General features: G+C 50.3%; 2 protein-coding genes across 2 annotated transcripts in view; both read right to left on the reverse strand.

The window, feature by feature from the left end:
• Thsd4 (thrombospondin type 1 domain containing 4) overlaps positions 1-16,565 on the reverse strand; it is a 166,492-nt gene extending 149,927 nt beyond the window's left edge. Inside the window, exons 1-2 of the mRNA XM_070042979.1 lie at positions 16,392-16,565; positions 13,186-13,288 (exon numbers count right to left, since the gene is read on the reverse strand). Of these exons, the coding sequence (XP_069899080.1) occupies positions 13,186-13,288; positions 16,392-16,493 (205 nt within the window). The 5' untranslated portion in view covers positions 16,494-16,565. The remainder of the gene's footprint in view (positions 1-13,185; positions 13,289-16,391) is intronic.
• Positions 16,566-21,475: 4,910 nt separating this feature from the next.
• LOC138842142 (thrombospondin type-1 domain-containing protein 4-like) lies at positions 21,476-60,127 on the reverse strand. The gene is made up of 4 exons (XM_070043379.1): positions 60,051-60,127; positions 46,532-46,638; positions 37,712-37,781; positions 21,476-21,757 (listed from the first exon to the last, which is right to left on the reverse strand). The coding sequence occupies exons 2-4, from the start codon at positions 46,558-46,560 to the stop codon at positions 21,476-21,478; spliced, it is 381 nt and encodes a 126-aa protein (XP_069899480.1). The 5' UTR covers positions 46,561-46,638; positions 60,051-60,127.
• Between the last annotated feature and the right edge of the window lie 3,756 nt (positions 60,128-63,883).

Below are 63,883 nucleotides of genomic sequence, written 5' to 3' on the forward strand. Positions count from 1 at the left end.
TCAGGGGAGATTGAGATCTTAGGATCCTGGTTCAAAGCCAAGTTGGGCAGACAGAACTGAGAGACTCTTAACTCCCAATCGCCAGCAAAAAGCCAGAAGTAGAGATGTGGCTCAAGTGGTAGAGCACCAACCTTGAGCATTAAAAGTTAAGCAAGAGCCGGGCGCTGGTGGCTCACGCCTGTAATCCTAGCTACTCAGGAGGCTGAGATCTGAGGAGCGCGGTTCAAAGCCAGCCCGGGCAGGAGAGACCATGAGACTCCTATCTCCAATAAACCACCAGAAAACCGGAAGTGGCGCTGTAGCTCAAGTGGTAGAGCGCTCGCCTTGAGCTGAAGAGCTGAGGGACAACGCCCAGGCCCAGAGTTCAAGACCCACGACCGACAAAAAAAAAAAAAAAAAAGTTAAGCAAGATGATGAGACCCTGAGTTCAAGCCCTATTGCTGACATGTGCTTGTGTACACATGCATATATGTACACATGCACAAGACGTGTGCACATGCATCCCCCCCCCACACAGAATGTCTTTTGTCTGTCTGATTTTAAGCTTTCTACATAAGGGCATTTTTCTAAGAATATATTCCTATTTCTTTTTATCACATGATATTTGATTGTTTTTTGTTTTCAGGTTTGGAATTGCTTGGGATATAAAACATCTAAATTTGCCAGGGCACCAGTGGCTCCCGCCTGTAATCCTAGCTATTCAGGAGGCTGAGATCTGAAGATCGGAGTTCAAGGCCATCATCCCAGGCTGGAAAGTCTGTGAGCTTCTTACCTCCAATGAACCACCAGAAAACTGGTCACCATGGCTTAACGTGGTAAAGTTCTATCTAGCCTTGAGCAAAAGACTCAGAGACAATAACGTGGTAAAGTTCTATCTAGCCTTGAGCAAAAGACTCAGGGACAACGCCTAGGCACTGAGTTCAAGCCTCACGACTGACAAAAATAAAAAATAAAAGAAAAATAAAGTAAAACAAAACACGTAAATTTAAAAATGTCTGCATGTCTTACCTGAACTTTCCCGTTACCCATTATGTTTATTATAGACAGAGTTATGGCGAAAAGTCTTGATATGTAGGTTTTTATAAGAACATTGCAGAATAATAAGCAGATTATTTTCAGTTTTTCTTGGATGCTACGGTAGTTTTCCTAAATATTAAATATTAACCCAAGTATTCAGTAAAATGATGAACTTTCTTCCATTTCCTTTTGAAACTGTGAGCCATGACCCTGCCATGTTCAACCACTCATAGATTATTCCAGCAAGACTCTTTTCCTTTCTGACTGTTTCATTTTCTCTGGAATATTTTCCAGCTGTTCAGTTTTTAGAATTAATTTATTTGGCACTTTGATACTGAGTGGTATCTTATACTTTCCCAACAGGAATAGATCCTACCTATAAGAATGTGGATTGCTTTGTTAAAGACTAGAAGCTCAAAGTACAAATGATCAAAAGATGTGGACTACTATAGATTCAAATAGAATTCAAACTAATCCAAAACCAAGCTGGTCAGGATGGTGCATGCCTGTAATCTCAGCACCCAGGAGACAAGGGCAAGAAGATAGCAGGCTCAAGACCAACATGAGCTACATAGTGCCATCTTGTCTCAAAAAAACAAGGGTAGCCCGGTACCCATGGCTCACAACTATAATCCCAGCTTCTCAGGAGGCTGAGATCTGAGGATCATGGTTCAAAGCCCCAGGGATTCTTATATTTAACTAACCACCAAAAAGCTACAAGTGGAGCTGTGGTTTAAGTGCTAAGAGTGTAGAGTGCCAGCCTTGAGCAAAAAAGCTCAGTGACAGTGCCCAGGCCCTGATTCTAGCCCCAGAACCACACACACACACACACACACACACACACACACCTGTAACAAGTGAGCAAGTCCCTTCCACATATGCAAGTTGATTTTTCAAATATAATATAAATCACATTTTTACAAAATACAGGCTTGCAGGATCTACTGTCTATACTATCTTCCTACAAATCAAGCCCTGTATTTACTGAAGGACTTCTCCAGGGTAAGCAGGGAGTAAATATTCAATAAAAAGGGGGAAATGGCCCTGCAATCAGAACAGTTCATTCAATAATTTATCTGTTTTGTAAATCTGGATTTACAGCAGACGTTTGACATTCCAGAGGCATACACCCGGAACTTTCTCAAATTCCCAGATTCATAAATACAAAAAAAAAAAAAAAAATCCAACCCTGTTTATAGAGGCTCCCAGATTTGTCTGGGATCACATTTCCACGGACAGCTGTCTGTGTTTCCCATCCCAAACCTGACACACAACGTGTCAGCAGAGCTTGGAGTTTCTTTCACTGGTTGCTGCTTCTCATGGACACAAAGCTATTTTCCAATTAGTCTATAAAGCACCATTGCGCTGTATAAGGAGAGAACCTCAAGCAACAAAGCTCGAAGTTTTCTGATACTATTATCTTAAGACGCAGGCTCTTCAAGTTCCTCTTTCAGCCAATGGGAGTATCAGGAAACCCACCAATGCCTTGGATCTGCACACATTTATTATTAAGTCAGCTTTGACAGGGCAACGGGACATGTCCACAGAGCCCATAGGCATTCTGTGGTTCTGGCTCACCCAGGAGTTCTGTCCCTGGAGCCTTCGGGTGATGGTGGACACAGGAAGTTGTAGAGACACTCTGGCTGGCCATTTACCACATGAACCTGCTCACCCCATTCCTGTCCTATCTGGGCTAGATTGCAAGACAAAATCAAACTTTGATGCCCTCGTGGCCTCCAGGAAGAGAACCAGTTCCAGCTGGCACACTGGGCATTGCTCCAGCTCTTGGCCTTCTTGAAGAGGTCTCTGTTGTGTTTGGACTCCCAAAATACCACTCAATAGACACTGGGAGAGAAAGGCAAAGAGTAAGGGACAAGGAGGAAGGAAAGGAGGGAGGGAATTAATTCAGAAAACCAGGGAAAAACAGAAGAAAGAAACAAAGTAAGACTGAAAACAGAATGTGGTGAGCAAAGGAAGATTCCACGTGGACTTCCCCATCTGAGTTACCGTGCATACAGCAGGCGCTCTGAAATAGCATGCGCATCTCAGAACCCATCTGAAATACATTGCTGCCTGCAATGGTGATTATTGATGTATTTATTCCAGAGAGGTCGGGCAGCATATTGCTTGCCAGATTAACTTTCCTGACGCTCGGCTGGGATTGAGTTACTCCTATAAAACGAAGCCCAATTTCCGCAGGCTCCACTTGAGGCCCTCTAGAACAGGGAGCCAAACTTCCCGGCTGACCACACCCAATACTTCTCCCTGAGATACACCCTTGCTCCAGCCCGAGGACACATGAGCCAGTGACCCCTAACACAGTCGGCACGGGCCGCCAAGCACTGCGCTGACCCACTGCCCTCTGCCCAGAGTGCCTGCCTCCATCTGTATATGCTCAGCCCTGCTCACTCCCGGAGGTGAGGTGTGTGCAAAAGGCCCTCAGTGATTCTGGCATCTGCACACACGTGTACGCACAGCCTCTTTCTGGAACATCCCTGCAGGAGAAGGGAGCCTTCATTTTCTCCATAAGAAACTCAGGTATGAGGACACTGGGCCTCTTCTGCCCCTCTAAGGTGATCTCTTGTCCAGGACCATGTGTGACTTCATGAATGGATGCCAACAGGTTGCTGCAGTCTCCCGTGTTCTAACACAGAGTATGCACGCTCCCAGGCATGCACTCCTGGCAGTGCGGCAGGATACTAGGTATTCATCTGGGTGGGTGCAGGCACCCCACGCTGCCCACCTAGAGATATCACGAAGACCTGCATGGGAGTTGGCCAGAGACGTAAAGAGCCGTGATCAATCTCCTGGGTCCTAAGAACACGCCCTGGAGTTCCAAAAGGGGCCATCCATCCTCGAGGATGGGTGAGTTGGCTGCTAATACTATTTATAAAACCTCCAAGCTGGCTGAGAATACCACAGCCTCCGGATGGAGGCCTGGGCTGCATCTGCAAGCTGAGAGGCATCTGCGCAAGTGCACAGCCGCCAATACCTATCTACATGGAGCCAAAGCAAGGGGCGGTTGCCTAATAACCTTCACCGAAGTGGAATTCAAGCCGTGCCCATCTGACGGGCGTTCCCTTCTCCAGGGCTTGGATCACCCTTGCACAGATGATTGGAGGATAAGGATCTGCTCCTCCATCCTTGAGCCTTTCTCGTGACAGGCAGGCCCTAAGAGCCAAGCAGACACAGTGTCTACCCGACACTCCACGCCCAGGGGCCCGTCCTGCATAAATCTGACCTGTTTTAAATGGACTGTCCCATGGAACATCCGCAGTTTGCTGCAGCGTGACTTTACTTGAAAGCGGTTTGCTAGGATGAATCCAGGCTTCCAGTCAAGTCAGTCTGCTTGGACAAAACCCAAGTCAGCCCAGTAAATGATGGCTCACATGATAAAATTCTAAAGCAATATACACATAGATGAATCTAATAACTATGAACTCTACCGGGGAGCTGCTAGCTCCTCGTTGCAGTTCTGTGGTTGGCTTCTGGGCTCATTACGTTTGTGGCAAGGTGGGTCTGCCTGGCCTTTGCCATTCCCTGCCTTCCCTGGCCTTTGCCATCTCCCCCATCACCATCTGCACTTGAGTCTCTCCCAGTGGAATCACTTGCTCCTATGGAAACTCCTACTGTCTTAAGTCTGCGCTTATGTCAAAGTTTGAAGAAAAAAAAAGTCAGTGGGAGCAGCGGTGGCTCACACCTGTCATCCTAGCTGCGACTCCAGAGGCTGAGATCTGAGGATCACAGATCAAAGCCAGCCGGGCAGGAAAGTCTGTGAAACTGTTCTTTCCAGTCAACTACCAAAACGCCAGCAGTGGCAATGTAGATCAAGTGGAAGAGTGCCAGCCTTGAGCAAACATGGCTAAGAGCCAGTGCCCAGGCCATGAGTTCACAGTACTGGCATGTGTTTGCACATACCCATGCGCACGTGTGTGTGTGTGTGTGTGTGTGTGTGTGTGTGTGTGTGTGTGTGTGCGTGCACACACACACACACAAACCCAGAACTGTCTCTCAAGTTCAATGGAAAAACCTTATTCCTTGGCAATATACATCATAATTTGTGATCATAGAGAAACATAGATTCTGAGACTCAGTTACTAAGCATGTGGGTTAAATGGACCTCAGAAAGCTGCTGGCAAAGCATAAGTTTGCAGCTTAAGGTGTCACAATGTCCCATGTGATTTGCATACTGATGATGGTGAAGGGCTGCCGACAGCTGGGGTAAGCGGCAGAGCATTAGGTATACACCAGGCATTTTTAAGTGGGACTTACGATCTCGCAGGCCAACAGGAAAGGCAGTAGAAGAGCAGAAGGAAAAGTGGGCGTAGGAGACAGTCCAGGTTTTAAGCCTGACCTTGACTTAGTTCTTCCGCCTATAGGTTCACAGCCCCAGGAAAGAGACCCTCACTTCGGGGTTACCCAAAGAACGGAAGAATCAAGGGCGATCCTGACTGTCTGCGTATCATCCTGCCTTCTCTGTCTTCTCTTGAAGAATTCATCAGCTACAGGCAGTTTGATTTTTATTTGCATCTTAAATGTGAACACATGTCCAACAATGCACAGTGACATGTGTTCATCAGATTGACCTGCAACCCCCCTTCCCCACTCCATTACTGTATTTTAAAAAGCAGAAGCTAAAGGCAGGCATCTAGATTAAGGCTTGAAACAATGTGAACATTTAAACGACTTCATCCCCATCCAATAAAGAGCACAGGTTTATCTCAAAATGTCAAGCCGTTAGGAGGGTTAATCGCTCCCTAGTAACCATGATTGGAGACTTTTTTGCATGTGAGAGAGGGAGAGAATCACACATGTGTGATTCTCTTTTGTGTACCCATGCAAGACATCACCAATCAACTCCCCATCACACGTCATGATCCCAACGCACATCAAAGACATCACCGATCGACCCCCCCCCACACACACACATGCCACGATCCCAACAGACACCAAAGTCACGCCCAGCAAGAGCTGGCACTGGTGATGAAACCTGCTTGTTATGCCTCGTGTCCTATCTAGATGCCAAGGCTAGCAGCCAACGTGATAAACAAACAGCACATTCCAAACCATGGGAATTAAGTGAGGAAAAGAGAAATATTCCCAGGCTGATATAAAGACGGTTCGGGATAAAAAGCTGGCTTTCTTCAAGCATCTCAGGCGTGAACCTGGACAGTAAGCTCTGCTAGGCTCCAGAGCTCAGCAGGCCATAAATAACCAGGTAAGCTGCAGTGAGAGGCAGACATGGCCAGGTGAAGGGAGGAGCAGACTCTTGTCTTCTTTCTTCCCAGCATTGCAGATCTACAATAGGCTTTCCCTTCCATCTCACTGAGATGGGTGAGGTGGGGACCAGCAAGGATGGTGGCTATTTATCAGCCTTGGGGGAGGAGATCATTGTTGTGCAAAAGAGGGGTTAGATGTGGGATTTAAATATACATAGCACATTCTGAGCCAGTGGCTCACACCTGTAATCCTGGCTACTCAGGAGGCTGAGATCTGAGGATCAAGGTTCAAAATCAGCCTGGATAGAAAAATTCCTGAGACTCAGCTCCAATTAACTAGCAAAATGCCAGAAATGGAGCTGTGGCTCAAGTGGTAGAGCAATAGACAGACAGCCTCAAGTGGGAAAAAGCTCAGGGACAGTGCCCCAGTACTAGCAACCGAAAACAACAGTAACAAAAAACTTCTCTGAGTGTTGGCCAGATACAGGTTTCTGAACACCTGTGCAAAACCCAACAGCAAGTCCCAACTGCTCCTTCAACAAGTCCCTACCAACTTCTGACCTGGTGGCCTCCATTCAGAGGGCTGGAAAACTGCTCCAAGAGATTAAGACAGGGTCCTGGGATATCCCCAAAACATCTTGGCACTCTTCAGGTAGAAACCCACTTGTTTGTTTTTAAAGGAAATGAGTCAGCCATGGCCCCTGACGTTAAAGATTCATGTCCGCCAGGCAGCTGAGATCAGATTCTGCTGCTTCATTCTGTAACCTGGGAAGACCATCCGACCCTTGCAGCCTCAGTTTCCCCAGCCATGGAATGGGCATGTCAAGCACTATGACATCTGACCACCCATCTAGAGTAGCCCCACTCCAAGACTGTGCCAGTCAGTCTCTTTGGAAAGTTAAGAGAAACAGCAGCACCGGGCCTTGTCAGTTAATACTGTGCAAGGGAATTAAATGCTATGCTTGGTTTCAAATCCTTCAGATTATACTCACTAGACTAATCTGCTTATTAGATGTTGAAATTCACCCCGAGGCTTGTCTTTACTAATTATCTAGAATGACACGGCTTCAAATGCCAGGAAAGGAACTGCTTTTACAAGAATTGTTTACACCTTTCAGCACAGCCTAGAGCTGGGGGCCATTTTCTCCCTCCATCTTTCCTTTCCCATATCCTGAGTTTCTTAGTGAAAAGACTTAGGTGTGTCTTGACTGCCTGTCCCACCCTGCACCCACCTTCTTTTCAAATACAGAAGGAAAACTGTTGGTGCAAGCAGAGGCATTGCTCACTGCAGCCTTGCTGTGTTGGAGAAGGAGGAGGAGAAGGAGGAAGAGGAGAGTAGAGGAGAAGAGGCATTGCCAACTGGTCACCCCTCGCTGAGGGCACCCTGTCATGTGACCCAGAGACACAGAGTTCAACCCCAAATACACAGCCTGCAAATCCATGGATAGATCTCCTGGCCGGCAACAGGAGATCTATCTACCGTGTCCCTTGTAGGTCCCATTCCTTTTCTGGTCACCTCTGTGGGTGCTCTGCAGCCCCAGTGCCCAAAGGGGAAATGGCAGATGACCAGGCAGGTAGGCCTGACTTGTCATGGCTCTGCCCCAGACACTGGCCATGAGGGGCCATCTAGTAGGTACTCTCCTTTCTCTCTTTGCTGCAGGATTTCTCCTTTAGGAATTTCTTCAGCTATGTGGAGCCAGTTACCACCTGGAGGTCACAGCGACCCTGGCTGGGGCAGGCGGGAACCGAAGACGAGCCAGCTCAGAGTCTGCAATCCAGGGCTTTGAGAAACCTGTTGGGACTTTCCTTTGCAACAGCACACATGCGTGACGCTTATTTCTGGCCACTTGAGTGTCCCCAGCATCCACAGTTTTGGTTCTTCACCAAGCTGGCTTTCTGAGCACCTGGCTAGCCTTCCAGGAAGATCCTTTTGTATTTAAAGAACTAAAATTGGTGTCTGTGACTTACAAAAAAATAATAACAATAGCCATGCTACTAGTAATCAAGCCTGCCTGGCCTACATCCTACCTGATGGTTCCTAGGTTCTGCAAAGTCCTAAGGTTCTAAGTCAGTCACACACACACACACACACACACACACACACACACACACACACACACACACATATTTATACGTGACTATTATGCATAGTATTCCATATAGAGAATATAAGATTCATATATAGAATAATTCCATATACAGAACATTATGGAATATGTAAGGAATAATTTGATAATAGAATTCTGGAGTCTATCTTTGGAATATATGTTATATATGGAATCCCTATATATGAAATATTACTCAGCCATAAAGAAAAAATAAAATTAGGTCATCTGCAGGAAAATGGATAGATGTGGAGATCACCATGTTGAGTGAGATCAAAACAGGCTGTCTTGCTCATTTGTCGGGGTACACAGACTTAAATTTACGAGGGAGGGAGGTAATAGTCACAGAAATGGGACATGAACAGAAAGCAGGGAGGAGATAGGAGGAGATAGTAGGGGTGGGACAAAGAAGGGACACTGAGAGGTGAAGAGGCTTGAAGGAACAGATTACCAGTTTTTACCAGCTATCTGTTAGCAATCTGTTGCTAACATCTGTCAATCAATGCAGCACCTTGAAACCCATCAAACCGGGAATGGAAGGAGGGAGGAATAGAGAATATGGCGGTGGCTGGGGGTGAATACACTCTAAGTGCACTGTGGCGCATTATGGAAATATTACAGTGGAAACCCCCATCTAGGACACAGGGAGGTTAGCTAAAATAAAGGTTAGTACATTCTCTAAGACGTCTATCTCTATTGACAAAGCTGAGCGCTTGTGCTGCGGAAGCTCAGGACTGTCATGACGGGTCCACCACGCCAGGGACTCTCCCAGACTCGGCCCCTCTCGGCCCCAGCTTCCTTCCTTCTGCTGCCTCAGGGCTCCACAATGGCCCAAGGACATGATCACTCATCACTGAGGGGCTTTCTCAAAGTGGTGCTCTCTGGAAGTTGCTTTATCCTCACAGACATGCCCACCCCCAAAGCAGACTCGGCCCTTTAAGCAAAAGGACCTAAGTCCTCCAATTATGGAATGGAAAAACCAAACCAAACCAAACCACAGGCCAAGGTTTCTGAGGTGTGTAAGACAAGATATTTGAGAGAGACAGAGAGACAGAGACAGAAACAGAGACAGAGACAGAGAGCAGTTACAGCTTCCACGGCAGAGTACCACAGTACGTTGTCACAATTCTATTGTATTATTTTGTACTTTTTTTGTTAATATATATTTTGTTAATTTCTAAATTAAACTTCATCAGAGCAGTGGATGAGGAGGAGACGTGCATATAACAGATCCCCAGGACTCATAGGGGCTACTGTGCAAATCTCCCCAGCGTTGGACTCTAAATGCAGAATCTTCCCATGAAACTGACCCATTCTTGACCACGTGATCCCTGTCCAAGCCAGTTTTGGGTGAGACGGGACTGGAAAATGACAACCCAAGCCCTTTTCCTGAGTGGGTGGGGGGCCGGTAGGCAGAAGGCAGGACACCCCAAGCCCCTCCAGCCTTGTGATGACCGCAGGAGCATCTCTGGAGGCCTTCTCTGAGGACAGGAAATGGAACGAGGCGTAAGGAGAGCCATCTGCTGACATTCACGTGTTTATCGGGGTGTGTGGCACCGGCCTGAACGAATGCAGCTGTTTTCCTCAGCAGACACAAGCAAATAGCAGCAGACGTCCAAACAAAGCCAGGAGCCCCACGCAAACTCCAGCTGCAAAGCACAAACACCCTCCCTCCCCATCCCCCAGACAGACAGATGAATAGATGGACAAAGGGACAGTACTTAATGGTGGCCTCTGCTTCCCCGGGCCCAGCCTGGGGATGCACTTAAGTAGAAGTAGGAAGTCAAGAAAACAGACTTAGCCCAAAAAGACAACTGTTTAAACAAATCCCACTCTGGCAACCCCAGGCTCTTTTTCTTCCTCTTCTTTCAGGCATGTCAGAAAGATCACTCTTTGCAAATATTTGAAGCCTGTTGAACATTGTAGCAACACATTACAGGAGGTAGTTGATTCATCTACCTACCACAGCTCTGTAAAAACACCTTTTGTAAAAATACCTTTTGTAAGAATGGGGCTCACTGAAAACACTTCTGCAAGAAGAATCTGGTTTTCGGTCTGCCCTCCACCTACCCACCCCCCACCCCCCCATCTCCATCTCCGTGTGGGGAGGGGCAGGCCTATGCTGGGGCCGATCGATCACATCACATTGATTGGATTACAGGCCCACCAAATCCCTGTTAACCCAGGGATTTGAATTTGATCCACACAAGGCCTCGGTGTTGTTTTCCAGAGGTCGAAGCCGCTTCCTAGGACTGGACCATAGTAAAAAAATAAAACCCTCGATCTTGTCAGCAACAGGAATTTATTCTCTCACAATTCTAGGGGCCAGAAGCCAGAAAGCAGGTGCTGGCAGGGTGGTACGCCCTCAAAGTCTTTACTGGCGATTCTGGGTGCTGTCTCTCATCTGCAATTCCTTCCCCCCCCCCCCCCCGCCCCCACGGCTGCCCATCCCTAGTCTGTGACTTCACATAGCACACTCTGAGCCTCCTTCCTCTCCTCTCATTTTCTTAGGACAGCAATCACAGCAGGCTAGGGCCCACCCTCCTCCCCCAATCTCTTCTTACTTTACTTTAGCACTATCTGAATTTGAACTCAGTGCCTTGTGTTCACTAGGCAAGTGGTCTACTAGTTGAACCTCATCTCCAGACTTTTCTATGTTTTCAGATAAGGTCTCACACTTGCCTAGCTGGTCTCCAACCACTATCCCCTTACCTATGTCTCCTTTGTAGCTGGGATTATGCATGAATACCACTAGGCGCAGCTCACTGGTTGAGATGGAGTCGCTAGTTTTTTACCCAGGCTGGCCTTGAACTGTGATCTTCCTTCCTGATCTCTACTACCAAGAGAGGAGCTGGGATATCTTATCTGGTCTTGTCCTTTTTTTTTTCTTCTCTCACATCTTCATTAGGTTTGCAAAGACTTATTTCCACAAGAAAGTCATATTTGCAGGTAGTGGAAGTTGAGAATTTAATGTTCTCTTTTTAGAGAACCTGAGTCAGCCCAAAGCATAGTAGAGGAAAGTCTCCCTCACTATAACCGCAAGCTCCAAGCTGTGTACACCCACTTGCCTGCCTGAGAAAGAAGTCGGCAGAGCCAGACAGAAAGACGGGTCCTGCCAGACACCAGTGGCGCACACCTGTAATCCTAGCTACACAGGAGACTGGGATCTGGGGATCATGGTTTGAAGCCAGACTGAGAAGGAAAGTCTGTGAGACTCTTATCTCCAATTAACCAGCAGCAGAGCTGTGAAGCCAGAAGTAGAGCTGTGGCTCAAGTGGTAGAATGCTAGCTTGGAGCAAATAACAGTGTCCAGGCCCTGAGTTCAAGCCCCAGGAAAGGCAAGAAAGAAAAGAAAAGAAAGGAAAGGAAAGAAGGAAGGAAGGGAGGGAGGGAGGGAGAGACAGAGAGAGAAAGAATGAATGAAAGAAATGAAGGAAGAGAGAAAGAAAAAAGAAAGAAAGAAAGAAAGGAAGGAAGGAAGAAAGAAAGGAAGGAAGGAAGAAAGGAGGGAAGGAAGGAAAGAGGAGAGAAAAAGAGAAAGAACCAATGCTGGTATTTCCATGGATTATAGCCAGATCATAATCCTGGCCACCTTCTGGGTTGCTTGGTATCTGGCCAACAAAATCCTTTTTTAAAACATGTATAGTTTAAGTTTCTGTCATTTACAACCAAGATATTTGACATACCCAGCAGTAAACAGCATTGTATAATATAAATTCAAATAGCATTATAGAAAATAAATTCATATGCTGGGGGATTTATTTAAAAAAAAACAACAACCAAGAACAGCCAGGAGTTAACGGTTAAACACACACACACACACACACACACACACACACACACACACACACACACACACGCAGAGTTTTATGTATGTGTATGCCATCCTGGGGCTTGAACTTAGAGCTTGGGCTCTGTCCCTGAGCTCTTTTTGCTCAAGACTAGCACTCTATCACTTGAACCACAGCTCCATTTCCAGTTGTTGTTTTTTCTGGTAGTTATTGGAGATAAGAGTCTCCTGAGCTTTCCATGATTAGTGATTCTCAGATTGCAGGCTCCTGAGTGGCCGCTGCCACTCAGCCATAAACTTACAATTGAACCATTCTCTCGACTTATACCCAATGCTTAAAATTTTCTGAGAGACTAAATGAGGTCAAATGTCAAATCAGTGAAACCCTCCCGGGTCTCATGGTTAAAGTCAAGCACAAATGAGGGAGCAGAGCAAAGGTTCAGGATCATTTATAACTCGAACTGTGGAGGAAGCTGTGGAGATCTCTGACGGTGGCGGTTGGGTAGCCAGGCACAGCTGACCAATCCTGAAGCCCTGGGTACCTGGCGAGTGCTCCCAGGGGAGTGCTCCCCTGAGCTAATCACAAATAAATCTTGTCCACAATGCTCAACCACACACAAGAATGCAGGTCAGACAAAATGACAGGGCCATTCCCCCCAAACATCCACCGGTGAGCGCTACCATGTGGCTGAAGGCTGTAGCTCCTGACCCCCCAAAGTGCACATGGCTACCGGTGCTTATGATGGAGGCCAGCATACTTCACCCCTGTTCACAACCTCCCCTCCAACCTCCTGTTCCAACCCAGCCAGCCTCCTTCTATGCCACAGTCCCCACCGATCTCTGATGCCTCATTGTTGGGGACTGGTCAGCCATGATCTGAGCAATGTGACTGACCATCGGTGACCTCTTGAGGTCTGCTTTGCCCACGAGTCAGACTTGCCCTTCTACGGATTCCCAGCAAGAACCAACTGGAATGCTACAACCAACCAGAACGCTACAGAGGAGTCGGGATCGACAGAAAGTATTTCTCCAGACAAAGCTGGGTCCCTCTTACCTTCTGCAAATGGCTCCCACTCGTAAAACCTGCCCATGAATGGCTTGTTGTTGTAGGATGCGCACTGCACCTCCCGGATGCTCCGGCTGTTCGCGGGACATTCCTAAGGTAGAGGCAAAAGACGCCGTTAGTGCCCCGCCCCCACAACTCCGATGACACCTCCCCCCCATATCTGATCCAGCCTTTCTCTGTCTAAACCACAGCTTTTGAACACTCACCATTGGATTGTTAACTTGTAATTAACTTAAATTATTATTATCACTGAATTAGTATCAAGCTCCCAGGTTAACTTTTGTACATTGCAATTCTTTTTGATGCCAGTATTAGGGCTTGAACTCGGGGCCTGGGCACTGTCCTTTAGCTTTATGGCTCAAGGTTGACACGCTAGCATGTAAACCACAGCTCCACTTCCAGATTTTTGCTGGTTCATTGGAGATGAGAGTCTCGTGGACTTTTCTGGTAGGGCTGACTTAGAACCATGATCCTCGGATCTCAGTCTCTCAATTAGCTACAGGCCAGTGTCTGGCCTTCAGACTGTAATCTGAAATCCACCAGTCCAAGCACTGGGAGCACTGGGAACAGGTGTTGGTTCCCATGCTCACCTCTGTGCAGGCCCTTCCTTCCCCCAGCATAGAATCACATCCATCGTCCATTGTAAACACACATCCACCATACATTTCATCCTCCCAACCACCAGCAAGGTAAATATTACCTTGAGGAGTCTCTTAGTCTTAGAGGAGTCTCTAAGCCAGTGAGTTAATCCAAGCAATCCTCTGCCACTGTCTTCCCATCTTTTCTAAACTCCACTCTACATTCTAGCCATCCTTGCAAGCAGAGGCTCTGGCTCCGAGCCTGCAGAGACTTTACTGGAAACGCACACTCTGGCTCTCTCCCTGCAAAGATTCTGTCCCATGGACCTAGGATGGGATCTGGAAATCTGTGTTTTATCGAGATCACCCAGGAGACCACTCAAAGAAAACACGTAGCTCCTCCTTTCCAGCTTCTAATTGATACGTGATAAATGGGGCAGAGTGAGACATTGAAGAAATAAGTGTGAAAAAATAAAGATCAGGGTCTGGAGATCACCACGTGGCTATAGAACACTCTGTCTTTGTAATACACCACCCCAAGCAGTTCGGATTTGGGGGACGGGAGTCTCATTAAAGGAAGGGAAGTAGGCCTGTCAAACATGAAAAGGCATTTCCTCCACTGATCTTATAAAATGACATTTATCTAAAGGATCTCCAGGAAATGGAAGCAAGAGGTTTTTAAATTTTTTTCTTTGTAGCGGTTTTAAGTTTTCTCTTCTTTTTGTCTTGTTTGTTCATTTATCTGTCTTTGGGATGGGAGGCACAGAAATGGAGGGACAAAGGGTGAACAAATGGAAAATGAACTCTACATCATGGGTGGGGAATGGGAGAAAAAAAAACAGAGAGAGCAAGGGAAAGGGGTGACATTATCCACAAAGAAATGTACTCATTACCCGACTACTGCCCCTCTGTACATCACCTTTACAGTAACAATTTTTCTAATTTAATTTTTTAAAAGTACCTCATTTAAGACTCTCTCACTGGAAGCAAAGAGCAAGCAGAAAGGTCTGCCTAAAAGTTAATTTAAAAAAATTAAACAAACATCAACACCACATTAATGCCAAAAGCCCTCTTCTCCTTCCTCTTTTTTCATGGTCTCTTTGCTTCTGAAAACTAAGGGATGTGGCGGTCAATGGGAGAATGTGTTCCATATCATGTAAGAATCCATTCCCTTATAACAATGAACATGAGAACGAGGACCATGCCCGATCACTCACACAGCGAACGGCTGACTTTCCCCGTGTGCCAAGCACTTTCCTGAAGATCCTTCCACCAGATCCTGAGAACAACTCCGTGAACAATGTCTTCCAGGGGACCTCACATGTTACAGGAGGAGTACTCACTCAAGACTTTGGGTTGACTGATTAGTCACGGTTCATAGAAATAAAGACTGCTTTGTACAAATGAATAATCCCTCAAGTTGGCCCGTGGAAGAACAAGCTTAAAGCAATCCGGCCATCTAGAGGAATTATTAAGATCACAAATTAAGTCATTCCTATGGACTCCATAACAGGAAATATATTTTTAATGAGGAAATTGAAGCTAATCTGTAACAGCTGTCCTATTACCCGGGAATGGAATATTAAAGCAGATTAAATTATTATTAATGAAAAGTGTAGTGACTCAGAAATGTAACCCGGGAACCTTCTCTCGCTCCTTCTCCTTTGTACACGGTCACTAGCTGTGGAATCTTTGGTGAGTTACCGAACTTCTCTCTCTGTAACTACGAAATAGAGAGAGCCATGATCTTACAAGGCTATACAGGGTAAGAAAAGTGGCCAAGGGCAATACTGGGCTTCTTGTAGGTTTTTAATACAAGTTCCATGCTATTGAAATGCATGAAGACTGGATTAACCAATACTGATGGAAATAAGATCCTACCTGCACGATTATAGCTGTACAGATGTTTTAATTATTGATGTATTTCCATACCAGTTGGTGAGTGCATCCAGCAAGAGGGCTCCAACCAAATGTCACCTAGTACCTCCTGTGCTAGGTGATGATGAGGACATCATTCAGATTTCACTATTAGGTGTTTTCTTTGGCACTACTGCTTGGTCAAACTGCACTGGACCCATAGACCCATGAACACAGATATATATATATATATTGCCAGTACTGGGGCTTGAAGTCAGGATCTCACACTCCTGCTTAGATTTTCCCCTTGAGGCTGGTGCTCTATGGCTTGAGCCACATCCTCCACTTCCAACTCTTTGCTGGTTAATTGGAGATAAGGGTCTCACAGACTTTCTTGTTGGGGCTGGCTTCAAGCTGCAATCCTCAGACCTCAGCCTCCTGAGTAGCTGAGCCACCAGGACCCAGCTAAAAATATTCTTGATAGAAGCCATGCAGAACTTGGAGGTTGTTTGTTACACAGCCATAACTAACCGATACGCCATTCAGTGCTTATGAACAGGTGAGCCGGTAACATGCAAAAGTTTCAGAAGCAAATTCAGTGATAGTAGAATGTCTGTGAAGATGTAGGGGGAGAGAATAGAGGGAAGGGAGCTGCAGAAGCTGTTCATCTCACTGTATTTGTCCTGAACAATGCCAGATGAGCAAAAGCTAAGGAAGAGAGCTGTGTGCACAGGCGGCTCCAGGGAGCTTCGTACTCACGTTGGTGTTGCACAGCTTGTACTGACGGTGGGCCCCGATGCAGGAGATGGCAGTAGGCCGCAGGGACTGGGGGAAACTTGGAGACACTTCGTGAGTCCCCATGCCGTGGTGGCCGCTAGAACCCGGGACGTGGAAGAGACTGGAAGCGGCCAAGAAGCTCTGGTCATGCGTGGAAGGTGGCTGGAAGATGGAGGCTTTGGAGGCCTGCAGTGCAGCCTGAGGACCACCATGACTGTGATCCAGTGGCTGGTGCTGGGGAAGCCAGTGGGCTGCGGGGCTGTGGCCAGGCCTGGGCGCAGGCGTCTCCTGGGCTCCCGAGGGCAGGGCCTCGGGCCTCTGCCTCCGGAGCCTCTGTGGCCCGTGGCCCTGGTCTGTCTGCAGTGGTACGATGTAAGGTGCCTTGCCATACCCGTACGTCCCAGGCCTGATGGGTCCTCGCGCCCTGTTCCTGGAGAAGCAAAACCACAGTCAGTAGGGCCGTACAGGATGCAGGCTCGCTCAGGAACTCAGGGGAGGGGTGGCGAGGAGGGATTTGGGGTGTAGCTCACAGGGAGCCCCAAAAAGTTCTTGGTGAACTATTCTTCCAACCCCGTGACGTGTTTTTTCCTGAGGCTATTATTCTATTTCTCACAGGCCTGGAGAGTTTTTCCCCAAGACAGGAATCAAGCAGAGCAGTGGGACAGATGTGGTCCTGGGCGGGACCTGAACTGACTTCAAGAAGATCAGAAGGGGTTGGGCAATTGGCAACTCGATTTTCGTGTCTTTGTTTTTTGTTAGTCGTGGGGCTTGAACTCAGAGAGCAGGCGCTGTCCCTGAGCTCTTTCAACTCCAGGCTATCCCTTGACCACTTTGAGCCACAGTACCACTTGCAGCTTTCTGGTGGCTTACTGGAGATAAGACTCTCATGGACTTTCCTGCCCTGGCTGGTTTTGAACCTCGATCTTCAGATCTCAGCCTCCTGAGTAGCTAGGATCATAGGCATGAGCCACCAAAGCCTGGCTACTTAATTTTGTTTTGAGGGTTTTTTTGGTTTTGTTTTTTTTACAATCGTGGGGCCTGAACTCTGGGCCTGGGCACTGTCCCTCAGCTCTTCAGCTCAAGGCTAGAGCAACCTACCACTTAAGCCACAGTGCCACTTCTGGCTTTTTCTGCTTATGGGGTGCTGAGGAATCGAACCCAGGGCCTCATGCATGTGAGGCAAGCACTCTACCACTAAGCCACCTTCCCAGTCCCTACCTAGTTATTTTTGAGGTAACCCACTCTATGCCCAGTTTGTAGAGAGCATTTAGATGTTGCCCAGACCTGTCACCTTCTGAACACTTAGGAAAATCACACCAACAGTGGTGATGCTCAGAAATGTCCAACAACTGGATCTCCAGTCTGTCAGGAATCCCACAGCACCCATGCAAGGACTGCAATGCAATGAGCAGGCAAAACCCAGCTCCAGGACTGGGGAGGGGCTCAGTTAGCACAGCCCGTGCTTCGTATGTGTGAGACCGTGGGTTCAATCCCCAGCATTGCAAGACAGAAAAGGTAAATAAATAAAGTAAAATAAAGGCCCAGAACTCCAAGGCGTGCCAATTCATTGTGCAACTATTTGCAAAAATTCAGAGCTAAGAACAGGGAAGATGTGTAAAAATGAATCAGCTGGGGCTGGGAAGGTGGCTCAGTGGTAGAGCGCTTGCCTTGCATGCATGAGGCGCTGGGTTCGATTCCTCAGCACCTCATAAGAAAAAAGCCGGAAGTGGCGCTGTGGCTCAAGTGGTAGAGCGCTAGCCTTGAGCTGAAGAGCTCAGGGACAGTGCCCAGGCCCAGAGTTCAGGTCCCACAACCGGACCCAAAAAAAGAAAAAAAAAATGAATCAGCTGTGTTTCTCGTGACCCCAGTCTTGACAACTAAATCAGAGCTGATTAAAAATCAAGGTGGGGTAAGAGAACACCATTATAAACAACTATATGGTAAATGCAACAAGGCGACAGCCATACACACAACACAACACTTGGTTCTTTGGGAATTCTAAGGCAAAGTGGGGCTCAGGTGTCTGGGGGGAGGGGATCTGAAAACCAAGGTCACTGGTTTGACAGTGACCCACCCTATAGAAGAATACAGCTGAGTGCGGGTGTGGCTCACACCTGTAATCCCAGCTACTCAGGAGGCTGAGATCTAAGGATGATGGTTGGATGGCAGCCAGGGCAGAAAAGTCCATGAGATTCTTATCTCCAAGTAATCAGCAAGAAGCCAGACGTGGAAGCCCAAGTGTTGGAGCACCAGCCTCGAGCAAGAAAAGCCAAGTGAGAGTGTAAGGCCTTGAGTTCAAGCCCCAGTTTTTGCATGCAACCAAGCACGGGTGCGTGCGCGCGCACACACACACACACACACACACACACACACACACAGACATAAGTCATCTGACTCTTACTTGTTTGTAAAATGACCAAACTGCACCAAATGATTGCCAAAGTTGTTCCAACTCTAACATTATACGCTTTCCTAATACTTAATTCTATATTTTTGTACAACTGGAAGCATGCCCATGGCTTTCTACAGGACGGCCCATTAAAATAAGTGCATTCAAATGCTAGTCAAGGTAGAGCATTGCTCTCTGCCCCCATGAAGAAACGTCTTCATCGTGCCACATAACCCTGAATATAAATTTAACAGAGCACAACTAATGATTAACACCATTACCACCAAATGCACTTCCATGCTCAGCTGATATGGTTATGAATTAAACGAGGCCGCAGTGTTTATTCTTGCTTTCGGGTGCTTCTCAGTTAATCTCAGCAACACTTAGAACTTAGTTAATGGCAGGGGCTTTAACAGACGTAATGAAGGACTTTGTTCTAAAAAAAGAATAAAGACTTTGTGCTTGTGTACATACATATATAAATACCTTGGATGTAATAGGTTTGTTTTTTTTTTATGCCTTCTTTTTTTTTTTTTTTTTTGTTAGTTGTGGGGCTTGAACTCTGGGCCTGGGTGCTGTTCCTCCACTCTTCAGCTCAAAGCTAACACTCTACACTTGAGCCACAGCACCACTTCCAGTTTCCTGAGTAGTTTATTGGAGATAAGAGTCTCACGGACTTTTCTGCCTGTCCTGGCTTTGAACTGCGATCCGCAGCTCTCAGCCTCCTGAGTAGCTAGGATTATAGACGTGAGCCATTGGTACCTGGCTTAGGCTTCTTTTTTTTCTTGTGGCAAGCCAGGTAAAATGGATGACATCACACAAAGGCAAAATCAGCCATTTCTGCACTGGAGGTTAAGATGTAAAAGCCTCCCCAAATTCTAGTCTCAAAGAAGGAACTTGGTAAAGACTTTGGCTGAAGGTAGTAAGAGATGGACGCCCACCCTTTGAGGGGTTGTAAGCGTTGTGTCTGCCATGTCACAGATACTTCAAACATACTTTAACCCAGGCCAAAGCATGTTTTTTGGAGATCTGGTTCCGATGAAGTTCACTGCGGCCTGGCAGATCAACCTATTTCTCAAACATCAAAACTCCAAGTCTTCAAACCTCAAACCTGAAAACAGCCTGCCAACCCAGGGGCCAGGCTGACGTTTCGCCAGGGGCTGATTAAATACACTGTATTCATGAATACACTGAATAATAAATACACTGGATGAAAACATTAGATCTAGCCTAATGACTGGGGGAAGGGGGGGGGCATGGGCCTCCAGGGCTGATACTAAACTTTCATCATCTGAAGCCAGTAGATTAGAAGAGTATTAAGAGGATCCGTGCAGGAACAATAATGGGAAACAGAAGCTACCTTGTCAGGAAGAAGTAACCAGGCCTGGGCCAGCAGCACAGACCTGAGGTCCACTAGGGTCTCATCCCCAGCCCCCTACCTCCACAGCCAAGCAGGGCAGGAAAGTAGGCAGGTACAGGGAACCAGCCACGCCCCCTTTGGATGCCACCCCTCCCATGTTATCCTTAGAGCCAGGACTGCCTAGGATTACTACCTAGGACTACACACGTGAGCCACAGGTGGGTGCCTGGATTTCTTCTTCTTGATGGCTGAATAATAGTCTGGTGCATGTATCTATACCAAGTTTTCTTGGTGAAGTGATCACTGGTTGCTGGGCATCCAGGCTGGATTCCATAGATTCGTTTTGTGGACAGCGCTGCGTGTTCAATGCCAGCCTGTTGCCCTGCTTTTGTCACCCAAGCCTCACACTGGATTTGAGGCTTAGGGGAGCTGGGAGCTTCCCTGAAGGAGAGAGGCAAATGGGGAAAGACAGAGCAGCCTCCTTAGGAGGCTGAGAAACCGAGGTCGCCAGCTCCTGACCACCCAGGAATCCTGGACCATGTTCTCCCCAGGAATGTAGGGGAGGGGGCAGTAACCCAACTGGACTCCACAAAACAATTCTTAACAGAGGAACTCACGGGCCTGGGCTGGGCTACCGATTTCCGGGCTCGCTCTCTTATACTGAGAAGTCTGTTTGGTTTGGTTTGGCTTGGCTGGGTATGGGTTTTGGTCAGAGTGTCCATAAGTAGCCCAGGCCAGCCTCACATTCACCAACCATATCTCCCTTCAGAATGCCGGGATTACAGGCGTGCACCACCACCCGGGAATGTAAATACCTTCTGCTTCATCGGTGCCTTTGTGGGAAGCACTGCCATGTTTGGCATTATTTAGAGCCCTACAACTATGTTTTGCTGCCACTGAGATGTTTCTGGGGTTTACATTTATTATTCTTTAAAAAGAAAGGGGGGGAGGTAGTTAACTTAGTTAACTTGGTTCAGTTACCAAATACTGCAGAAACTTACAGGAAGGTTCGCAGAACCCTAAAACCCACGAGTTGGAGTTGTCTAAGGCCCTAAGCATTTACTTTCTGCCAGAGAGAGAAAGGGGGGGAGGAAGGGAGGAAGGAAGGAAGGAAGGAAGGAAGGAAGGAAGGAAAGAAGGAAGGAAGGAAGGAAGGAAGGAAGGAAGGAAGGAAGGAAGGAAGGAAGGAAGGAAGGGGCGTGGGCAATTCTGCCCAGCCTTGGGCTGCTCGGGTGCTGGTCCTGCGTCCTGGGTTCAAACCCACCGAGGGGGTGCGGGTGGATGGGTGGACGGTGGTGGGGACCCGCGGGGCGGCCCCTACCTTCTCTCCGCGGGCCCGGGGCGTCCGGGGCGGGCGCGGTGCGCGCGGGGCGCGGAGGGGCTGCGGAGCAGCGGCACCGAGGCGCGCACGGCCGACACCACGCGGCCGGCGAAGGCGCGGGGCGCGGGCTGCGGCGGCTGCGCGCGGGCCCGGGGCAGGCAGGGCCGGGTCTGCGCCATGGCGCCGCCGCCGCAGCTGCGGGAGCAGGCGGACCAGGGGCCCCAGGACCCCCAGGCGCCCGCCAGGCCGTCATCGTCCTCGGGGGGCCGCTGTGGGACCTACGGGAGACAAGAGGTGCGTTAGGGGCCGGCAGGGCTCAGAACCTTCCATCCGCTCCTTCTCCTCAGAACCTTCCATCCGCTCCTTCTCCCGGTCACCCGCAGCACTGGGGGGGGGGGGGGGGAGGGACGACGATGTCCCAGGTCCCTGCACCCCCACCCCAGCCTGCGATCCGACCCCAGGCCCTGCCCCCCCACCCCAGACTGCGATCAGACCCCCTCATCCTCAGGCCCTGCACCCCCACCCCCAGGCCCTGCGCCCCCACCCCGGCCTGCGATCGGACCCCAGGCCCTGCGCCCCATCCTGGCCTGCGATCGGACCCCAGGCCCTGCGCCCCCATCCCAGCCTGTGATCGGAACCCCCCTCCACCCGGGCCCTGCGTCCCCACCCCAGCCTGCGATGGGAACCTTCCCCCCACTGCACAAGGCGGCCCTGGCAGTCCAGTGCTTTTTGATTTGGGCAGACCTCAGACTCCAATCTTCCTGTACCTCCAAGTAGCTGAGGTGAGCTATCATGCATGCCTGCTTATTTTGGAGATGAGATCTTGCTATCATTTTGGCTGGCCTCAAACCTCAATTCTCCTGTCTCTCTGCCTCTTGGGTAGGCTGTCTGGGCTTAGCTTAGAGCCCCACGGCCCCTCTGATTCAGTGACAGTGAGCAGAAGGTAGATTCATAAAGGTGTTTGGAGAAAAGTATTTTTTTAAGTGGCTAACTAGGCTGTCTTTCCTCTACAAAGCCACACAAGAAGTGTGTTTGGTGGCTCCTTCCATGTCTGGATGATCCCTCAGCCTCCTCAGGGGCAAAGATCACAGAAGGGGAAACGCAGACACCAGAGAGAAGGCAGTGATGGGGCCACAAGCCAAGGACACTGGAGGCAAGGAAGGATTTCCCCCAGGAATTTCAGGATAAATTCAAGTCAGGCCTTATCTGCATTTTGGAACAACTGGCCTGCAGAATTATGCGGGCCAGTTATTTTGTTGTGATTTTTACACCACTGGTTCTGTGGTTATTTGTCCAAATGGTAAGGACATGGTAGACCCCTGGGTAAAGCAAGGAGGACACTGGTGTTGGCCAAGCATTGGTGGTGGTATTAGGGTCACCCCTGGATAGAGATGGCCCAGGGGCCAGGTCACACTTGCCAGCCTGCCACCCTGAGATGTTGGCTTTATCCTACAGGAAAACGCTGAAGCCCAGAGAAATGGTGTCAGGTGTCAGGGTCTCAGGCTGCTAGCATTTCAACTATGTTTTGAGCTATAAAATCTCTAAATCCAGGATCAACCCGCTCTGTGTTAGTCAGGGACAAACCAAAGAAGAAATCATGGTGAGACAAAACAAAAACAAATACAAAAAACAAAACAAAACAAAAAACCCAAAGGAGCTAAGTGATAGTGGTTCACACCTGTAATCCCAGCTACTCAGGAGGCTGAGATCTGAGGATCATGGTTCAAAGCCAGCCTGGGCAGGAAAGCTCATAAGACTATCTCCGATGAACCACTTTAGAAGAGAGGCAAATAGGGTGCCAATAGGAAGATGGTTGAGTAACGTAGGGTTTAATGAGTCAACACAATAACAAAATCACAAGCAATACCATGCAGAAATAGGGTTGTAATACAATATGAACTGCCAATGCCAAACACCAAGTTGAAACTACATCATGACTGCTAGTAGAAAGATTCTGAAGGACTGAAAGGACTCTGGACACGGACATGGAAAAATGAAGAATAATCGGATCTGTTACTGAAGCTGAGCCCAGAAATTTTCTTGTAATTGAAAAAAATGCCAGTCATGGTTATAATACTGTTTGCTCCGTAAACACAAATAAACAGATTAAAGGGAGAAAGATTCCGAACAGATTGTGGGAGGTGGGGAAGCAGGAAACAAACCCAGCGCTGACAGTAACACTACTCATAGAAAGTTCTAGAAGTTCTTGTCACCACCAGCAAGCCCCATAACTAGCGCAGCGCCAACTGTTTCCGATGTATTGGGTTTCGGCACTAATGTGAAATCATGTACGATTTCACTGGTTCCTAATTCTTCTTTCTACGAAATGAAACCTGCCATCTGTTCTTCATAGAAAAGAAAAGAAAATGAGCTGCAGGCAAACACAACACAAAAAGAAAAGTCTGACATTCTGAAGTCTCATTCTAGAAGAGACTGGAAAAAAAAAATAGACGTTTGGTGACAACCATGGACCCAAGTCAACACACCGGAAACAAATGTTATAGAAATACAACTTGGGAGTTTGAACCCAGGGAACTATGTCTTGGGAAGCCCAGAGCCATGGCAACAGGGACTACAGGCATGCGCTACACAGCTTAGGCATGTGTAAGAGCCAGGAGGAAGACTGTCTCCATAGACACTCTACTGCCAGGCCACACATCCATCAAAGCCACTGCCAGGGTCTCTCCGCCTCCATGTTCCCTTTTGGTCCTGTCTTGACTCAACATACTACCAAAGGCCCCAGATCGAACCTCTCTGCATCTATCTCGATGCCCGTGGTTGCCAAATGAATGCAAAGAGCCTCTAATCTGAGAATCCCTCAGGATCCCTGGGGTTCCAGATGCATTCTGGGAAAGAGGCATAGGACTGCTGGTCCATAAATCCCAAGCACAGGAAGAGCAAGGAGTGGAGGCCGAGGAGAGAAGAAGAAATGTGAAATGCCAAGGTGAGCTAAAGCCTGAGCTGTAGCCGAAGACACCACGGACAAGCAGAGTCCACATCCCCACGAAGCAGGTGTTTGGGTACACTGGCAGTTAGAGCCCCCATGCCAGGCTGTGCCCGCTCAGGTGGGAAACGCTATAGTCAAGGGCCTTGTCTACATAGACATCAGTGAGTTCACGTTCTTCATCCTGCACCGGAGACTCCCATGGACACCCGCATCCTCCCATTTCTAGTCCCATGTTGTGTGGCTCAAGGTGTGATCTATTGGGTGACTTTTTAAATGTTTCCTGGCTCCTACACGAAGCTTGGTGGTGATGAACCAACCAACTGGGTCAGGCCAGGAAAACACAGCCTCCATTTGCCTGGATGCTCACAGGTGAGGCTGGAAAAATGAAGGTGCTAAACCCTGAGTTCTCTCACCAGGTCCCCCCCCCCCCACTCAAGGCTGCCATTTCCCTCAGCCCCAATGTTCCAGCCACAGTGTTCCATTCACTGCCTGTGGACACAGCCCTTCCATGTGCCATCCAGGTGGAAGCAGTCTTGTCCTCCAGCCCAGACTATGCCCTCCGTGTTACCTGTCTGGCATCATGCCTGCCCATCTGTGCTGAGCAGGCTGCATGCATGGGAGATGGGCTTTTGATAGATGAGACATAGCAGCAAGCACGAGGTGTAGAAAATAGGAGAGACAAGCGCCAGCTACCAGTAGCTCACGCCTGTCATCCCAGCTACTCAGAAGGTTGAGATCTGAGGATCATGGTTCAAAGCCAGCTGGGGCCGGAAAGACTGTGAGACTTTTTATCTCCAATAAACTACTTGAAACACTGAACATGGAGCTGGGGCTCAAGTGGTAGAGTGCTAGCCTTGAGAAAAATAAATAAAACGAGACAGGGGAAGGATGGATGTGTGGGGGATTTCTGGGCTGGATGCTGCCTTCTGGTCCCAAGGCTGCTCTTACTCATCTCGTGATTTGCAGCCAGTCAGTCTGCGGCTCTCGACCTCTGTTTCTACCTCAGTAAATGAGCTAGTTGGACTCGACATGGACCCGAGGTCCCTTCCAGGGCTAATGGGCTAACAAGTTTTTCCTGGAAAATGGCTCACATCTCCCCCCCCCCCACCTCCCCTCCACAAACACAGATATTGATTTACTTCAAGTATCATGAGAGCAGGAGAGGAAATCTCAGGTTCAGAGCTGAAATCCTTGGTGGATGCAATGCAAAGGAGACACAGATGCAGTTCTACAAGATTCAAAGCCAGGGGGCTGGGAAGGTGACTCAGTGGTAGGGTGCTTGCCTTGCATGCCAGAGGCCCTGGGTTCGATTCCCCAGCACCACATAAGCAAAAAGCAAAAAGCCGGAAGTGGCGCTGTGGCTCAAGTGGTAGAGCGCTAGCCTTGAGCTGAAAAGCTGAGGGACAGCGCCCAGGCCCAGAGTTCAGGCCCCACGACCGGACCTCATCCCCCCCCCCCAAAAAAAAAAGATTCAAAGGCAGGACCCAGCCAAAACAGAACAACAACAACAATGATGCAAAGTATCTGAATAAGACCTGCATAATGGGAAGCACTCTCCCTTTCTGAAGCTGACCTGGCCCTTTTATTGCCAGCCATGGTGGGGGATCACCACCACCCCCTTCTGGAAGGTGATGTGGCCATGCGCCTGGCCTGGGTACGGGCCCAGCCTGTATTTGCCGCAGTTACTCGGGAAACAGAAGCCGGTGTCTGTGTGGGCTGTCTGGCCACGTGCTTTCGCAGGAAGGCCAAGTCCGTTTGGCTTCAGGTTCTCAATGGCAATGGCCCAGTGGCCATGCAAGCCAATAGGACCAGCCAGTCACAAGAACTCAGAGGCTGATTCGGGAACAGCAACCTTCCAGTGCAAGTTCTGCTTTGCAATTCGGCCATCTGCAACGAGGTCAATAATTTGGCATTCTCCAGGATCTGCAGGCACCCATAAGAAAAGGAAATACTAGCCAGGAGCCCGTGCCTCATGTCTGGACTTCCAGATACGCAGGAGGCTGAGATTGCAGTTCAAAGCCAGCCCAAGCAGCAAAGTCTGTGAGATTGTGTCTCCAATAAACTACCAAAACAAAAACAAAAATGTGGGATTGGGGCTATGGTTCAAGTGGTAGAGCATTAGCCTTGGGCAAAAAAGCTCAGGGACAGCACTCAGATCCAGAGTTCAAGTCCCAGGACTGGCAGAAAGAAAGAAAAAGAGGAAGAGAGGAGGGCTGGGAATGTGGCTTAGTGGTAGAGCGCTGGCCTAGCATGCATGAAGCCCTGGGTTCGATTCCTCAGTACCACATACACAGAAAAGGCTGGAAGTGGTGCTGTGGCTCAAGTGGTACAGTGCTAGCCTTGAGCAAAAGAAGCTCAGGGACAGTACCCAGGTCCTGAGTTCAATCCCCACGGACTGGCAGAAAAAGGAGGGGAAGGAAAAGAGGAAAAGAGTTGTCAGCCTCCAGTACAGTGTGGATCCAGCGTCTGTGTTCAATAAACATTTATCCAACGAGCAAGGGTACAAATGCACCAAGCCAGAACCTGCCTCAGCCTCTCCCTTGGTCCACCTCTGGGACCACTGAAGCTACTTTCTTGACCCTCTGCCCTGCTGTGTCGTTCTCTTGCTTATCAATGGCTCTCAGGTTCTCACTTCCCAAAGGGTAAAAGGCAAACTTACAAGCACCGTCCTTCCCAACCTGTCACTATGTGGCCTCAGCCTCCTTCCCAACTTCAGCTTCTGGCTCACAGCCCTGTGAGGTACAACACGTCCCTCTCCTTCACCTGCCCTCATCTCAGTTCAAAGGTGCGCTCTCCCCTTCGCCTTTCCCCTCCCCCCTCCATGAACAGACCTTTCCATCCATGTCAAATGAACTCTCTGTTCTCCAAGGCCATCAGGCCCAACCTTTTCCCCCCAGTACTCACTTCCTGCACTGCAATTATCGTTGCGCACAGCTGTGAGCTCCCCAGGGCAGGGAGTATTATGACTTACTTTATCTTTGTATTCCCTACACTCTAATAGTATCTCATCTGCCACCTGGCAGGCCCTGGGGAGACACCGGATGGATGAATGCATGCATGCACGCACAGATGGATGGACGGACAGACAGGTGGATGGATGGATGGATAAATAAATGGATGGATGCATACATGGATAGATGATGGACAGTTAATGGATGGATGGACAGATGAAAGTATGGACAGATGGATGGATAGATGAACAGATGGATGGGTGGATGGATGGATGGACGGATGGATGGATGGATGAACAGGTGGATGAATGATCCTTTACCCAGGTGTCCATGGGTATCATCCACTTCCAGTTTCCATAGCAGCAGTACCATGGCCCCTCAGCCACCTGACTGGTGGCTCAGCCATGCCTCCCCTTGTTCCATGAGCCTGAATGACAAGGCATGGACCATCCAAATGGCTGTCTCCCATTTTCTCAAAACAATCCACTGATACTCTGATCCCCACCCATCCCTGCATGTGGAAACCTTCCCTCCCCTGAACTTCCAGGGCACCGTTCTGCCCTGATTCTCCCTACACTTCTGCCATCTCTGCTGGCTTATCCCCCCTCTGTCCCTCAAGTGTTGGGGTTCTCTTCGTGGCCTTTGACTCTTCTTATCCAAATCTGGAACAACACAAAAGATTCCCAGCCATCTTTGTGGTGATGGTGCCTCCTGCTTATCGGTAGCCCCAGGCTTCCAAACACCAGACCACATTCCTGACAACAACCATCACACTCAATGTCACCTAACCGAGACCCAACCACGCCTTCCACAAGTCGATCCAGCTGTGGTCCTAGTCCAGCCTCGCCCCCTCCAACCGGACACGAACCAGTGGGATCTCAGAAATGCCACCGTCCACATTGCCCATGGTTTGCCCAAGACCTCAAGACGATTTATTATTATTACATGATTACATTTTAAATGTGCAGGAGAGGGTGTTTCCGTAATATTAATTAGTTTTAAACATTGTTTCATAATTGGAACAACCAGTTAGATTGTGAGATCAAGTGTTACATTCTGATGAGTGTTTAAATAAAATAGATTTCAAGGCAACTAAGCCTCTGGCTACACACACACACACACACACACACACACACACACACACACACACATACACACACACACGAAAGGATACATGTACACACTCCTCCTATAGAACATTTAGCCAGAAGTCATGAAAAACCCCTCATTGTCCAAGCTACCACTTGAAGGGCCAGGACTGACACTCTAGCAGAGGGACTGATGTGGTGGTATACTCCTGTAATCCCAGTGGGGCAGACGCACCCTCTGAGATGGGTCTAGGGAAACAGTAGAGACCCTATCTGTAAGGCAAATGGAAGCAAAAAGGGTTGGGGGTGTGAGTCTAGGTGTAGATGCCTGCCTAATGAGCAAGAAGCCCTGAATTCAAACCTTGGTACCACCCAAAATGATAATAACGACAACTAAGATGATGATGATGATGATGATGATGATGATGATGATGATGATGATGATTTAGCAGACATGAAAGCTGGCCATAAAGGGCCTTTTAAACAATTAGGAAAGCAGGGTTTAGGAAAGGAATCTGGGTAATAAGCCTGCTGAGCCCGGAGATCACATTGCAGGCTGGGACTCCAGGAGGCAGCAAAGCTCCCGTCCCAGGGCACTGCAGAACACAGCACGATTGTCTTTCTGGGGCGGCTTAGGTGTGTTCTCTGGAAATCATTTCCATGGCAAGAACCCCATGATGTGAGCTGTGAGTGGCAGTAGCCTCCCTGGGACCCTCCCCCCCGCCCCGCCCCGTACTGGTTCTGGAAGGAGCCCAGGGCCCCTGGTATTGGCTGGGGCTTGGGCGGGGCCTGCTCCCTGCAGCTAATCATGGAAGGGCAGCGCCAGGGGGCAGCAGGCCGCAGGGCCAGCTCCTCCTGCCCAGATGGGGGCATCTGGACAGCGCAGAGGAGCTCCAAAAGCACCCACGGCTCCACACACGTTTCAGGCTCCCTGGCTATGAACCAGGAATCCCACTGACAGCCCATCTATGAAGAAACAAAGAAACCTGTGCAAAAACAAACACGCCAAGAAACGAGATCTATGGCTTGCAACCAGGCTGGGAGCAGCGGACGCAAGGCTGGAGTTGGGGTCCCTGGAGAGGAAATATCACTGCATTAGAAACCACAGCCGTTTCCAGCCTCCTTCCATTACACGGAGACACCCCCCAACCCCAGCCCAGGGCTGGGGGGGGGGAAAGCAGCTCTGTGTCTCTGGCTCTTGAGGCCCGCGCCCCCAGGGGGTTCAAAATAAAGGCCCACATTTGTGCATGAGCAATCATTTAACCTCACTGAGTCTGTGTGTGCTGCTCCTGGGGCTTGAACTCAGGGCCTGGGTGATATCCCTGAATTTTTGTTTCGGTGTTTTTGTTTTTCACTCAAGGCTAGCACTCCACCCACGTGAGCCACACAGTTCCTCTTCTGGCTTTTTGGAGATTAGCGTCTCATGGACTTTCCTGTCCGGGCTGGCTTGGAACCACGATCCTCAGATCTCAGCCTCCTGAGTAGCTAGGATGACAGGTGTGATCACCACTATCCACCTCTTAAAGATTTAACTTGAATCAGCCTCATCTCTGAGTTGTTTTGTGATTGACAGGAGTCCTGGGTGCAAAAGGTTGAGTGACTAAAGGCAGCACTGGACACTCCTGGCTTCTCGCTCTCTCTCTTCCATCTCCTCCATTTCTTGTTTGTTTGCAACCACAGGAGTAGGTTGGTCCTTTCTTTCAGTTCATGTTGCAACCTGGATCAAATGAGGAGGATCTGACAGGAGCTCTACTGGGGGTCCCGAAAGCCAGGGCCACCCAGGCAGGTAGATGAGAGCCCCGGGGGGTCAGCCAGTTCCTTCTTAGCCCAGGCTGGGGAGATCTTCCGGCCATGCCTGAGGAGAAGCAAGATATAGAGTCTACGGAGACCCAGCTTCAGTCCCAACCCAGTGCTTCTTCCTTTAGGGGACCAGGATTCAGGACAAGGTCTAGCCCAAGTCCAGCTGGTGGAAGGATTCCAAGGACTGTGACAGTCACACCACTTGTGTCCAGGATTCTCTCACTGCGCATGTCCCTGTGTGGGATGTGTCACCATTGTGCCTGTCAAATTGGGGCTCCTGGTTTGGGGGCTGAGGATGGTCCCCAGTGCCACCCCATCACCAAGCCGTGCTGGGCTGGTCAGGCAGAGGTCACGTGAAGGACAGATCCCTTCAGACTGCAGACTTCCAAACTATGCTAGAAGACCCCGGCCGGGGGCCCATTTGAGGGTGGGGTACAAAAATCCTCAGAATCCCAGCTGGGGCCCAGCTCCTGATCCCCCCCCACCCCCAGGAGCCCCGCCTGTGCATTCTGTGCCGGGAGCCGTTTCTAGGCAGGTTGGGCTGGGGAGGTCCCGGGGCTCATTTCTCTTCTAAACCTGCCTGGGGGGCAGCCAAGTCTCCATTTGACTCAAACTCTAAAAACAGAACTGGATGAAGAAAAATAATCCCCAGGATGGCTGGAAAACTCATCTAACCAGCTGTTACAGCTGTGGCGAGGGTGACTGGGGGACCGGGCAGCACACAGCTCCCCGGGGGAAGGGGCCGCGCCCCAACCCCTTATCCTCCTGGCTCAGTTCGGTGGGGGCGAAGGACGCTGCCCCGCAAGCCCTTCACCCTCATTGCTCGGTATGGGGACCACTGCCACAGGCAACAAGAAGTCACAACAGTGGGTGGTGACCTGGAGAACCAGCTCCCCCCCTCCCCCAGCCCCAGGAAGCATGCTCAGAACCAGAGGATGCCGAACAAAGTCAAGGATACAGGCGGTGTCCTAAAGGGTGTATGACATTTAAATGCTCGGAAGGCGGCGGACACACGGTCCACGTGAACATCACCAAAGGGCTGTCAAACCCAAGCTATCACCCCCAAAACACATCTGGAACTCAGGTGGTTTAGAAAGATCAGGAAGGCTCTGGCACGCGGTGGCTCACACCTGTAATCCCAGCCGCTCAAGGAGGCTGAGATCTGAGGATCTTGGTTCAAAGCCAGCCCAGGTAGGAAAGTCCATGAGACTCTTATCTCCAATGAACCACCAAAAAGCAGGAAGTGGCTCAAAATGGTAGAGTGCTAGCCTCAAGCAAAAAAAGCTAAAGGACAGTACCCAGGTCCCTAAGTTTAAACCCCAATATCAGCAAAAGAAAAATTAAGGAAAGGAAGGAAGAAGGAGGGAAGAAAAGGGAGGAAAGGTAAGCACAAGGAGTGTAGTTAGCCGCCAAGAATTTTGGCAAAAAAAAAAATGGAGATGAGGGAAAGAATGAGCCAGAAGCAAACCCAGGGGCTGAGGGAGAGCTGACTGCTAATGAGAGGTAAAAGACCGAGCGATTATAAAGGTGGGTAGGGCAGCCCTAGCAGCATCTGGGTGCGGGTCCAAGGAGCTCTCCCTGTGTGCGCACTGGCAGCTTCTGGTGGCTGGCCCAGGCAACAGCAGCCAAGCCCAGTGCTTAATAGCAGGGACTCAGAAGCCCAGAGTGGGCCGGAGTTTGCATCCCACTATTCTCAAAGTTCCTGGCCATCTCCAAACCCATCTCCATGGAGACGAATACGAAGGGCCGTGCTGGGCCCACAGCCAGCACTTAACAGATGCTTGCAGCCAGGGAGAGGAGTGAGTATTTAGCAGCAGGGCCCCAAAAGAAATGGAAAAAGAGGTGAGACAGGAAGTCACAGCATCCTGGAAAGAAGGCAAAAGAAGCGGGGCTGGGGGTAGGGAGGAGGGTGGGGGCGGTGGCTCACACCTGTAATCCTAGCTCCTCAGGAGAATGAGATCTGAGGATCACAGTTCAAAGCCAACACAAGCAGAAAAGTCTATGAGACTTTTATCTCCAATGAACCACCAAAAAAAAGCCAGAAGTAGATCTGTGGCTCAAGTAGTAGAGCACCAGCCTTGAGCAGGAAAAGCTAATAAACAAGACTACGTGGCCTTGAGTTCAAATCCTACTGTCAGCACAAAGAAAAACAACCATCCCCAACGCTACAACTTAGACACAGGGAACTGAGCCTGGTGCCTGCTTGTAGACTGTCTTCACAACCATTGTCCTTCTAGGGTCCCCAAACTCCCAGTACTGAGCACCTCCTAGCTGCATGGCGGCTATGCCTTCCTGCCCCAACCCCCATCCAACACATCCCTGCACCTGTGTTCAATAACTGAAGAGCAAGCCTGAGTGCTCCCTACCCTCTCCCTCCCCCTCTTTCCTCCTCCCAGCCTCCTGCTCCAGCTCTGCATGGGAAGAGGCAAGGAGAAGATGGAGGGCAAGCGCAGCATGTTCCCCAAGCTCAAAGACTCCACATAACTTCTTTATGCACTGACATTGTATGACCTTCATTTTCTCTGAGTGTGTTTCTGCAGATACTGAGTTGTTGTTTTGTTGTTGTTGTTCACTAAAAAGGCAATGCTGTCGAAGCCGAGGTCTAGGATACAAAACTGAGGACGAGCGTATATCCATGTGGCCTCAGCCGTAGGAGGCCAAGGTAGGTCAAAGAGAAATGGGTCATTCGTGGGTGTGCGTTCACAGCCTGGCAGAATAAACGCTTGATGCCACTGGACAATGCACTTGGCTCGGTGCTAACACACAGTTTTAGCAAGGGCCTTTCTATACCACCTGAGTTATCTAGATTTGGCCTGTAGATTCGGTCTTATGTGACAGAGAATGAAAGGTATATTAAGTGTTACTTGCAGATTTTGAAAACGTGATCCTAAGGTCTCTGGTTTGCTAGAAGGCACTCCATTTCCAGAGTTTAGTTTTGGTTAGTTTGCAGGTAGGTCCTCAAATTTTTTTGCTCTGGACGGGCCTCTGAACCACAATCGACCTATCTATGCCAACCAAAAGCTGGGATCCCAGGCATGTGCTACCAGGCCCATCTCTGTTTATTTTTGAGAGAAGAGTCTCATTAGATAGCCCAACTTGGCCTCCAACTCAAGATCCTTCTGTCTCAGTCTCCTCAGTGTGAGGATAGGGCCTGATATAATCTTTCTTTCTTTCTTTCTTTCTTTCTTTCTTTCTTTCTTTCTTTCTTTCTTTCTTTCTTTCTTTCTTCCTTCCTTCCTTCCTTCCTTCCTTCCTTCCTTCCTTCCTTCCTTCCTTCCTTCCTTCCTTCCTTTTGATTGGTTATGGGGCTTGAACTGGCACCTGGGCCTTGTCCCTAAGCTCTTTTGCTCAAGGCTAGCACTCTAGCACTTTAAGCCACAGCTCCACTTCCGGTTTTTGAGAGGTTAATTGGAGATAAGAGTCTCTTAGGAATTGTTCTGCCCCGGGCTGTCTTTAAACCACCCTACTTAGATTTTAGCCTCCTGAGTAGCTAGGATTACAGGCATGAGTCACCAGCGCCTGGCTGCATTAACAGCCTTAGAGCACTGAGTCTTAGAGAAACTTAGTTGTTAGGAAATCTAACAAGATAAAGTCTATAGCCTAAGGGATTAGCTCCAAGATCTTAAAGCACTCTGAAAGGTTGTTTTAACTCTGGGAGTTTTGTCAATTAACAGATCAGATCAGCCTTAAGCAGGGAAGAAGAGAGCAAAACCATCAGCATAGGAAGACTCAAGAAATAGGAAACCACCCTGTTTTCCTCACTATTCAGGAGGCTGAAATAAGATGTTGGAGATCAAAAGCAGCCTGGGCAGGAAAAGTCCATGAGACTCTTATCTCTTCTGAACCAGCAAAATGCTCAAAGTGGAGTTGTGGCTCAAGTGGTACAGCACCAATCAGTTGTGAATAAAAAAACTGAGTGAGTTCACAAGACACTGAATTCAAGTCCCAGCACCAATGCAGACACACATGTGTTCACATACATGCGTGCACCAGAACAAAATACCAGGAAGTTGAAACATGTTTTGTCAGAGGGGAAGAGGGAAGTCAAGGAGAATGAAGGCAAATGGAGAGAGGAAGGGTGAGCACAGGCAGTCACAAGATTCAAATGTCCACTTATGAAAATGGAAGCAGGGGCTGGGAAGATGGCTCAGTGGTAGAGTGCTTGCCTTGCATGCCTGAGGCCCTGGGTTCGATTCCTCAGCACCACATAAGCAAAAAAAAAAAAAAAGCCGGAAGTGGCGCTGTGGCTCAAGTGGTAGAGCACTAGCCTTGAGCTGAAGAGCTGAGGGACAGTGCCCAGGCCCAGAGTTCAGGCCCCACGACCGGACCACAAAAAAAAACAAAAACAAAACCAAGAAAATGGAAGCAGGTAGGTGGGGGGGATAGGTGAGGTTTGGGGAGATGGGGGAAAATAACAGAAAAGGTGACATTGATTGAGATGACACTGGCTCATAAACTGACCTGGTGAACGGAAGCCACTCTGTACAAGGAAGAATACACTTGCCAAATGGCCGGCTCACTAACAACCAAAACAGCACCATTCAGAGAAGAGAGGGATGACCTCTAACATGCTCAAGGACAATGGCCTGGGGGCTGGATGGTAATTCGAGTTTCCTTCACAGACTAAGTGATCAATTACTCTGTGTTTTCATTGTAATCCAGCCTGGAAATGTAACATAGTGGGAGAATTTAGGAGTTATTTAAGAGCACCTTTTTATAGTTTGGGTTTTATGTGTGTAAGTGTGGGAAGGAACGGAAATCTTGAGGAAAAAAAGCACATGAAAGACTCTTTTTTTTTTTTTTTTGAACCATTTAGGGTCCCAGAGTCACTTTGTTAGGATCAAAACACACAAAAATATCTGCTGTGCATAACTTGGCTTGTGTGTGGTAAGATGACATTTGAGATAAGGGTATTAGAGTTTGTTCAGACAATAACACATTTATAAAGTATTTATTTTTAAATACTGTTTTAAATGGAACTGCGAACTTCCAAAGGAAGGAATTTTTACTAATAGATGTGGATGTTCCGAAGTACCCTTAGGAAAAAAAAAAGAAATAGTCACATGTAGAAAAGCAAAGTTTTTTTTTTTAATCTCTGAACTTGGATGCAAATAAAGATAATAAAAGAGTTCTTTAAGAAATTAGGACAGCCTGGCGCTGATGGCTCATGCGTAGCTACTCAGGAGGCCGAGATCTGAGTATTACAGTTCAAAGCCAGCCCCAGAAAGAAAAGTCCCTGTGAGAAGTTTACCTCCTTTTAACCATTCAAAAACCAGAAGGGTGCTGTGGCTCAAGTGGTCGAGTGCTAGCCTTGAGCACAAAGAGGCTCAGGGACAGTGCCCAGGCCTGAGTTAAAGCTCTCCACAATTGACAAAGAAGGAACGAAAAAGGGAGGGGGGAGGGAGGGAGGGAGGGAGGGAAAGAGGAAAGAAGGGAGGAAGAGAGGGAGGGAGGGAGGGAGGGAGGGAGGGAAAGAAAGAGAGAGAGAGAGAGAGAGAGAGAGAGAGAGAGAGAGAGAGAGAGAGAGAGAGAGAGCGCAAGCAGACAGGCAGGCTAAAATCCCAATGTGTGTCATTTTTAAAAAGGTGGTACGGCAGCCTCATCCCCAGTACTTCAGCCCAAGTCTGCATCCTCTGACAGCGCTTAGCATCTTCTCAAACATAATCTGTAACCCAAGATTTTGAGGGTTGCTGGTATTTCTTTTTTAAAATCAACAGTAGCATTTATTTTTAATGTCCTTCTTTATTCAGTCAGAGTCCCTGACTTGAAGTCTGCTTTGTCTGATTCTAATATCGTCACTAGAGATATCCCAGCTTTCTAGTGATTGATGTTTGTTTGGTAGATGTTTCTCCATCTTACACACACACACACACACACACACACACACACACACACACACACACACACACACACACACACACACACACACACACGTCGGCTATGTGCCCAGGGCCTGCTGGGCTCAAGGGATCCTCTCACTTCAGTCTCCCAAGTGCTAGGACCACCTAGTATTTCATTTCTTTTTTTCTTTTTCTTTTTTTGTCGGTCGTGGGGCTTGAACTCTGGGCCTGGGCGCTGTCCCTCTGCTCTTCAGCTCAAGGCGAGCGCTCTACCGCTTGAGTCACAGCGCCACTTCCGGTTTTCTAGTGGTTTATTGGAGATAAGAGTCTCACAGACTTTCCTTCCCTTTGAACCGTGATCCTCAGATCTCAGCCTCCTGAGTAGCTAGGATGACAGGTGTGAGCCACTGGCGCCCGGCTTTGTATTTCATTTCTTGATTTAGAGCTTTCTTACAAGGAAAAAAAAAAATCCTCCCACAGTCCAGAGATAGAGGAATTGAAAAGGCAAAAGTCTCAGGCACAGGCGCCATGCTGGGAAGGTCAGAGCTGCTATGATGGGCCAGGCAGGACTGTCATGCTGGGAAGGGCAAAGCCGCCATGTTGGGAAGGGCAGAGTCGCCATGTTGGGAAGGTCAGTGCTATGGCTTCCTTCTAGTCTTCTTGGTATCCACCTAACATCAAGAGGGCCAATGCTCCTCCATGGAAGAGATCAGGAGATTCCACAAGGCTGGGGAGGGAAGCAGACCTGGCGCAATCTGGGAGGTTGGCAGCATGTGCCTTCTTCCCACAGGAAAAAGCAGGCCCAGAGGCCTGTATCAGAAGAGCTAAGACGCCAGGACAAACATGACTCTCCCTGGACATGCCCTTTCTGTACTGCCAAACAAGAGCTTTGCAAACACTGCATCCTAAGCCCACCGCTCCTTTCTCAGTAGATGCAAACTTGGTTGTTCTACCATTGGACATGAATCCCAGAGGTCAAGCATAGCACCAGTTAGTTGAAATGTTTCCCTTGATGAGGTTTTGGTTTTTGTTTTCCTTAATACTCCCTCATTTCACTTAAGTAGAAATACTCCTCATGCTGCAGGAGCAGGAAGTTATAGTCAGACCATTGGAAACAGGCTTGGCAAACACCGGCAGGAGGAGTCAGGCCCGCTCTAGAATCAGCCTCCAGCTCTGCACAGCTCCAGGGCTGGGCCTGCTCTTGAGAACATGGCCTGTGCTGTGCCTCAGCCCCCCCTCCTGCCCAGCCTTTCCTTTCCTCCCTGACTTCCTCCTTTCTTCCTCCCACTTATTTGAATTGAGGCATGACAGACATACAGTGCACAAAGAATTTCACTGTCTGACTGGCTGGTGCTCTACCACTTGAACCACAGATCTATTTCCTGTTTTTTTTTTACTGGTTCATTGCAGCTATCCAAGCTGGCTTTGAACCATGATCCTCAGAACTCAGCCTCCTGAGTAGCTGAGATGACAGGTATGAGCTACTGGTGCCTGACTTGGAAACTTTTCTACTCCTAACCATAGTGAATCAAAGATCTTAGAATTGACCCGTGAGCCGGCGGCCCCTCTATCCAAGAAGGAAAAAGCTCTGTGGGCCTCGACTTACCTTTCTGTGTTCAGTGGAGGGCTGTGGGCAGACGAGCTGGCATGCAAGCAGCAGGAGAGCACCCAGGGCACTGAGAAGGAGAAACAGAGGCATACAGGCTGTGAGTATAATTGCAGAGAGGCCTCATGGCCTGGGGGAGGGGGGCTAGCCCGGCTAGGGCAGGGATCAAATTCAGGCTTCGCCACCTCAGTCCCTCTAAACCTGACACAACCACAGATGCTGACTCTCAGCCTGGTGGACCTCAGAGGGGGGAAAGCAAGGTTCTGAGCCCTCCTGAGGAACCCCCACACCACCCTGCCTATCCCTGACCCTCCGAGGTCTCATGTGGCCATGGGTAGAACCGCTGCTGCCCAGTGGAGTCTTCTGTGACAGTGGTGCTGTTGTGTCCAGTGCACAGAAGCACAGAGCTGTGGGGGTCACTGCATGGGCTCCACCGTGATGTACTGAGTCCCCAGTTCACCCCAACAGTTCTTAACTAACACAGGAAGCATGCACCAATAAAACCTAAACACACAACCTGCACACAAGTTACTTTTGAACTTTTGGGGAAGGGGTGGGGGGGGGGAGGGCTTGAACTCAGGGCTTTGAACTTGCTAAACAGGTACTCTAGCCCAGCACCATGCCTCCAGCTCTTTTCTGATCTATCTATCTATCTATCTATCTATCTATCTATCTATCTATCTATCTATCTATCTATCTATCTATCCATCCATCCATCCATCCATCCATCCATCCATCCATCCATCCATCCATCCATCCATCTATCCATCTATCTATCTATCTAGTTAGTAGATAGAAGAGTCTTGCCATTCCCCAGGGTCAGCCTCTAGCAACGTTCCTCCTACTTATGCCTCTCTAGTAGCTAGCCCCTCCGCCCAGTTCAGTGTTGGTTGGAACTTCCTAACACCCGAAAGGGAGACTTTTGACCCACTCCCAGGTTGGGGGATCTTGAGCAAATCACCTTCTCGCCCCCTGCCTCTGCTTCCCAACCTACAATGTAGACTTACAGCCTGCCCTCCTGCCTCCCGGGTGGGCGCTAACACCTGGGAAATGATGTACAAAACCTGAGCCATTTGTATCACAGTGGCACTTGGTGCTCACCGAAAAAGAAATGAGGTCGGCGTGGTTTCCTTAAAACAAACAGCAGCAGCATAAGCCTGCTGCACTCAGCCCTCACAGCCCCCACGGGGAGTGGGGAACAGTAATTCCACCACTCCCTCCTCCACCGAGTGCTGGGGCTCAGCCTGCCAGGGAGGAACAGATCTTCTCAGAAGGAAGTTAATAAATGAATTAATAAATGATGCATCACCACCCCCAGGGCCTCTGAAATTCCAAGCCAAGTGGAACTGGTAGACATAAAGTAACTTTGGAAGATTTCAAATAATCTATAAGAGCAATTTATGCCGGGTATTGGTGGCTCACATCTGTCATCCTAGCTACTCAGGAGGGTTGAGATCTGAGGATCATAGTTCAATGCCAGCTTGGGCAGGAAAGTCCATGAGACTCTTATCTCCAATTAGCCACCCAAAAAAGCCAGAAGTAGAGGTGTGGCTTAAGTGGTAGAGCTGACTTTAACAGAGAGAGAGAGAGAGAGAGAGAGAGAGAGAGAGAGAGAGAGAGAGAGAGAGAGAGAGAAAAAAGCAATTTCATTTCTTTAGTTAATACAGCACAAGGCTATTCTGATCGCTGATCTGGTGACACCATTCTCTCCAGAGAATGGTTTTGCATTAGAGTAAAACCCCTCCCAAATACATCCAGGAGATAACAGACTTTCGCATTTTTAGCTGGGTCAGCTTGACATCACTGGGACGGAGTCAGGTCACAACCCACAATAACCAAAATTCAATGAGATTTGAGGGCACCTGTTGACCTCTTGCTCATAGGCAGCATTTCACCTTAGCTTCTCAGCCAGGGTGCAGGTGGGGAAACTGAGGCACGGGGACACGAGCTCATGCACAGAAGAGCACACACATCCACTCAAGTAGCAAAGCCTGGTTTTGAAGGCCAGCACCAGAGCCTTGGCCCCCAACTGCTGAACTCTGGGCCTCTTTCTGACTCTTACAAACCAGACACGAGTCATTTTCCTATCTCCATGTCTTTCTCCATCTCAGTCCTATTTTCTGCCATGGCTTGCAAGAATCTTCGAATATAAAATAATGCCTTCTTTACCCAGACTCACTAAAGGACCCGGGGAATTTCAAAATAAATGAAGGTAACCAGAGAAATTACAAATTTTTACCTTTTTCCTTTAAAATAGCCATGTTCTCTCTCTCTCTCTCTCTCTCTCTCTCTCTCTCTCTCTCTCTCTCTCTCTCTCTCTCTCTCTCTCTCTCTCTCTCTCTCTCTCTCTCTCTCTCTCTCTCTTCTCTTGCTGGAGGATAGCACTGTCTGACACCATGTCCTGCGCTGCAAAAGCTGCTGGTCTTGGAACCAGCTGTCTCCGCAACACAGTGAACCTCAGACTTTAGGGCAGGGATTTCAACTCAGGGAGGGCCTTAGGATCTAGCTTGCCCACCTCCTCTCAAGACTGATTCTCTACCATGTGAGCCACATCCTCAGATCTCAGTCTCCTAAGGAGCTGGGGTTACAGGCGTGAGTCACCGAGGACAAGGTTTCCTGAGAAAATGGCTTCTGATACACTTTTAGTTAGTAGAACCATCCTTACAATCTGGTCCATTCTGGGGACTCGTAAGGACTGAGAGAATAAAAGGATAGAAGCATAGAAGGAGTAAAGGGAAGAGAGAGAGAGAGAGAAAGGGAAGGAAGGAGGATGGGGGGGAGGGAGGGAGAGAAAATACTCACTAAAGAGATGCTGTGACCAGAACATGTTAAGTGTTTCCCAGAATTCCCTACTGGAAACATAGATGAGCTGGAAAAAGGAAAGGCAGTCCTCATGGGAAGATTTCTACAAATTGGAACCATCAGTTCTAACCCCCAGAGAAGGCGGGGAGGGCCCATCTGAAGCACATAAATCCATCTGGGCTGTCAGGAAGGGTAGTTGGCAGTGATCTCCAGCTCATCCTGGAACGGAATGTACCAGCACATCCACCATCAAATTCTGAGTGCTGCGGACGGGGGCCTGGTACAGGGCTGTGCCAGGCAGAGAGAAAAATCAATGCTGTCTGCGCGCCTGTCCTCATTTTATAGGTGAGCGTTTGCCAGGGAAGCCATCCAGAAAATAGTTTCCTTTCCTCCTCACCTCTGCCCCCACCCCCACCCCAGAGTCTCTTCCCAAGCCAGAGGAGCTGTGTTCAAATCCTGCAGCGCACACTCCCACATCTGTGAGCGCCAACGCGCAAACCTTGTTAGTGACGTGAAATGCCCAGCTCTCTTTGCTCGTTTCCAGGGTACAGAATGAAAGGCACCTCACCACTTACCCAAAAATGAAGTTGAGTGTTCTGGAAAGACTCGGTAAAGGCAGGAAGCCAAGAGTAAGTTGGGGGGCAGGGGAGACCCTGCTGGGAAATTAGGTGTTGATGAGACAACTGTGAGTGATTAGGGGCAAAAATAATAATAAAAAAAATACAAAAATCTAGAATGATCTGTGCTCAGACTACCTTGTAATTCCTGACTCCAGGGGACCCCAAGTGGAAACGGTCAGGTCATGATGGTGGGTGTGGTTTGAACCCCACCTAGTCCTGGTTTCTGGCTCCAAGAAGAGGGCCTGGCCGCACACCAAATGCTTTATTTAAGTTCCATCTCAGTACTGACAGCAGCGTGCAGCCGCCCAGCGGTGGTCACTGACCTCTGACCTCTGCCCCCCGGCCATCTAGGTCAGCAAAGGGAAAATGTCTGCCCCGTTTCCTACACATAAAAGGCAACATTGAAGCCAGATGTGGTGGCGCAGGCCTGTCATCCCAGCTATTCAGGAGGCTGAGATATGAGGATCATCGTTCAAAGCCAGCCGGGGGAAAGAAAGTCCCGTGAGACACGCATCACGAATGAACCACCAAAAAAGCCCGAGGTGGCACTGTGGCTCAAGTGGTAGAGCATAGGCCTGGAACACAAAAGCTTAGGGACAGTGCCTGGCCACTGAGTTCAAGTCCCAGGATTGGCACACACACACACACACACACACACACACACACACACACAAGTTTCAATTCATGCACTCAGTGTGCAACAGAAAATACATACACACACACACACACAAGTACGTTTCAATTCATGCACTCAGTGTGCAACAGAAAATTCCCAGCATCAGCTGCTGCTCTGAGAGCTGTAGACTGTGTTAATGATGCAGGGAAGTTCAGTATCGATGCCACCCGGGCCCCACCTCCTCCCTCTCTTTCCTCCCTCCTCCTCTCCCTCCCCATCTTGTGCTCACTGGCAAAGGGACACTGACCGCAGGACCTTCCTCCCCAGGGGACAACTGGTCCCCTGTTTTCAGTAATGGCACTCAGGTGTTACTGCCCGGAAGTTCTCACACATGCAAAATCATTTTCTCATCCTTTCTCTCCTCCTTGTGGTCTTTGGGGTCTTTTTCCATGGCTGAGAGCAATCATTCTCTCTCTCTCTCTCTCTCTCTCTCTCTCTCTCTCTCTCTCTCTCTCTCTCTCTCTCTCTCTCTCTCTCTCTCTCTCTCGTTTCCTCATTCTCTTGTGGTTGCATTTGCAAGTGGAATGGCTGGCAGGCATTAAGCTAATAATATTTTACAGAGGAATACAGAGGAAAGGGAAAACCTTCAGTTTTCAAAGACTGGAAGCAGACACTTGACCTAAGGCCATCGACTTAAAACGATCCAGAAGTCTCCTTCCTGAGACCTATAAACATCAGCACCTCGCCCTGTAATCGCGCTAATTATGTCTGTATTTCTTCAAAAACTACCGTTCAAAATAAAAATTGCCAAATCAATTTACTTCCCTGCCGCTCTCACCGGCTCTTTGGCTCTCAGGACTTGTGTTTCCTTAGAAATATAAACTACATCTGCCCCATGCAAATCTCCAAAACTCAGTGGTAAATAAACATGGGGCAGTGGCTCCGGGCGTGCGGGGCAGTGAGGGCCATGGTCACCCACTGGTCTGTCTCTTCTGGTCAGTCAGTCACTGGACGCAAACACACCACTGAGTCCATGAAAGAAGGGGGCGATCTGGAGCAAGTCTTGAACAAACACAAGCACTTCAGTTCCCTTTAGCTCTGCATGTGATCTATCTGCCTTGCACGAGATGACAAACATGTTTTAGTTTACACTTTGGTCAGTCTCAATGTGTGTGTGTGTGTGTGTGTGTTAGTACTAGGATTTGAATTCAGAACCTGGACGCTGTTCCTTAGCTTCTTTGCTCAATGCTGCCACTCTACCATTTGAGCTGCTTCTCCATTTCCAGCTGTGTGTGTGTGTGTGTGTGTGTGTGTGTGTGTGTGTGTGTGTGTGTGTGTGTGTGTGTGTGTGTGTGTGTGTGTGTGTGTGTGTGTGTGTGATTAACTGGAGGTAAGAGTCTCATGACATTTTCTGCCCAGGCTGGTTTTAAACTGTGATCCTCAGATCTCAGTCTCCTGTGTAGCTAGGATTATAGGCATGAGCCACTGTGCCCGGCTGGAAACTGGTTTTCTTTTCTTTTCTCTGTGGCTAGACAAAACCTGGGGAGGAATTTTTAAATGTCCTCTGTGCATGGAGCTGTGGACCCCCTCTCTCCTGCTCCCCAACACTCTCTTTCCCTCTTAGGATTTTTCCTGATGGCTTACTTACTGCAACCTGGATTCTCTATCAGAAAGGAGGGGTAGGAGAGAGAGAGAGAGAGAGAGAGAGAGAGAGAGAGAGAGAGAGAGAGAGAGAGAGAGAGAGAGAGAGAGAGAGAGACTGCAGCTTTTCCAATTAATCTCCATGTATCTAGTCACTCTGATGATTATTTAAAAATCCCTTACTCTGTGTGTGTGTGTGTTTCTCATCCAACAATTTTGTCAAAGACCTCTCAGTCTTAAAGTAATCACGTTCTTTTCTCTTAGACTATTTTGCAAAGCATTTAAATAAAAGACCCAGTGATGTTGTTTCTGTGTCTCTTAAAGCATAGGCACATGGGCCCAGGAAGAGAGATGGAGAGGTTCGTGTGCACCTGGAGAGAGGCTGCAGAGGAGCAATCCCAGGCCATGGCCCACCCTAACTCGTTTTCTTTCTGAAAGGACAGCGGGAGTCCTGGCAAAGTACTCTGAGTGGCCATGTTCCAACAATTGCTTTGGCAGGATCCAGTGCTGGAGGCCTGTCAAGATTCCAGAGCGTGGCTGGGTGTGCCGGCTCACGCCTATAATCCAGGTACTCTGGTGGTTGTGCTGGGGAAAGATTGAGGTTTGGGGCCAGCCAAGGCAAGAAGTTGACAAAGGCCCTCAACTCAACAAATAGGCCGGGAATGATGACATACATCTGTAGTCCCAGCTAAATGGAGGCCGAGGTGGGTGTTCCTAGGCTTGCCCCAGGCAAAAACAGACCCTACCTGAAAAACAGCTAAAGTGGAAAAGGGCTGGAGGCGTGGCTCAAGTGGTAGCACTTAGCACAAGGCCCTAACTTCAAACACTAGCAGCACCAAAATAGAAGAGGAAGAGGAGGAGGAGGAAGAGAAGAAGGAGAAAGAAAAGGAGGAAAAGAGGAAGAGGAGAAGGAGGAAGGAAAAGAGGAAGAGGATGTGAAGGAGGAACAGCAGGAAAAGGAGGAGGAGGAGAAAGAGGAGGAGGAAGAGAAGAGGAGGAAAAGAAGAAGAGGAGGAGAAGAAGAGGAGGAGGAGAAGAAGAGGAGGAGGAGGAGGAGAAGGGAAAAGGAGGAGGAGGGGAAGGAGGGGAAGGAGGAGGAGGAAGAGGAAAAGGAAGAGGAGTTTCTTATAGGAGGTCACTTGGTGGCATGCAGTGCATTCGCCACAATTCCCAGACTGAGAGGCCCTGGCAAGAAACCCCATGCAATCTGCCCATGGCCACGCAGTGTGCCCACAGCTATGGTGCTGCTTTGGTCAGCACAGGGCCCTCTGGCTGTGGCCGCCATTGCTCTGCCCGCACGGGGGCCCAAGGCCGTGACAGGTTGGGGTCTTGAAGTGTTTTGGGTGCGTGGCTCATCACAATTCTCACTTGGTATCTGGGGGCTTCTGCAAGCTAGATGCACAGTTAGCTGGTTTCTTAATGCTTGTGTGAACTCTGGTCTTACACACACACACACACACACACACACACACACACACGTGCTAATGTAGATCAGAAAGGACACATGTGCCTTGAAGGAGCAGATGGGCAGATCTGTGCTCCAGACGCCTCCTGATGGCTTTGAACTTGAGCTTCGCCTGCCTGCTCGGTGGCTTGGCAGATCTCAGAGCGAGTTTGGGGTTCCGATCTGCATGAATCCACTCAAATCCAATTCTAAGACAAGCGCACATTAAAGCAGACACTGGGGCAGGTCCATTGCGCCTGGAGGGGACCAAGGGCATCCCAGGCAATTACCATTGTGACCACATTGTGGCACCTTGTCCAAGGCTGCTTGTTTTTGTTTTTGCCTGAGTTCCAGGCATTTCGGCTAATGTACAGTTAGTTAGGGAAGAAAAGAACAAAAGACTACACAGTATCCTTAAGTAATGCAACCTTTGAACCAGAGGAAAATCTTTCTGCTTTCTTTCCAGATTCTGAATCAGCTTAAGTTAAGGACCATCCCAAGGCCCCAAGGCTCTCTCTCCTGTGGGTTAAGACCTTCAGAAGACAACATAGTCAAAGGAAAGGCAGAGGAAGTCAGGGTGGAGGTGAATGGACAAGCAGCCCCCCAGACACCCGACTTCACACGAGGGTATGATCTAGCAGATAGAGGGCTCTCACAGAGTCTGAACTCAGTAAATTTCTACCCAGGAAACACAGCCTTTGTCTTCTGTCTATCCTGAGACTTTATAGCAAATTTGTGACTGAAGAATTTTAAAGAGTCTGTCTTGGCTTTGACGAATTGATTGATGGATCTATCTGTCAATGTATTTATTTAGTGCTGGTACTGGGGCTTGAACTCAGGGCCTCATGTTCTCATTCAGTTTTTCTTGCTCATGGCTGGTGTTCCACCACTTGAGTTACACCTCCACTTCCAGCATTTTGCTGGTAAATTAAAGATAAGAGTCTTACAGATTTGTTAGCTCCACCCCTGCCCCGCCCAGGGTGGGGGTGGCTTTGAAATGTGATCCTCCTATCTCAATCTCCTGAGCAGCTAGGATTACAGGTGTGAGCTGCAAGTACCCAGCCTATGTTGGCTTTTTTTTTTTTTTAAGTCTGTAAGCAATGACAACAACATGAACTACAGCTCCCGTACCCTGACTCCACACGAGAGGTTACATTGTGATCTAAGTCCTCAGAGCACTGATTTCTCATCTTCAAAATAGGGATAACAGAGGTTATGGGTGTAGTTCAAGTGGTAGAGCACCTGCTTAGCAGGGTCTCACGTTCAATCCCTCCTATAGCCAGAAAACAAACAACAACAACAAAAAACAGACTAAGTGTAGTCCTAGCTCCTGGACCCAGGGAAGATTTCCTGAATTGTAACCATGAAAAGCAGCTACTGCATGCATCAGATGGAAACACCAGCAGCGCACATGCCTTCCTGACTAGTTTCTTGAAGAGACCACTGAAGAGACAATGGGAATGTCACATTCTTCATCTCCTGACTTTCTGTTGACTTTGCAGTGGTAGAGATTCAAACGCAGGGCCCCCTGCATGCTAGGCTACCACGGAGCTACACCATCTTCTTTCTGTCTTCTTCCCAAGTGGTTCCTAACTGGGTATGGGGACACATAGCCCCCATCCTCCAGCACAAGTTCAAGGCCAACCCAGGTTGCTCAGTGAGATCGGCCTAAGGAAGGGAAGATGATCTTCACTTACCTGAGAGAGCCCATGACACAAGGAATCATGGCAGCACAGGCCAGAGTAAGGCTGGGGCTCCTCACAGCTGCTTCTGGAGATCCGCAGCCCAAAGCCAAATTCAATGCCTACGGAAAAGAAACATGTGCTTAGCATCAGTGGCTTAGGAAGTTTCTACAACTCCAAACCAAGCCAGTGAACCCAGAAGTGAGCTGATAGAAGATATCAAAATGAAAACTCACTGTCCGGGTCATGGCTCTCAGAACCTTCCAGCTGGAAAAGGACCGTGCATGAACTTGAGCTGACAAGTTTCCAGAACATTCTAGAACGTTCCAGAACATTCGGCCCATGCTCGACCCACAGAAGAAGGCCAATAAGTTGCTCTCAGTCAGATGACGTCAGACTCCAGGCTGCTGGCAAGGCTGGCACTGGGCAGGCCAGCACTGGAAGTGGTACACAGTGCTGGCTGGACTACAGAAAGTCACTCCTCACACATGAATCTTGCTACCCCCAACTCAACCATGTGAGCAGGAAGGCTGCCAAGGGCCACAGGGCAGGGAGAGGTGGCTGGGCAGGCACAGTGCTTCCTCCTGGGATGGGCAAAAAACAATTCATAGTGGTGATGGCACCACTGAAATTCAGTGAATTCACTTCCCAGTGAGTGAGTGAAATGTTTGACATTTGTACTCAATAAAACAGCTTAAAAAAAAAAAAAATACTGCCTAGGGCTCCACACCGGAGGCTCATGCCTGTAATCTCAGCTACTACTCAGAAGGTTGAGATCTGAAGACTGAAGCAGTTCAAAGCCAGCCTGCTCAGGAAAGAACACAAGATTCTTACCTCCAATTAACCACCAAAAGCCAGGAGTAGAGCTGTGGCTCAGGTGGTAGAGCATCAGTCTAGAACAAAACAAAAAATCCCAGGTATAGCACTCAGGCCCAAAGTTCAAGCCCCAGGACCCACCCATGCACATGCGCGCCCTCCCGCCAACACACACAAAATCCCACTATTTTGAATCCCAAACAAGAACACAAGGCCCAGAATGAATTCAAGTCCATTACAGTCACAAAAATAAACAACAAACAGAAAGGCAGGCCAGCTTCAATGCCCATTACACCGGGCATATCTAATTTCTGTTAGAACACATGCACTCTGGGGGGGTGGGGAACCTTTTCTTCCCTCCACTGGGAAGCTCAGGAAGACCAGACAAGTCACCTGACCTAGTCCAGTCACTACTGTCACTTGGGGAAGTTGTAAGACTCATGGAGGGGGGCAGAAAGGGAGCCCCAATGGGTCTAAGGCCCCCAGGATACCACTGTGTCCTGATTCACTGTCTGTGCCACCCAGGTCCACCTGAGGGTTCTTCCTGTCCCCTTTATGGTCTAGCCACAGCTTCTGAAAGACCCCAGCTGACCCAGCCCATCCTGCCCTTCAAGTTGCAGCCACAGAGGCACAACCTCAGTCCCTGATTTCACCTGTACCCCTTCTTTCTCGCCCTCCTAGCTTCCCCACCCAGATAAACAAAAGCTCCCGGTGCCTGGGGACAGGAAGTGACTCAGTGGGAAAGAATGGAGACCTCAGAGTTGAGAAGGAGGTGGCTGTAGTCCCCAAACCCACACCCGTGGGGCGCGGGCATGTTCTCAACGTTCTGCCCTGCCCGTGAAACTGTGGAAGCTACCCTGGCGATCCCAGGTCCCCACGTTGGGTCCACAGGCTGCCCTAGCCGGCTCTACCAATGTCCCAGCATGGCCTTCTACTTCTGCTGCCATTTATGTAAATCTTTCAATAGGGGACAGCACTGAGCCCATGGAACACAGAATACACTTGGTAATCCTGAGGGAAATGGAGGCATCTCAGACCCAGGGAACCTACACCTGCATGCAAGACAAGGCCTGAGGAAAGAGGGCTCATGGAGTAGACAGGAAGGCCTCTGGGGTCTTCACACCAAACAAAACAAGGAACCTCATGTACATGAACAAACTTCGTCCTGCAGAAAGCATGGCAGACACAGAGCTGATGACGCAAGGCCCATCTGTGTGTCCCAGCCAATGGGAAGAAGGAGCAAGCCTGAGTGGACACCAAGGGTAAGGGCAGGGAGGTGGCAGGCAGGCCCAGGATAGGATGTGGTCCGTCCCTGCAGCCCAGCTGAGAAAAATCAGGTAGACTGGACCCAGGGCGCTGGCTGCAGGAGGAAGAAAACTGCCTGGAATCATGGCCCAAAAGCAAGGGTGGAAAACGAGGGCTCATCTCCTCAGAGACCTTGCTTCAATGAACAGGTTAGCCAGAGCAGCAGGGAAGAACACAGGAAGGGCTAACCCTTAATAGTCATCAATAGCAGTGTGGAAGACAAACCTGGGAGCCAGCCATGAAGGCCTAGGGCTAGACACTCGCTTAAGAAAGGATTGTGTTACCTTCTCTGTAAACAGACACCAGACCTCGTCCATCTACATGTGATCTTAGCGCGGGATGGAAGCTCCTAAAAACAAGGAATTGCTTTACTCACCTTCATAAATGCTCTGGCTTACACACACTGCAGAGACAGGGCTGGGCATGCAATATAGAATGGGTGGATGGATGGATGGATGGATGGGAGAATGGATGGGAGAATGGATGAAAAGATGGATGGATGGATGGGAGAATGGATGGGAGACTGGATGAAAAGATGGATGGATGGATGGATGGATGGATGGGAGAATGGATGAAAAGATGGATGGATGGATGGATGGGAGAATGGATGAAAAGATGGATGGATGGATGGATGGATGGGAGAATGGATGAAAAGATGGATGGATGGATAGATGGGTGCATGCATGTGAGAATAAATGAAAGGACAGATAAATGGATGGATAGGTAGGAGAATGAATGACAGGATGGATGGATGGTTGGAGAAGAAGGGAGGAGGAATGAACAGACAGACGGATAGAGCACATGAATAAACGGAGCATGAACAGCATGTATTTCTATGGGCTTACGTCTCAGAAGCAAGCACTGCCTAGTTTCTCTCTAGCCCAGGGGAAGTGCACAGACCATCCGGGAACACGATGAAGAATGGATGGACCTCCGTGAGGGGTCTGACCCTCCTGAGTTCCCCTAAGACAGTGACAAACCCCCACGACCCCTTCCAGAAATCCTGCCACATTCCATAGGGCATTCAAGGATGTCAACCTTGGAGCCCAGACCTGGCCAGTATCCAGTAGCTTCTGTCTGGGCAGAGGACAGCCTAGGGGAGTCTTCCCTGCCTCACGGTGCTGCTGGTGGGTGGTCCTTGCTCCTACCACCTCAGCAAGCATCCCCTTTCCCCTGTCTCATTCAACCTCAGCCACAGAACTCATTTCACCCCCAGTGAACCCGCATACAGCAGACTGGCTGGTTTGCCTCCAAGCACAGAATCTGAGATAGGGAAGAATACTGGATCAATTCCACTCACTGGTTACCAATAAGCAAACAGCACCGGGGGCTTTGTGACTCATGAATGCTGCAGTCTCCTTTCTCTGCTGGAGATGCATAGAGGCGCTGGGGTCTGCCTTCCACTGTGCTCTCTGATCACTAACTTGGCTGTGATGACATTTGTTTTACAATCAGAAGAAAAAAAAAAACCCAACACTTCCCAGGTAACTAAGGAAAATATTTAAAGGCGGGGGGTGGGGTGGGAAGGAGAGATATCAAGCAGGTGAGATGTTTGAAACAAATGAGCCATTCATTCCCGCTTCTGTCCAGTTCGCTTTTTCCATTTGGGGAGATGAGGCTGCAGATGGGGGAGTAGGTTTAGGCCCAGGAGGGTGCGCCCACTGTCTCCCCTGAGAGAAGAGAGGCCACCATTTCGTCCTGGAGAATGCCCAGTCGTTTGATTGACAGCGGTGGATCCACCTGCTTACATTCCTTTGCTTCTCTGTGACTCTCATAAGCGGAATTCCAACCTAGCAATTGTCGCCATGTCTGTATGCTCGTTTTCTTCCCTCCCAATATGGGATCTCTTCCTCAGACAACCCTTGCTCTCACCCCAGCACCCAGCACTAGTGCCTGGCAGTGGTGGGTACAAAGGAATGACAGAAAGATCCCCTCCACTTGGCCTCAGGAAAGGGGCTCATCTTTAAAGCAAAGCTGGGCTGTTTCTAAGATCCCTGAGGCCAGAAAGGGACAGTAACAGTTCATATATGGTCACAGCATGATTTGAACCCAACGCCCACTTGATTAGCAGAGTCACACCTTGCCTTAGAGCTACATTAAACCACACTGAGCCCCATGACAGTGGCTCACGCCTGTCATCCTAGCTACTCAGGAGGCTGAGATCTGAGGATCATGGGTCAAAGCCAGCCTGGGCAGAAAAGTCTGTGAGACACTTATCTCCAATAAACTACTCAGAAAAAGTCACCAGTGTGGCTCAAGTGGTAGAGCACTAGTCTTGAGCATAAAGAGGCTCAAAAACAGAGCCCAGGTCCCGAGTTCAAGCCCCAGGACAGGCCGAAAAAAAAGTTATGGTAATATAAAACAGGCCTCACATCAATGGAAAGAGCTTATATGTTTTCAAGGAAACCAGGAGAGGCACCTTGTTGGGCCCAATGGTCACCCAGAGGCCAAGGAAGACACCTGCAGACAATGGGGCTCCTTAGCTTCCACCCTTCACCTCTCCGATGGCCCACAAGCCTCCCTGTTCCTGCTCCCGCCGTCTCCCCCAGACTTGCCCTCCCTGGGACCAAGCCAGGACTAGGAAAACGTCAGCGATAACCCAGGCTTGAGTGCTCTGTCATCTCTGATTGCATACAGGGCCTTCCCATCTTCTCGAATGTCTGAGATTTCCCTGTCTACTGAGATATGCGAACATCCCTTCTTAGAATGTATAACCATTTCCAAACATCGGAGTCATCCAAGCCTAGCATCAACAAAACTGGAGACCATGGGCCCAGCCCTTAGGGAGGCCAAGAGACATCCTACAGCTGGTAAACAGGCGTGGAGGCCCCGGCCACTCCCCATGACTAGGAAAGGAGCCCTTCTGGAACCATCCAGTCCATCACTGCCCATTTGCGAATGAAGAACCAAGACACAGAGACAGCCATAGACTGAGAGAGGTCACACAGCAAGTCAGGAGCAAAGCTAGGTCTCAACCATGGTGTCCTGGACTGTAATACACAGGAATGATGCCAGGCCCTGGCCAGGCTAGGCATGAAAACCCTCCAGGGTCAAAGGGGAACAGGGGCTTCTCTCTCTTTCCAGAGAACACACACATGCATCCTCTGCCCAATATGGCCTGTCCATAAGCCAAGAGCCACAGCCCGGGCACCTTTGGGGCTGGAGCGCATCCTGGCTTTTGCTTCCATTGCTGTCCTCAAACCAAGACACGCCCTGGAATCGCAGGGCTGGGAGCAGCCAGCAGGCCACGCACCCCCTTCAGCCCCAGCCCCGGCCGCCTGCAGCCCTGCACTGCCCCGCTCTGCTCTGATCTCCATCCTGAGCAGCTTTGTTCCCCAGTGAAGAGAACATGGGTGACTTGAGAGGGGTCTGATCTCAAACAGCCCTCGTTTTTGTTGTCCACTGGGAATGGTTCATGGCTTTCCCGCAGGTGCAAAGGAACAAAGGCACAGAGTTCCGTGGGGAAGGGAGGTTAGGAGGGAGGGAGGAAAGCCTGAGAGCCAGGCTCAGCCTCTGGCCCCCAGCCTGTCCGTTCCTCCTACCCTGGCTTGCACCATGGGGAGGCAGGCAGAGCAAGGGGCTCAGGCTGGGGGATGGTAACCAGCAAGTGCCAAGAAAACCATTTCAGCATGTGACAGTGATGAATGAGGCAGGGGCTTTGGTCTCACAGACGCCCAAATCCAGGGGTGCCCAGGACCCGTACATGAATGGCCTATCTGTATCTCCGAATGCTTCAAATGACCTCTACGGGGCTGTGACGCCAATGCAAATTAAATGTGTGCATGTAAATGGTATGCAAATGATAGGCAAAGGTGACGAGTTTATGCTCTGTAGTAGAACAGTCTCCAAAGCTGTCCTATTAGAGAACATAAAGAAAAGGAAAAGCTCTATACAATTATTTTCTGTTTGTTTCTGGTACTAGAGCTTGAACTCAGGGCTTAGGCGCTGTCCCTGAGCTTTTTCACATTAAGGCTAGCGCTCTGCCACTTGAGCCACAACTCCACTTCTGGCTTTTTTTTTAGTGGTTCATTGGAGATAAGAGTCTCACAAACTTTCCTGCCTAGGCTGGCTTTGAACTGTGACCCTCAGATGTCAGCCTCCTGAGTAGCAGGGATGACAGGGGTGAGCCACCAGCACTGGCAGCCATAATCAGTGCCTGGCTGAACTCTACTCTTATGGGCATTGGAACTCTTGTGATTTTTGACTACTAGGATATTTTAACATTCACTCTCCCTAGAATTTAAAACAGTAATATGCATCTAAACCAGGGGTCAGGAAACTCATGGGCCAAACCCAACCTACTGCCTGTGTTTGTCACATTTTCAAATGTGAACAAAAATCCACAGAAGAGGCTAAATGGACCATGGATCATACTTTTAATCCTAGCTACTCAGGAGGCTGTGGTCCAGAGAATCACGATTCAAAGCCAGCCCACGTACAAAAATCGGCAAGATTCCACTTCTAAAATAATCATCAAAAAGCAGGGCTGGTGACATGGCTCAAAAGGTGGAGCACCAGCTGAGCAGACTAGCTAGGAGAGTGTGAGGTCCTGAGTTCAAAGTATAAAAAGAGAAAAAGAAAATGAAAAAGAAATCCAGGGAGAAAAAAAAAAACAAAGTATTACATGAGCATGAAAATACCATAGTGATAAAATTCCCATTGTAATGTCCACAAATAAAATTTTATTGTAACTTATCAGTGCTCATGTATGTCTGGACTGGCCTGTGGCTTCATTCTTGCTCAAAAAGCAACGCTGATTAGTTGCAACCACACCGCACAGCCCACAAGGCGGAAATGGGAACTCTGCCTTTTGTATAAAAGAACCTGCTGAGCTCTGTGCCCGCGGTCGGTCAGATGGGAACACTCATTCCAGATTGATGACACAGGGTCATCATGACAAAACACCACCAGCATGGTTAGGGAGAAAGCCAAGGGTCCACCGTGCAGGAGTGACAGACCCAGGGCCTCAGGAGAGCTGCTGCTGAGCCATACCAACAGAGAGACCGGAGCGACACAGCTGACAAAACTCCAAGTTAAAGCAAAGCAAATCTGCTATCTTTTCTTTTTTAGGTCTGAGACTGGGATTCAAATTTGGTACCTGACACTTTTGCTCATTGGCCAGTGCTCTACGCTCTACCAACTGAGCCTCACCTCCAGCTCCAAATCTGCATTCTGAGTCCAAGAGGAAAGGCCTCTTCAAGTCATGGTATCTGGGTCAATTGATCCACAGCTCTACTTCTAGCTTTTTGGTGGTTCATTGGAGATAAGCATCTCAAGGACTTTCCAGCCCAAACTTTACTGCCCAAGTTGGCCTTGTGACCCACGATTTTCAGATCTCAGGCTCCAGGGTAGGAGGGATTATGGGCATGAGCCACCAGCTCTAGGCTGCACTGAGCTTTTTATCGTAGCCACAATTGCTTGGTTAGGGCTGAGGGCTAGGGCTGAGCACCACCCCTCCTCTCTGAGACAGTGCAGAGGTGCACAGAGCAAGCAAGCGCGGACCCTCGTACCTGCTGGGGTTATGTGAGGCCCCATGTTCCAAGTTGTAGTGCTATTGGGCAAGAAAGGGCTTTCAAGACGGGCTCAGGAGAGGAAGTTAGGTCGCGAGGAGACACTGTGACCCTTCCTCTCTGCTTCCCGGGCGCCAGGAAGTGAGCAGCTTTCTCTCTCACACACTCCCCTCCTGCAGAGTGTCCAGGCCATGCAGGGCACCTGGACCACATGCACACGGGCTGAAACCCCAGTGACACAGACCTGGTCACCACAATGCCACTGCAAGAGGGGGCAAACACTCTGCCTGCCCTCTGCTCCTCGGGAAGGCTCGCAGACAGAGGACACACCAAAGGGACCAATGCGGCACCGCCAACCTGTGGCACTGGCAGAGCTGGTCCACCCAGGAAACCACACAGCACAGTCGAACCTGGGCAAGAGCGGTTCCTACGTACCAACACACTCACCAGGGCAAGGCAGAAGCTGCTGAGCCGAACACGCAAGCACGGATCCCTGCGGTTTCCTCCCACAGACCCTCCCCCTCTCCCCTTGGAGGAAGGAACAGAAGCAAGAAGGACAGAGGGACGGGAGGGGGTCAGCAGCAAATGGACCCCCATGATGTTTCTGGTTCTCGCTCGCTCCAGATGTGCTCCCACTTGGACATGGCCTCCCCGTAGCTGAAGGCCCGAAGCAGAAACAGATCATAAATAAACAGTAGCCAACAACTGTCAGGAGTGCTGAGTTTTCCTATCTGGGAAAGAGGAGAAATCCAGGCAAAGGGGAAAGTGGGAAGGGAATCCTGCCGGAGATGAAGGATGGAAATCGTCCTTCTGCTTAACATGGGGGGATGAAAAGTATGGAAGTGTTGAAGCAGGGTGACCAGAAGCTCCTTCTCCCCCCAACGCCCTCCCCCTCCCCCGAATCTCTGCACATCAAGCAGAATAAAATCCTGGGCCTCCGTACTAGAAAGTGACCCAGGCCTGGGTACCCTGCGACTGGCAGCTGTGTGCGGTGAAAGGTGTTCATGCCAGTGAACTCCCCCCACAGCTGTGCCCCTGGAGGGCTCAGAACCAGCAACAGCCCCCACCCCCCCCTCCAGTCTCCCGGGAGGGTGGGTTGAGGGGTATAGTAGGCTTAGAGGAAGCAGGAAGTATGGGGATCTGTACCCCACATCCTGGAGAGACCACCCACGGCTCCTGAGCTAAGGGCCTGGGTGTGGGAAACGCCAGCAGAGAACTCTCAGCTGGTGCAGATGCCATTATGCCAGCCTTCCAGCAGTCTGCCCAGCTGACTTGGAGGTGGAAGGCACAGGCAGGGTCAGAGGGCAGCTGCAGGTCACCCGGGATTCAAGACATGTAGGGTCAAGGGTCAAAGGAGTGAGAGCAATCAAAGAGGGATGGATCCACACACAAAGCAAGGCTTAGACCCTGGGGGGAGGAGGAAAAGGAAGGAAGGGGTGAAGAGGAGGAGGGAGAGGAAGAGGAAGAGCTGCAGAGATCACACATTGTCCCATCTTCCTCCTGTCCACCCAGACAGGCAAGGAAAAGTAAAGACATCAGACATTCTCATGTCTCTCCCCAGAGACGGGGACAGGGTCTGCTGGGATCCAGGCTTGAACTATGTATCACCAAGCTGTTACCCAGCCTGGGGACAGGGCCAGCCAGCCACGGGAAGGGATGGCCAGTGTGTCCGCTAAGACATGCTTCACAGGGGCCAGGCCTTCTGCTGATCACCTGCTGACCGGAGGCCACATGATCAAAGGCTTCTGACAGGGATGTGGGTAGCCTGGCTTCCCTGCTGTCCACTGGGTCAGCATCCTGGGAAATCTCCCCTGCCTGGACCCCCAAGAGGGAAAATGGTCCCAGAGACCAAGGCCAGGCTACCTTCGCCCCCAGCGACCACACGCCGCTCCCTGACATAAATCAAAGGCCCATGCCCTTCCTCTGCCGGGGTCCCCCACCCCCTACTGTAGCCCACAGGGTTGAGGTCTCATTTCCTCTTGTCTTTCCAGCCTTAATCCCCTGCTTGAGCTAGGCCCATTCCCAGCCCACCTGAGCCCCAGCCGGCCCTTCATTTCCCCTGGCAGGAGATGAGATGAGGTGCCCATTAATCACTCAGCACTTTGGTCCTCCCCGCTGGCCAGGCCTCCGGGCAGTCGGCCAAGCGGCCGGCCGGGTGGGGCAAGCGCCACGCTGCCCACGGGGTGGGCCGTGGGCTCCCTATGCCAGCCTTCCGGAACACGATGCATGCGGGGGCATGAGCCCGGAGCGGGGCTCAGGAAACACCGGCCCAGAAGAGCTCCGGGAGAAGATGGTTCTGGAAAAAGAACAAGAGATCCACAGAGCCACCACCCTGGCAGGAAGACTGAGGGAAAGGGCCGCCCACCTGTGACCTGGGTTCCCCACTTTGGAGATCCAAAGCAGGGACTGGAAAGCAGAGAGAGAGAGAAGAGGAATGCTGGTTGGACCCTTAAGATGGCACAGCTCGGCGTGTCCATGCACTGAATATGGGGTACTAACACTCCGCCCCTCAGCCACAGCCCCCAATCTGAGGGGGCTGTTACCTATTCCTGGTAATACACAGGAAGCACCAACAGTCTACCAGGGCAGATCAGCCACAGAACAGATGAGAAATTAGGCCTGGTGCTGAGTACCCACTCAGCTGGAACACCCCAGCAGCCCTCCAGGTGCTGGCTACCCCCTGGGTTATACAGGGGGAAACTGAGGAAGAACTGATGAATAATGGTGAATCTGCCGATGGCCACACCCCACTGAGCCCTAAAGTGGGGCGCTCCAGCCCACTTCTCAAACCCTCCCTAACCCACTGGTAACTTGGGTTTCTCCCAACCAACACCCCCTAATCTTTCTCCCTTCGAATGAGTTTGAACCTTAACAGAAATGCCCGGTAAGATTGAGGAGGCTCAGAGGCCTGCGTAGTGGGGTGGGGGGAGAGGAGGCACAGTTTTGCTTTTAGGACCCTTCCAAGAAAGACTCTTTTGACCAGGAAAAAGGGGGAGAGGGCCCTCGTGGCCTCCGGCAGAATTATCACTGCTTAGCCTTTACAGTCGAGGTTAAGGCCGCTGTTAAAGCTGCAGATTTATCCCAGTGGGGCAGTGAACCTCTAATCCCAGCATTCTGAAAGGCGGAGGCAGGAAGATCACAGGTTCAGGGCCAGCCTGGGTTACCTATTGAGATGGATGGAATCAAGCAAGCAAGCAAGCAAGCAAGCAAGTGCTGTGTTGGCTTCAGTCAGCGGCCTAGCCACCAGAGGCCGTGGTCTCCAGGCCTGGATATGCAGAGGGAGCATCTGAGGAGGGTCTGAAATGCTGCTTCTCAGGCACTGTGCAACATCGCATTGCTGCGGGGAGGGGGTCACCAGAATGCGGGCTTGGGCAGGGGTGAGGCAGGCTGAGGCTGCACTGCTCATGAAGGGGGAGGGGAAGGAGGGAGGGGAGGGGAGATGGGAAGTTCTAAGAAGAAATGTGAACTCTGCTCTCATAAAGCCAACTTGAAGGAGAGAGCATCTTAAAGACCGGGGTGAAGGCTAGTCATATTCAACCACACTGCCAGGCCTATTCTTCTCCCTGAACTCCTCCTTGGACTGCAAAACCCAGCTCTAACTGTCCCATTCCTGCCATGAGATCACTTTCTCCTTTGTTTGTGTTTTCTTGAAGTTTCACACACACACACACACACACACACACACACACACACACACACACACACACACACACCTTGCTGCCTTGTGTCTCCCTTGGGTGGTTATCATACACTAACCTGCCAGCTCCTGGAGCCCTCCAGCTCTGCCTTGCTGTGGGGTAAGCCCCAGACCACAGTGCCACAGCTACAGCCCATACTGCTAAAGCCGCACAGCACATCGCCCTAGAACCCCCAGCACTCCGCAGTGATAGAGCCCTTGGGACCCAATGATAGAGCCTCCACAAACAACACAAGTCCCTGGCACAGAGCAATGCTAGAGCCCCTGGCATGCAGCAATGATAGAGCCCATGGTACACAGCAATAGAACCCACAGCCCAAGTGCTAGAGCCCCTTGGCACACAGCAATGGAGCCTCCAGCAAACGGCAATGATAGAGCCCCTGGCACATAGCAATGATAGAGCCCCTGGCACACAGAAGTGGAGGCTCCAGCACACAACAAAGATGCAGTCCTTGGCATACAGCAATAGAGCCCACCACCCACGGTGCTAGAGCTCCCAGCACCCAATGATAGAGCCCCAGGCACAAAGCAATGATAGAGCCTGTGGCATAGTGATAAAGCCCTTGGCTCACAGCAACAGAACCCCCAGCTAGAATCCCTAAGTGTGATAGAGCACCTAGCCCACGGCGATAGAACCCCTAACCGATGATAGAGCCCCTGGCATACAGTGATGATAGAAGTCCTTGGTACACAGTGCTAGAGCCCCCAGCATGCAGGTGATGATAGAGCCCTTGGCCCACAGTGATAGAGCCCCTGGCACATAGTGCTAGAGCCGCTTTCATGCAGCGGCTGCACAGGAATATCTGCTGGATACACACGGGAAGGAAGTGTGTACGGAGTGACCATCGTGATCTCTTGCAAGGAACGAAGCTGGTGAAATCAGCGTTTCAGGAATATTAATCTGTCAGCATGGAAGAAGATGGATGAAAATGAACACAGCAGCCTGTGGCTGGGATTCAAGAGAGGAGATGATGACTGGAGTCTGGACACGGTTAAAGGTGGGGCAGGGGGAAATCACTGCCGCAGATTGCAGAGGAATGTGGAGGGGGCTCTGGGATGGATGGAGAGATAGAATAAATAAACATAGGGGACGGGAGAGGGGTTGGTGTGGGGGCACCGGAACATGGAGGGCAGAGGGCAGGGCAGTGCCAGGCTCCACAGCCACAACAAGCCTTTCTAGGCAGAACCAGCGCCACCACCACCCCCTAACAGCCCGCAGCCAGCAGCCAGGAGACTGAAGACCGGAGAGGCCCGGGTGCCTAGCCCAGCCCAGGGTCGGGCCAGGAGGGCAGGCTGCACACCCCGGCCCAGCCTGGTGCCTAGAGACCTAACTCCCTGCTCCTCTCCACACACACACACACACACACACACACACACACACACACACACACACACACACACACACACACACACTCCAGTCCTCGAATTGATTGCATGGCTAAGCATCTGGGTTTCCGAAGGAATTCCACCACGGTGCCAGGCCAAGTCCAGGCAAGTGTGCATGCGAGTGCATACGAGTGTGTCTGAATCCTTTCACGCGTGTGCGGGTCCCAGGGCTGGAACTCATGCTGGGGCCTGGGTGCTGGAACTTAGAGCCTGTTCCACTCAAGAAGGCCTGGCTCTGTGTGCGTGCCTGTGTGTGAGCACATGTGTGTGCGTGTGTGCATGCGTGTGTGCGCACGCGTGTGTGCGCACGCGTGTGTGTGCGTGTGTGCATGCGTGTGCGCGCGCCCGTGTGTGTGCATGCGCGCGCGTGTGTGTGTGTGCATGCGTGTGTGATTCACTGGAGAGAAGGAGCTCATGGATTTCCCCGCCATCCCCAGACCTCAGCCGGGTGTGGAGGCCGCGCCGCCCCGCCGGCCCCGGCCCCGCGCCTCGGATTCCCGCGGGCCGAGCGGTGTCAACGTGGAGCGGCGGCGGCGCGGGGTTCAAACCTGAGCCGCTCACCGCACGCGCCTCTGGGGAAGGGCGGGGATCGGGGCGGGGGGATCGGGGCGGGGGTCGGGGCCGGGGTCCCGGGGGCCGGGGTCCCGGGGCCGCGCGGGGCTGCAGGACTCCGGACCCCGGGCCCGCCCGGGACCCCAAGCCCGGGTCGGCGGAGCGGCGCCGAGGACGCCGGGGCGGGGAGGGAGGAGGGGGCGCGGGCCCCCCGGGTCCCCGGTCCCCGGTCCCGAACCCCCCCCCCGCCCCCCGCTCCCGCGCTCACCTGGCGCCCGCGTCCCGCCGGCCCCGAGCCGCCGCATGGACGGCGCCGCCGCGCCCGGTCCGCGTCGGGCTGGCGCCGGCCACGGCTCCCGGCCCGTACCGAGAGAAGAGCGGGTCCGCTCGGGCCCTGCGGCTCCCCCCCCCCCCCCGCCCTCCTCCCGCCCTCCCCGGTCCTCCGGTCCCCCGTCCCGCCCCGCTCCCGCTCGGCTCCCCGCCCCGCGCTGCCCCCGCGGGCACCGCGCCGCGCCGCCGCCCCCTGGCGGGCGCCGCGGGAACCACAGGCCCCGTGCGGCCCTGAGACGGGGCGGGAACTCCAGGATGGGAGCAGGGGGAAGGGCCCCGTGTCACCCCATTCACTGCCCCACAAACTCAAACAATCACGCAGTCACACACCCAGTCATACACACGCACAGTCACACGCAGACATAGCCATACATGCACACAGTCACACGAAGACACACACAGAGCCATACATGCACACAGCCACGCGCAGACACAGCCATACATGCTCACAGTCACACGAAGACACACACAGAGCCATACATGCACACAGTCACACGCAGACACACACAGAGCCATACATGCACACAGTCACATGCAGACACAGCCATACATGCACACAGTCACACGAAGACACAGCCATACACGCACACAGCCACACGCAGACACACAGAGCCATACACGCACAGTCACACGCAGACACAGCCATACATGCACACAGTCACACGCAGACACAGCCATACATGCACACAGTCACACGCAGACACAGCCATACACGCACACAGTCACACACAGACACAGCCATACACGCACACAGCCACACGCAGACACACAGAGCCATACACGCAGAAAGTCACATGCAGACACACATAGCCATACATGCACAAAGTCACATGCAGACACACACAGCCATACACACGCAAAGTCACATGCAGACACACAAAGCCATACATGCACAAAGTCACATGCAGACACACACAGCCATACACACGCAAAGTCACATGCAGACACACACAGCCATACATGCACAAAGTCACACGCAGACACACACAGCCATACATGCACAGTCACACGCAGACACACACAGATCCATACACACACAAAGTCACATGCAGACACACATAGCCATACATGCACAAAGTCACATGCAGACACACACAGCCATACATGCACACAGTCACATGCAGACACAGCCATACACGCACAGTCACACGCAGACACAGCCATACACGCACACAGTCACACGCAGACACAGCCATACACACACAAAGTCACACGCAGACACAGCCATACATGCACACAGTCACATGTAGACACACAGAGCCATACATGCACACAGTCACACGCAGACACAGCCATATGTGCACAAAGTCACACGCAGACACAGCCATACATGCACACAGTCACACGCAGACACAGCCATACACGCACAGTCACACGCAGACACAGCCATACATGCACAGTCACACGCAGACACAGCCATACACGCACAGTCACACGCAGACACAGCCATACACGCACAGTCACACGCAGACACAGCCATACACGCACACAGTCACACGCAGACACAGCCATACACACACAAAGTCACACGCAGACACAGCCATACACGCACACAGTCACACGCAGACACAGCCATACACACACAAAGTCACACGCAGACACAGCCATACATGCACAGTCACACGCAGACACACAGAGGCATACACGCACAAAGTCACACGCAGACACACACAGAGCCATACATGCACAGTCACACGCAGACACACACAGCCATACATGCACAAAGTCACACGCAGACACACACAGCCATACATGCACAGTCACACACACACACACAGATCCATACACGCACAGTCACATGCAGACACACATAGCCATACATGCACAAAGTCACATGCAGACACACACAGCCATACATGCACACAGTCACATGCAGACACACACACACAGCCATACATGCACACAGTCACACACACAGCCATACACAGTCACACATAGCCATACATGCACACAGTCACAGGCATACACACACATTCATACACACAGACTCACACAGCCTCAATGCCTGCAGGAGGGAAGAGAATCCTATCCCCCTCCCCCCCCCAGGGTCCAGCAGCCCTGCAGAGCTTTGTCCTATCCAGGGCAGTATATTGTTCAGATTTAATAAAAGCGTGCGAGACAGGCAATCGAAATAGGTCCTGCAGCTCTGAGAACTTCATGTCCCAAAGATGGCCAGACCCTAATCAATCCACTAGTTGGTGGTGGGAAGTTACCGGGCCCCCATTTCTTGATTCCTAATCTGGACTAAGCACTGGAAATCCAGATACAGGTGTGGGGCCAGGGAAGTGACCTTGAGAACCCCATCCCCTTTACTAAGAGGGCAGGGTGACCTTGGAACCTGGGTGAGTTCCAGGGACTTATGCGGTAAGTGGACCTCAGGACGTGCCTGTGGGATGAGTCTGTGGGCTGAGTTTATGGGGTACTGAGGGTGGTGGTAGAATATGAGTCCCTGCCCCCTTGCTGGGCACCAGAGATGGGTAAGGGAAGCCAGGGGGGCAGAAAAGAGCAACAGGACAGATAAGAGGGAGGCTGAAGGGGAAAGGGAAGCCCAAAGGAGTGAGGAGCAACTGTGAACGGGAAAGCAGACAGACAGCAGCCAGTGCCCACAGATTTTGCTGGCTCCACTGGGCCAAGCTAATTCCTCACCCACCAGATAGGTTTCAAGGGGAGGCACCTGTAGCAGGATGAATTCTGAGTGGATCCGGGAAATCTAACAGATCTTGTCGATCCTGATCACTTTAAACCATTTAACACTGACCAAAATTGTAGGAATTCTGGCTGGGCACCAGTGGCTCACAGCTGTCATCCAGCTACTCAGGGGGCTGAGATCTGAGGATCAGAATTTGAAGCCAGCCAGGGCAGGAAAGCCCATGAAACTCTTATCTTCACTAAACTACTGAAAGAAAAAAGAAAAAACAATAGCTGAAAGTGGAGCTGTGGCTCAAAAGTTCAGGGACAGTGCTGCTCAGGTCCTGAGTTCAAGCCCCAGGACTGGCACAAGCCCGTGTGTGCGCGCGCGCGCACACACACACACACACACACACACACACACACACACACACACTTTCCCTTGCTTGCTTCCTGAACCCAATCAATTCTAGGTTGTTGACTTACAGCCTGAGTCCATGCTTCTGCTCAGGGCTGGCTCTCATTTGATCTGGTAACCCATAACTACATGAGAGGTAAGTCACCTGCAGCCAGAATGGATGCTTCTAGATGAAATTCCCACATGGGGTCCTGGAGTACGTGGCACATTTCAGCTCAGCTCATTTTCTCCCCTGCCTCAAGTCTGTCTACTCTCTGTCTTACTTTCTGTCTCTGTCTCTCTCGTCTCTGTCTCTCTGTTTCTGTTTCTCTCTCTCCTCTCGACATGCCAGGTCAAAGGAGAAAGGAGAGTTCCTGCTACCTTGGTACAATCCAACTCTGACAACTCCAGATTCCATGTGATGCCTCATTTCCTCCCCCTGTGTACCGACCACAACCGGTCTACAGTGACTTCTGTCCAGACTCCCAGCTGAGGACAGAGGGGCATAAGTCCATCAGAAGTGCCCTGCCCTCCAGACAGAGCCTGCCTGTCCCTCACCCATCCATCCAACAGCACTTAGAAAGCCAACTGCACACACCCAGGGAGAATGAGGGGACAGACAGACTCTGATGTCCTTGGCCTAGTGGAGGCTGAGGATGAACGGCCTGTAGGCTTCCAGGTGTCCAGAACTCAGATCTCAAGAGAAAGGAAGTCGAGATATGGGGCAGGGATGGCTGGGGTCCACT

The sequence above is a fragment of the Dipodomys merriami genome, unplaced genomic scaffold, assembly GCF_024711535.1.
Source record: "Dipodomys merriami isolate MVZ:Mamm:240054 unplaced genomic scaffold, mDipMer1.0.p SCAF_33, whole genome shotgun sequence".
Taxonomy (NCBI): Eukaryota; Metazoa; Chordata; class Mammalia; order Rodentia; family Heteromyidae; genus Dipodomys; species Dipodomys merriami.

Coding starts and splice junctions, on each gene's coding strand:
- LOC138842142 (XM_070043379.1), bottom strand. CDS start 46,560: ATGATTCCTTGTGTCATGGGCTCTCTCAG. Junction 37,782..46,531: donor TGTGTCATGGGCTCTCTCAG/GTAAGTGAAGAT, acceptor TCTCCTTCTCAG/TGCCCTGGGTGCTCTCCTGC. Junction 21,758..37,711: donor CCTCCACTGAACACAGAAAG/GTAAGTCGAGGC, acceptor TGTCTCCCGTAG/GTCCCACAGCGGCCCCCCGA.